Below are 72,089 nucleotides of genomic sequence, written 5' to 3' on the forward strand. Positions count from 1 at the left end.
AATCTCAGTTCGTGACAGGGATTGAATCTCAGTCAGTGACAGGGATTGACCCTCAGTCAGTGACAGGGATTGATTCTCAGTCTGTGACAGGGATTGAACCAAATTCAGTGACAGAGATTGAACCTCCGTCAGTGACAGGGATTGAATCTCAGTTAGTGACAGGGATTGAATCTCGGTCACTGACTGGGATTGACCCTCAGACAGTGACAGGGATTGAATCTCAGTCTGTGACAGGGATTGAATCACAGTCAGTGACAGGGATTGAACCTCAGTTCAGTGACAGGGATTGTCCCTCAGACAGTGATAGGAATGGAATCTCTGTCAGTGACATGCATTGAATCGCATTCAGTGACAGGGATTGAACCTCAGGCAGTAACAGGGATTGAATCTCAGTCTGTGACAGGGATTGAGCATCAATCAGTGACAGGGATTGGGCCTCAGTCAGTGACAGTGTTGAATCTCAGTCAGTGACAGGGTTTGAGCCTCAGTCAGTGACAGGGATTGAGCCTCAAGTCATGACAGGGAATGACCATCAGTCAGTGACAGGGATTGAATTTCAATCAGTGACAGGAAGTGAATCTCAGTCAGTGCCAGAGATTGAATCTCAGTCAGTGGTAGGAAATGCATCTCAGTTAGTGACAGGGATTGAATCTCAGTCAGTGACAGCGATTGAATCTCAGTCAGTGACAGGGATTGAATCTCAGTCTGTGACGAGAATTGAATCTCAGTTAGTGACAGGGATTCAATCTCAGTCAGTGACACGGATTGAGCCTCAGTCAGTGACAGGGATTGAACCTCAGTCAGTGTCAGTGACTAAATCTAAGTCTGTGACAGGGATTGAATCTCAATCAGGGACTGGGTTTGAACCTCAGTCAGTGACTGGGATTGAATCGGAGTCAGTGACTAGGATTGATTCTCAGTCAGTGACAGGAATTGAACCTCGGTCAGTGACAGGGATTGAATCCCAGTTCGTGACAGGGATTGAATCTCAGTCAGTGACAGGGATTGAGTTTCAGTCAGTGACAGGGATTGAACCTCAGTCAGTGACAGGGATTGAACCTCAGTCAGTGTCAGTGACTAAACCTAAGTCTGTGACAGGGATTGAATCTCAATCAGGGACTGGGATTGAACCTCAGTCAGTGACTGGGATTGAAACGGAGTCAGTGACAGGGATTGATTCTCAGTCAGTGACAGGAATTGAACCTCGGTCAGTGACAGGGATTGAATCCCAGTTCGTGACAGGGATTGAATCTCAGTCAGTGACAGGGATTGAGTTTCAGTCAGTGACAGGGATTGAACCTCAGTCTGTGACGAGAATTGAATCTCAGTTAGTGACAGGGATTCAATCTCAGTCAGTGACACGGATTGACCCTCAGTCAGTGACAGGGATTGAACCTCAGTCAGTGACAGTGACTAAATCTAAGTCTGTGACAGGGATTGAATCTCAATCAGGGACTGGGTTTGAACCACAGTCAGTGACTGGGATTGAATCGGAGTCAGTGACAGGGATTGATTCTCAGTCAGTGACAGGAATTGAACCTCGGTCAGTGACAGGGATTGAATCCCAGTTCGTGACAGGGATTGAATCTCAGTCAGTGACAGGGATTGAGTTTCAGTCAGTGACAGGGATTGAACCTCAGTCAGTGACAGGGATTGAACCTCAGTCGGTGTCAGTGACTAAACCTAAGTCTGTGACAGGGATTGAATCTCAATCAGGGACTGGGATTGAACCTCAGTCAGTGACTGGGATTGAATCGGAGTCAGTGACAGGGATTGATTCTCAGTCAGTGACAGGAATTGAACCTCGGTCAGTGACAGGGATTGAATCTCAGTCAGTGACAGGGATTGAATCTCAGTCAGTGACAGGAATTGAATCTCAGTCAGTGACAGGGATTGAACCTCAGTCTGTGACGAGAATTGAATCTCAGTTAGTGACAGGGATTCAATCTCAGTCAGTGACAGGGATTGAGCCTCACTCAGTGACAGGGATTGAACCTCAGTCAGTGACAGGGAGTGAATCTCAGTCAGTGACAGGGATTGAATCTCAATCAGTGACAGGGATTGAGCCTCAAATAGTGAGAGGCAATGACCCTCAATCAGTGACAGGGATTGAATCTCAATCAGTGACAGGAAGTGAATCTCAGTCAGTGCCAGACATTGAATCTCAGTCAGTGGTATGAAATGCATCTCAGTTAGTGACAGGGATTGAACCTCAGTCAATGATAGGGATTGAATCTCATTCAGTGACAGGGATTGAATCTCAGTCAGTGACAGGGATTGAATCTTATTCAGTGACAGGGATTGAATCTCAGTCAGTGACAGGGATTGAATCTCAGTCAGTGACAGGAATTGAATCTCAGTCAGTGACAGGGATTGAACCTCAGTCTGTGACGAGAATTGAATCTCAGTTAGTGACAGGGATTCAATCTCAGTCAGTGACAGGGAGTTAATCTCTGTCAGTGTCAGTGACTAAACCTAAGTCAGTAACAGGGATTGAATCTCAATCAGTGACTGGGATTGAACATCAGTCAGTGACTGGGATTGAATCGCAGTCAGTGACAGGGATTGTATCTCAGTCAGTGACAGGAATTGAATGTTAATCAGTGACAGGAATTGAATCCCAGTTCGTGACAGGGATTGAATCTCAGTCAGTGACAGGGATTGAATCAAAGTCAGTGACAGGAATTGAACCTCAGGCAGTGACAGGGATTGAGCCTCAGTTCGTGACAGGGATTGAACCTCCATCAGTGACAGGGATTGAATCTCAGTCAGTGTAAGAGATTGAACCTCAGTTAGTGACAGGGATTGAATCTCAGTTAGTGACAGGGAATGAATCTCAGTCAGTGACAGGGATTGACCCTCAGTCAGTGACAGGGATTGATTCTCAGTCTGTGACAGGGATTGAACCAAATTCAGTGACAGAGATTGAACATCCGTCAGTGACAGGGATTGAATCTCAGTTAGTGACAGGAATTGAATCTCAATCAATGACTGGGATTGACCCCCAGACTGTGACAGGGATTGAATCTCAGTCTGTGACAGGGATTGAAACACAGTCATTGACAGGGATTGAACCTTAGTAAGTGACAGGGATTGAATGTCAATCGGTGACAGGGATTGACCCTCAGACAGTGATAGGAATGGAATCTCTGTCAGTGACATGCATTGAATCGCATTCAGTGACAGGGATTGAACCTCAGGCAGTAACAGGAATTGAATCTCAGTCTGTGACAGGGATTGAGCATCAATCAGTGACAGGGATTGAGCCTCAGTCAGTGACAGTGTTGAATCTCAGTCAGTGACAGGGTTTGAGTCTCAGTCAGTGACAGGGATTGAGCCTCAAGTCGTGACAGGGAATGACCTTCAGTCAGTGACAGGGATTGCATCTCAGTCTGTTACAGGGTTTGAATCTCAGTCAGTGACTAGCATTGAATCTCAGTCAGTGACAGGGATTGAATCTCAGGCAGTGACAGGGATTGATTCTCAGTGAGTGACAGGGATTGTATCCTAGTCAGTGACTGGGATTGACCCTCAGTCAGTGACAGCGATTGAACCAAAGTCAGTGACAGGTATTGAATCTCAGTTAGTGACAGGGATTGAATCACAGTCAGTGATTGGGACTGGCCCTCAGTCAGTGTCAGGGATTGACCTTAGCGAGTGATATGAACGGATTCACAGTCAGTGACAGGCATCAAATCGCAGTCAGTGACAGGGATTGTATCTCAGTCAGTGACAGGAATTGAATCTTAATCAGTGACAGGAATTGAACCTCAGTCTGTGACAGGGATTGAATCTCAATCAGTGACAGGGATTGACCCTCAGACAGTGATAGGAATGGAATCTCAGTCAGTGACATGCATCGAATCGCATTAAGTGACAGGGATTGAATCTCAGTCAGTGACAGGGATTGAATCTCTGTCAGTGACAGGAATTGAACCTCGGTCAGTGACAGGGATTGAATCTCAGTCAGTGACAGGGATTGAATCTCAGTCAGTGACAGGAATTGAATCTCAGTCATTGACAGGGATTGAACCTCAGTCTGTGACGAGAATTGAATCTCAATTAGTGACAGGGATTCAATCTCAGTCAGTGACAGGGATTGAGCCTCAGTCAGTGACAGGGATTGAACCTCAGTCAGTGACAGGGTGTGAATCTCAGTCAGTGACAGGGATTGAATCTCAGTCTGTGACAGGGATTGAATCTCAATCAGTGACAGGGATTGAGCCTCAAATAGTGAGAGGGAATGACCCTCATTCAGTGACAGGGATTGAATCTCATTCAGTGACAGGGATTGAATCTCAGTCAGTGACAGGGATTGAATCTCATTCAGTGACAGGGATTGAATCTCAGTCAGTGACAGGGATTGAATCTCAGTCAGTGACAGGAATTGAATCTCAGTCAGTGACAGGGATTGAACCTCAGTCTGTGACGAGAATTGAATCTCAGTTAGTGACAGGGATTCAATCTCAGTCAGTGACAGGGATTGAGCCTCAGTCAGTGACAGGGATTGAACCTCAGTCAGTGACAGGGAGTTAATCTCTGTCAGTGTCAGTGACTAAACCTAAGTCAGTAACAGGGATTGAATCTCAATCAGTGACTGGGATTGAACATCAGTCAGTGACTGGGATTGAATCGCAGTCAGTGACAGGGATTGTATCTCAGTCAGTGACAGGAATTGAATGTTAATCAGTGACAGGAATTGAATCCCAGTTCGTGACAGGGATTGAATCTCAGTCAGTGACAGGGATTGAATCAAAGTCAGTGACAGGAATTGAACCTCAGACAGTGACAGGGATTGAGCCTCAGTTCGTGACAGGGATTGAACCTCCATCAGTGACAGGGATTGAATCTCAGTCAGTGTAAGAGATTGAATCTCAGTTAGTGACAGGGATTGAATCTCAGTTAGTGACAGGGATTGAATCTCAGTCAGTGACAGGGATTGACCCTCAGTCAGTGACAGGGATTGATTCTCAGTCTGTGACAGGGATTGAACCAAATTCAGTGACAGAGATTGAACATCCGTCAGTGACAGGGATTGAATCTCAGTTAGTGACAGGAATTGAATCTCAATCAATGACTGGGATTGACCCCCAGACAGTGACAGGAATTGAATCTCAGTCTGTGACAGGGATTGAACCACAGTCATTGACAGGGATTGAACCTTAGTAAGTGACAGGGATTGAATGTCAATCAGTGACAGGGACTGACCCTCAGACAGTGATAGGAATGGAATATCTGTCAGTGACATGCATTGAATCGCATTCAGTGACAGGGATTGAACCTCAGGCAGTAACAGGAATTGAATCTCAGTCTGTGACAGGGATTGAGCATCAATCAGTGACAGGGATTGAGCCTCAGTCAGTGACAGTGTTGAATCTCAGTCAGTGACAGGGTTTGAGTCTCAGTCAGTGACAGGGATTGAGCCTCAAGTCCGGACAGGGAATGACCTTCAGTCAGTGACAGGGATTGCATCTCAGTCTGTTTCAGGGTTTGAACCTCAGTCAGTGAAGCGCATTGAATCTCAGTCAGTGACAGGGATTGAATCTCAGGCAGTGACAGGGATTGAATCTCAGTTAGTGACAGGGATTGTATCTTAGTCAGTGACTGGGATTGACCCTCAGTCAGTGACAGGGATTGAACCTCAGTCAGTGACAGGGATTGAACCTCAGTCAGTGACAGCGATTGAATCTCATTCAGTGACAGGAATTGAATCTCAGTCAGTGACAGGGATTGAATCTCAGTCTGTGACGAGAATTGAATCTCAGTTAGTGACAGGGATTCAATCTCAGTCAGTGACAGGGATTGAGCCTCAGTCAGTGACAGGGATTGAGCCTCAGTCAGTGACAGGGATTGAACCTCAGTCAGTGACAGGGATTGAACCTCTGTCAGTGTCAGTGACTAAACCTAAGTCTGTGACAGGGATTGAATCTCAATCAGTGACTAGGATTGAACCTCAGTCAGTGACTGGGATTGAATCGGAGTCAGTGACAGGGATTGATTCTCAGTCAGTGACAGGAATTGAACCTCAGTCAGTGACAGGGATTGAATCCCAGTTCGTGACAGGGATTGAATCTCAGTCAGTGACAGGGATTGAGTTTCAGTCAGTGACAGGGATTGAATCAAAGTCAGTGACAGGGATTTACACTCAGACAGTGACAGGTATTGAGCCTCAGTTCGTGACAGGGATTGAACCTCCTTCAGTGACAGGGATTGAATCTCAGTCTGTGACTAGAATTGAATCTCAGTTAGTGACAGGGATTCAATCTCAGTCAGTGACAGGGATTGAGCCTCAGTCAGTGACAGGGATTGACCCTCAGTCAGTGACAGGGATTGAACCTCTGTCAGTGTCAGTGACTAAACCTAAGTCTGTGACAGGGATTGAATCTCAATCAGGGACTGGGTTTGAACCTCAGTCAGTGACTGGGATTGAATCGGAGTCAGTGACAGTGATTGAATCTCAGTCAGTGACAGGGATTGATACTCAGTCTGTGACAGGGATTGAACCTTCGTCAGTGACAGGGATTGAACCTCAGTCAGTGATAGGGATTGAATCTCAGTCTGTGACAGGGATTGAACCTCAGTCAATGACAGCTATTGAACCAAAGTCAGTGGCAGGGATTGAATTTCAGTTATTGACAGGTATTGAATCTCAGTCAGTGACTGGGATTGACCCTCAGACAGTGAAAGGGATTGAATCTCATTCAGTGACAGGGATTGAATCTCAGTCAGTGACAGGGATTGAATCTCAGTCTGTGACTAGAATTGAATCTCAGTTAGTGACAGGGATTCAATCTCAGTCAGTGACAGGGATTGAGCCTCAGTCAGTGACAGGGATTGACCCTCAGTCAGTGACAGGGATTGAACCTCTGTCAGTGTCAGTGACTAAACCTAAGTCTGTGACAGGGATTGAATCTCAATCAGGGACTGGGTTTGAACCTCAGTCAGTGACTGGGATTGAATCGGAGTCAGTGACAGGGATTGATTCTCAGTCAGTGACAGGAATTGAACCTCGGTCAGTGACAGGGATTGAATCCCAGTTCGTGACAGGAATTGAATCTCAGTCAGTGACAGGGATTGAGTTTCCGTCAGTGACAGGGATTGAATCAAAGTTAGTGACAGGGATTGACACTCAGACAGTGACAGGTATTGAGCCTCAGTTCGTGACAGGGATTGAACCTCCGTCAGTGACAGGGATTGAATCTCAGTCAGTGTCTGAGATTGAACCTCAGTCAGTGACAAGTTTTGAATCTCAGTCAGTGACAGTGATTGAATTTCAGTCAGTGACAGGGATTGATACTCAGTCAGTGACAGGGATTGAACCTTCGTCAGTGACAGGGATTGAACCTCAGTCAGTGATAGGGATTGAATCTCAGTCTGTGACAGGGATTGAACCTCAGTCAATGACAGCTATTGAACCAAAGTCAGTGGCAGGGATTGAATTTCAGTTATTGACAGGTATTGAATCTCAGTCAGTGACTGGGATTGAATCTCAGTCAGTGACAGGGATTGAATCTCAGGCAGTGACAGGGATTGAATCTCAGTTAGTGACAGGGATTGTATCTTAGTCAGTGACAGGGATTGACCCTCAGTCAGTGACATGGATTGAACCTCAGTCAGTGACAGCGATTGAATCTCATTCAGTGACAGGGATTGAATCTCAGTCAGTGACAGGGTTTGAATCTCAGTCTGTGACGAGAATTGAATCTCAGTTAGTGACAGGGATTCAATCTCAGTCAGTGACAGGGATTGAGCCTCAGTCAGTGACAGGGATTGAACCTCAGTCAGTGACAGGGATTGAACCTCTGTCAGTGTCAGTGACTAAACCTAAGTCTGTGACAGGGATTGAATCTCAATCAGTGACTGGGATTGAACCTCAGTCAGTGACTGGGATTGAATCGGAGTCAGTAACAGGGATTGATTCTCAGTCAGTGACAGGAATTGAACCTCAGTCAGTGACAGGGATTGAATCCCAGTTCGTGACAGGGATTGAATCTCGGTCAGTGACAGGGATTGAGTTTCAGTCAGTGACAGGGATTGAATCAAAGTCAGTGACAGGGATTTACACTCAGACAGTGACAGGTATTGAGCCTCAGTTCGTGACAGGGATTGAACCTCCGTCAGTGACAGGGATTGAATCTCAGTCAGTGTCCGAGATTGAACCTCAGTCAGTGACAAGTTTTGAATCTCAGTCAGTGACAGTGATTGAATCTCAGTCAGTGACAGGGATTGATACTCAGTCTGTGACAGGGATTGAACCTTCGTCAGTGACAGGGATTGAACCTCAGTCAGTGATAGGGATTGAATCTCAGTCTGTGACAGGGATTGAACCTCAGTCAATGACAGCTATTGAACCAAAGTCAGTGACAGGGATTGAATTTCAGTTATTGACAGGTATTGAATCTCAGTCAGTGACTGGGATTGACCCTCAGACAGTGAAAGGGATTGAATCTCATTCAGTGACAGGGATTGAATCTCAGTCAGTGACAGGAATTGAATCTCAGTCTGTGACTAGAATTGAATCTCAGTTAGTGACAGGGATTCAATCTCAGTCAGTGACAGGGATTGAGCCTCAGTCAGTGACAGGGATTGACCCTCAGTCAGTGACAGGGATTGAACCTCTGTCAGTGTCAGTGACTAAACCTAAGTCTGTGACAGGGATTGAATCTCAATCAGGGACTGGGAGTGAACCTCAGTCAGTGACTGGGATTGAATCGGAGTCAGTGACAGGGATTGATTCTCAGTCAGTGACAGGAATTGAACCTCGGTCAGTGACAGGGATTGAATCCCAGTTCGTGACAGGGATTGAATCTCAGTCAGTGACAGGGATTGAGTTTCAGTCAGTGACAGGGATTGAATCAAAGTTAGTGACAGGGATTGACACTCAGACAGTGACAGGTATTGAGCCTCAGTTCGTGACAGGGATTGAACCTCCGTCAGTGACAGGGATTGAATCTCAGTCAGTGTCTGAGATTGAACCTCAGTCAGTGACAAGTTTTGAATCTCAGTCAGTGACAGTGATTGAATTTCAGTCAGTGACAGGGATTGATACTCAGTCTGTGACAGGGATTGAACCTTCGTCAGTGACAGGGATTGAACCTCAGTCAGTGATAGGGATTGACTCTCAGTCTGTGACAGGGATTGAACCTCAGTCAATGACAGCTATTGAACCAAAGTCAGTGGCACGGATTGAATTTCAGTTATTGACAGGTATTGAATCTCAGTCAGTGACTGGGATTGACCCTCCTTCAGTGAAAGGGATTTAATCTCAGTTAGTCACAGGGATTGAATCTCAGTCAGTGATAGGGATTGAGATTCAGTCAGTGATAGGGGTTGACCCTCAGACAGTGACAGGGATTGAACCAAAGTCAGTGACAGGGATTGAACCAAAGTCAGTGACAGGTATTGAATCTCAGTTAGTGACAGGGATTGAATCACAGTCAGTGACTGGGATTGACCCTCAGACAGTGACTGGGATTGACCCTCAGTCTGTGACAGGGATTGAGCCTCAGTCAGTGACAGGGATTGAGCCTCAGTCAGTGACAGGGATTGAACCTCCGTCAATGACAGGGATAGAATCTCAGTCAGTGTCAGAGATTGAAACTCAGTCAGTGACAGGGATTTAATTTCCCTTAGTGACAGGGATTGAATCTCAGTCAGTGACTGGGATTGACCCTCAGTCTGTGACAGGGATTGAACCTCCATCAGTGACAGGGATTGAACCTCAGTCAGTGACAGGGATTGAATCTCAGTCAGTGACAGGGATTGAATCTCAGGCAGTGACAGGGATTGAATCTCAGTTAGTGACAGGGATTGTATCTTAGTCAGTGACTGGGATTGACCCTCAGTCAGTGACAGGGATTGAACCTCAGTCAGTGACAGGGATTGAACCTCAGTCAGTGTCAGGGATTGAACATCAGTCAGTGACAGGGATCGAAACTCAATCAGTGACAGGGATTGAACCTCTGTCAGTGACAGGGATTGAATCCCAGTTCGTGACAGGGATTGAATCTCAGTCAGTGACAGGGATTGAGTTTCAGTCAGTGACAGGGATTGAATCAAAGTTAGTGACAGGGATTGACACTCAGACAGTGACAGGTATTGAGCCTCAGTTCGTGACAGGGATTGAACCTCCGTCAGTGACAGGGATTGAATCTCAGTCAGTGTCTGAGATTGAACCTCAGTCAGTGACAAGTTTTGCATCTCAGTCAGTGACAGTGATTGAATTTCAGTCAGTGACAGGGATTGATACTCAGTCTGTGACAGGGATTGAACCTTCGTCAGTGACAGGGATTGAACCTCAGTCAGTGATAGGGATTGAATCTCAGTCTGTGACAGGGATTGAACCTCAGTCAATGACAGCTATTGAACCAAAGTCAGTGGCACGGATTGAATTTCAGTTATTGACAGGTATTGAATCTCAGTCAGTGACTGGGATTGACCCTCCTTCAGTGAAAGGGATTTAATCTCAGTTAGTCACAGGGATTGAATCTCAGTCAGTGATAGGGATTGAGATTCAGTCAGTGATAGGGGTTGACCCTCAGACAGTGACAGGGATTGAACCAAAGTCAGTGACAGGGATTGAACCAAAGTCAGTGACAGGTATTGAATCTCAGTTAGTGACAGGGATTGAATCACAGTCAGTGACTGGGATTGACCCTCAGACAGTGACTGGGATTGACCCTCAGTCTGTGACAGGGATTGAGCCTCAGTCAGTGACAGGGATTGAGCATCAGTCAGTGACAGGGATTGAACCTCCGTCAATGACAGGGATAGAATCTCAGTCAGTGTCAGAGATTGAAACTCAGTCAGTGACAGGGATTTAATTTCCCTTAGTGACAGGGATTGAATCTCAGTCAGTGACTGGGATTGACCCTCAGTCTGTGACAGGGATTGAACCTCCATCAGTGACAGGGATTGAACCTCAGTCAGTGACAGGGATTGAATCTCAGTCAGTGACAGGGATTGAATCTCAGGCAGTGACAGGGATTGAATCTCAGTTAGTGACAGGGATTGTATCTTAGTCAGTGACTGGGATTGACCCTCAGTCAGTGACAGGGATTGAACCTCAGTCAGTGACAGGGATTGAGCCTCAGTCAGTGTCAGGGATTGAACATCAGTCAGTGACAGGGATCGAAACTCAATCAGTGACAGGGATTGAACCTCTGTCAGTGACGAGGATTGAATCTCAGTCTGTGACAGGGATTGAATCTCAGTCAGCTACAGGAATTGAGTTTCAGTCAGTGGTAGGGATTGACCCTCAGTCCGTGTCAGGGATTGACACTCAGACAGTGATAGGAATGGAATCTCAGTCAGTGACAGGCATAGAATCGCAGTCAGTGACAGGGATTGAATCGCAGTCAGTAACAGGGATTGAATCGCATTCAGTGACAGGGATTGAACCTCAGGCAGTAACAGGAATTGAATCTCAGTCTGTGACAGGGATTGAGCATCAATCAGTGACAGGGATTGAGCCTCAGTCAGTGACAGTGTTGAATCTCAGTCAGTGACAGGGTTTGAGTCTCAGTCAGTGACAGGGATTGAGCCTCAAGTCGTGACAGGGAATGACCTTCAGTCAGTGGCAGGGATTGCATCTCAGTCTGTTACAGGGTTTGAACCTCAGTCAGTGACTAGCATTGAATCTCAGTCAGTGACAGGGATTGAATCTCAGGCAGTGACAGGGATTGAATCTCAGTTAGTGACAGGGATTGTATCTTAGTCAGTGACTGGGATTGACCCTCAGTCAGTGACAGGGATTGAACCTCAGTCAGTGACAGGGATTGAACCTCAGTCAGTGACAGCGATTGAATCTCATTCAGTGACAGGGATTGAATCTCAGTCAGTGACAGGGATTGAATCTCAGTCTGTGACGAGAATTGAATCTCAGTTAGTGACAGGGATTCAATCTCAGTCAGTGACAGGGATTGAGCCTCAGTCAGTGACAGGGATTGAACCTCAGTAACTGACAGGGATTGAACCTCTGTCAGTGTCAGTGACTAAACCTAAGTCTGTGACAGGGATTGAATCTCAATCAGTGATTGGGATTGAACCTCAGTCAGTGACTGGGATTGAATCGGAGTCAGTGACAGGGATTGATTCTCAGTCAGTGACAGGAATTGAACCTCAGTCAGTGACAGGGATTGAATCCCAGTTCGTGACAGGGATTGAATCTCAGTCAGTGACAGGGATTGAGTTTCAGTCAGTGACAGGGATTGAATCAAAGTCAGTGACAGGGATTTACACTCAGACAGTGACAGGTATTGAGCCTCAGTTCGTGACAGGGATTGAACCTCCGTCAGTGACAGGGATTGAATCTCAGTCAGTGTCAAAGATTGAACCTCAGTCAGTGACAAGTTTTGAATCTCAGTCAGTGACAGTGATTGAATCTCAGTCAGTGACAGGGATTGATACTCAGTCTGTGACAGGGATTGAACCTTCGTCAGTGATAGGGATTGAACCTCAGTCAGTGATAGGGATTGAATCTCAGTCTGTGACAGGGATTGAACCTCAGTCAAAGACAGCTATTGAACCAAAGTCAGTGGCAGGGATTGAATTTCAGTTATTGACAGGTATTGAATCTCAGTCAGTGACTGGGATTGACCCTCAGACAGTGAAAGGGATTGAATCTCATTCAGTGACAGGGATTGAATCTCAGTCAGTGACAGGGATTGAATCTCAGTCTGTGACTAGAATTGAATCTCAGTTAGTGACAGGGATTCAATCTCAGTCAGTGATAGGGATTGAGCCTCAGTCAGTGACAGGGATTGACCCTCAGTCAGTGACAGGGATTGAACCTCTGTCAGTGTCAGTGACTAAACCTAAGTCTGTGACAGGGATTGAATCTCAATCAGGGACTGGGTTTGAACCTCAGTCAGTGACTGGGATTGAATCGGAGTCAGTGACAGGGATTGATTCTCAGTCAGTGACAGGAATTGAACCTCGGTCAGTGACAGGGATTGAATCCCAGTTCGTGACAGGGATTGAATCTCAGTCAGTGACAGGGATTGAGTTTCAGTCAGTGACAGGGATTGAATCAAAGTTAGTGACAGGGATTGACACTCAGACAGTGACAGGTATTGAGCCTCAGTTCGTGACAGGGATTGAACCTCCGTCAGTGACAGGGATTGAATCTCAGTCAGTGTCTGACATTGAACCTCAGTCAGTGACAAGTTTTGAATCTCAGTCAGTGACAGTGATTGAATTTCAGTCAGTGACAGGGATTGATACTCAGTCTGTGACAGGGATTGAACCTTCGTCAGTGACAGGGATTGAACCTCAGTCAGTGATAGGGATTGAATCTCAGTCTGTGACAGGGATTGAACCTCAGTCAATGACAGCTATTGAACCAAAGTCAGTGGCAGGGATTGAATTTCAGTTATTGACAGGTATTGAATCTCAGTCAGTGACTGGGATTGACCCTCAGACAGTGACAGGGATTGAATCTCAGTCAGTGACTGGGATTGACCCTCCTTCAGTGAAAGGGATTTAATCTCAGTTAGTCACAGGGATTGAATCTCAGTCAGTGATAGGGATTGAGATTCAGTCAGTGATAGGGGTTGACCCTCAGACAGTGACAGGGATTGAACCAAAGTCAGTGACAGGGATTGAACCAAAGTCAGTGACAGGGATTGAATCTCAGTTAGTGACAGGGATTGAATCACAGTCAGTGACTGGGATTGACCCTCAGACAGTGACTGGGATTGACCCTCAGTCTGTGACAGGGATTGAGCCTCAGTCAGTGACAGGGATTGAGCCTCAGTCAGTGACAGGGATTGAACCTCCGTCAATGACAGGGATAGAATCTCAGTCAGTGTCAGAGATTGAAACTCAGTCAGTGACAGGGATTTAATTTCCCTTAGTGACAGGGATTGAATCTCAGTCAGTGACTGGGATTGACCCTCAGTCTGTGACAGGGATTGAACCTCCATCAGTGACAGGGATTGAACCTCAGTCAGTGACAGGGATTGAATCTCAGTCTGTTACAGGGTTTGAACCTCAGTCAGTGACTAGCATTGAATCTCAGTCAGTGACAGGGATTGAATCTCAGGCAGTGACAGGGATTGAATCTCAGTTAGTGACAGGGATTGTATCTTAGTCAGTGACAGGGATTGACCCTCAGTCAGTGACAGGGATTGAACCTCAGTCAGTGACAGGGATTGAACCTCAGTCAGTGTCAGGGATTGAACATCAGTCAGTGACAGGGATTGAAACTCAGTCAGTGACAGGGATTGAACCTCTGTCAGTGACGAGGATTGAATCTCAGTCTGTGACAGGGATTGAATCTCAGTCAGCTACAGGGATTGAGTTTCAGTCAGTGGTAGGGATTGACCCTCAGTCCGTGTCAGGGATTGACACTCAGACAGTGATAGGAATGGAATCTCAGTCAGTGACAGGCATAGAATCGCAGTCAGTGACAGGGATTGAATCGCAGTCAGTGACAGGGATTGAATCTCAGTCAGTGACAGGGATTGAAGCTCAGTCAGTGACTAGTATTGAATCACAGTCTGAGACAGGAATTGATTCGCAGTCAGTGACAGGGATTGAATCTCAGTCAGTGACAGGGAGTGAACCAAAGTCAGTGACAGGGATTGACCCTCAGACAGTGACAGGGATTGAAACTCTGTCAGTGACTGGGATTTAGCGTCAATCAGTGACAGGGATCGATCCTCAGTCAGTGACTGGGATTGAACCTCCATCAGTGACAGGGATTGAATCCCAGTCAGTGACAAGGGTTCAATCTCAGTCTGTTACTGTGATGAATCTCAGTCAGTGACAGGAATTCTATCTCAGTCAGTGACAGGGATTGAACTTCAATCAGTAACATGGATTGACAATCAGTCAGTAACAGTGATTAAATCTCAGTCAGTGACAGGGATTGAATCTCAGTCAGTGGTCGGAATTGCATGTCAGTTAGTGACAGGGATTGAATCTCAGTCAGTGACAGGGATTGAATCACAGTCAGTGACAGGGATTGATTCTCAGTCAGTGACAGGGATTGAATCTCAGTCTGTGACAGGGATTGATTCTAAGTCAGTGACAGGGATTGAGCCTCAAATAGTGACGGCATTGACCCTCAGTCAGTGTCAGGGATTGAATCTCAATCAGTGACAGGGTTTGAATCTCAGTCAGTTACATGGATTGACTCTCAGTCAGTGACTGAAATTGAATCTCAGTCAGTGACAGGGATTGAACCTCAGTCAGTGACAGGGATTGTATGGCAGTCAGTGACAGTGATTGAATCTCAGCAAGTGACAGGAATTTAATCTCAAACAATGACATGGACGAAACCTCAGTCAGTGACAGTGATTGAATCTCAGTCAGTGACAGGGATTGAACCTCTGTCAGTGTCAGTGACTAAACCTAAGTCTGTGACAGGGATTGAATCTCAATCAGGGACTGGGTTTGAACCTCAGTCAGTGACTGGGATTGAATCGGAGTCAGTGACAGGGATTGATTCTCAGTCAGTGACAGGAATTGAACCTCGGTCAGTGACAGGGATTGAATCCCAGTTCGTGACAGGGATTGAATCTCAGTCAGTGACAGGGATTGAGTTTCAGTCAGTGACAGGGATTGAATCAAAGTTAGTGACAGGGATTGACACTCAGACAGTGACAGGTATTGAGCCTCAGTTCGTGACAGGGATTGAACCTCCGTCAGTGACAGGGATTGAATCTCAGTCAGTGTCTGAGATTGAACCTCAGTCAGTGACAAGTTTTGAATCTCAGTCAGTGACAGTGATTGAATTTCAGTCAGTGACAGGGATTGATACTCAGTCTGTGACAGGGATTGAACCTTCGTCAGTGACAGGGATTGAACCTCAGTCAGTGACAGGGATTGAACCTCAATCATTGACAGGGATAGAATCTCAGTCAGTGACAGGGATTGAGTTTCAGTCAGAGATAGGGATTGAGCCTCAATCAGTGACATGGATCGAATCTCATTCAGTGACAGGGATTGAACCTCAGTCAGTGACAAGGATTGAATCATATTCAGTGACAGAGTTTGAACCTCCATCTGTGACGGGGATTGAGCCTCAATCAGTGACATTGAATGAGCCTCAGTCAGTGACAGGGATTGAATCTCAGTCAGTGACAGGGATTGAACCTCAGACAGTGACATGGACGAAACCTCAGGCAGTGACAGGGATTGAATCTCAGTCAATGACAGGTATTAAATCTCAGTCAGTGACTGGCATTGAGCCTCAGTCAATGACAGGGTTTGTACCTCAGTCATTGACAGGGATTGAGCTCAGTCATTGACAGGGATTGAATCTCACTTAGTTACAGGGATTGAATCTCAGACAGTGACAGGGACGAAACCTCTGTCAGTGACAGTGATTGAATCTCAGTCAGTGACAGGGATTGAATCTCAGTCATTGACAGGGATAGAATCTCAGTCAGTGACAGGGATTGAATCTCAGTCAGTGAAAGGAAGTGAATCTCAGTCAGTTCCAGGAATGAATCTCAGTCTGTGGTCGGAATTGCATCTCAGTTAGTGACAGGGATTGAACCTCAGTCAGTGACAGTGATTGAATCTCAGTCAGTGACAGGTATAGCGATTCAGTCAGTGACAGGGATTGAACCTCAGTCAGTGACAGGGATTGAATCTCATTCAGTGACAGGGATTGAATCTCAGTCAGTGACAGGGATTGAATCTCAATCAGTGACTGGAATTGAATCTCAGTCAGTGACAGGGACTGAATCTCAGTAAGTGACAGGGATAGAACCTTAGTCAGTGAAAGGGTTTGCATCTCAGTCAGTGCCAGGGATTGAATCTCATTCAGTGACATGGATTGAATCTTAGTCAGTGACAGGGCTTGAACCTCAGTCAGTGACAGGGATTGTATCTCAGTCAGTGACAGGGACTGAATCTCAGTAAGTGACAGGGATTGAACCTTAGTCAGTGACAGGGATTGAATCTCAATCAGTGACAGGGATTGAATCTCAATCAGTGACTGGGATTGAACCTCAGTCAGTGACTGGGATTGAATCTCAGTCAGTGACTGCGATTGAATCGCTGTCAGTGACAGGGATTGAATCTCAGTCTGTGACAGGGATTGACACTCAATCAGTGACAGGGATTGAGCATCACTCAGTGACAGGGATTGAATCTCAATCAGTGACAGGGATTGAACCTCAGTCATTGACTGGGATTGAATCTCAATCAGTGACAGGGATTGAACCTGTCAGTGACAGGGATTGAATCTCAGTCAGTGACACAGATCGAACCTCAGTCAGTGCCAGGGATTGAATCGCAGTCAGTGGTAGTAATTGCATCTCAGTTAGTGACAGGGATTTAACCTCAGTCAGTGACAGGGATTGAATCTCAATCAGTGACTGGAATTGAATCTCAGTCAGTGATATTGTTTGAATCTCAGTCAGTGACAGGTATAGAAATTTAGTCAGTGACAGGGATTAAACCTCAGTCAGTGACAGGGATTGAATCTCAGTCAGTGACAGGGATTGAATCTCAGTCAGTCACAGGGATTGAATCTCAGTCAGTGACAGGGATTGAATCTCAGTCAGTCACAGGGATTGAATCTCAATCAGTGACTGGAATTGAATCTCAGTCAGTGACAGCGATTGAACCTCAGTCAGTGACAGGGATTGAATCTCATTCAGTGACATGCATTGATTCTCAATCAGTGACAGGAATTGAATTTCAGTCGGTGCCAGGGATTGAATCTCAGTCAGTGACAGCGATTGAACCTCAGTCAGTGACAGGGATTGAATCTCATTCAGTGACATGCATTGATTCTCAGTCAGTGACAGGAATTGAATTTCAGTCGGTGCCAGGGATTGAATCTCAGTCAGTGACAGGACTTTAATCTCAGTCAGTGACAGTGATTGAACCTCTGTCAGTGTCTGGGACTAAACCTTCGTCAGTGACAGGGATTGAATCTCAGTCAGTGACAGGGATTGAATCTCAGTCAGTGACTGGGATTGAACATCAGTCAATGACAGGGATTAAGCATCAGTCAGTGACAGCGATTGAACCTCAGTCTTTGACAGGGATTCAATCTCAGTCTGTGACAGGGATTGAATCACAGTCAGTGTCAGGGATTGAGCCTCAGTCAGTGACAGGGATTGAGCCTCAGTAAGTGACAGGGATTGAATCTGAGTCAGTGACAGGAATTTTTGTCATTCCCAGTCAAACTGATCATTTACTGTCTTGTCTCGGCAGCACATTTCTTTAATTACAGCGATATCATTTGGGTCTCCGTCTCCTTCTCTCATGAGAGGATTAGCAGCATTACGGACGTTACATCGTTTTATTGCAACGTTAGGCTTCTCCAATAACACAGTATTGTATCTGAGTCAACGCGCTGCCGACGTATGTGCTGTCTTTTGCTCGGAAAGCAGTCAGGATACTGCATGTGCGATCAGTTTGGTTAAGTCGCCAGAGCCGATTATATCCCTGGCCACTGCAACAACCTTTTCAGCTGCAACCACAGCTTGCAGGCATTTACGTAATCCTGCCGCTACGAGGTCTAGTTTAGCCGAAACATAAGCTGCCAGCCTGAATTTCCCCCCATGATCCTGCAACAACACTGATGTCATGCAGCCATGTTTCTCATCTACCGTTTGACCGAAGGCTTGTTTGGATTCGGAATCCCCTGTGTGGGTGGACTTTGAAACATCTTTTTCGATTCAACTCGGCCGCTGGGATCCATTGCAACGGACCTTGGTTCTGCTACCCTTTTCCATGGGCCATGTCACTTCAGGGCGCCTCAAGATTTGTGTAATGTGGGATAAACGTTCTTCAGTAGGAGCGTATGCCCCAAAAGGATAGCAATTGTTTCTTCATGTGAGGCCTTGGAATTTGCTGAATGACTTGCACTCTGTCTTCACCAATGGCCCTCCCTTGTTAAGTGACTGAAGAACTTCACCTGTTGTTGCATAAATCGAAGCTTTGCGAGACTGGCTTTGTGCCGTTCCCTCGTGCAATGCAAGGGAATCCTTCTCACATTGTTCCTCTGTCGGTGCGAGTATTAAGCAATCGTCTACAGATTGCGGAAGCGCAGACCCAGGGGTTAAAACAAGAGTCTCCAGACTGCTGCGTAGAGCCTCATTATATATGGTGGGTGACTCACATTGACAAAGTCGTGTGAACTCATAAGATTTCCCTTTGAAAGAAAAAGCGAACCAGAATTGACTATCTGGATGCACCGTCACACTAAAGAATGTATTTGCTAAATCCACAGCAGGGAACCATTTACTGTCCGGTAGAAATTGATCTAATACAGTATAGGGTTTGGGAACATTTGATGCGCGCGGGACAACACTGTTATTGACTGCCTGTAGGTCTTGAATAAACCTGCATTCCTCTGGTTCACTTGGAATTTTTGCCTTTTTGATCAGAAAAATGGGAGTTCTCACCGGCGAGTTTACACAGGGGATTATCTCTCTAGCCTTTGGGAAGGATTGAAAGACTGGAGTAACTACGTCCATGGCCTTGGGTTTTATCGGGTATTGTGCCCTGCCAGGACGATACTCCGACTTCGTGGTTACTCGTATTGGTTCACAACCTCGTATAAGCCCCAAAGCATGTTTTCCTTTTACGCATAATTCAGTAGGGACCGTTATTAATCTTGGGTCTGAGAAGTTTATCTTAGGGAAACGCCAGGCCAGCCTTCTAGGCTCTTCAGGGCTAGCGGGGGTTACCTCGACCGTTCTATTGCCTGAGTTAGACAAATTAATTTCTTCCCATATGTCCGCACATCTGCATTGAACCACATACCCACATCGTCCCAGAACACCCAACATTTCGTTCTTTATGCCTTTAGAACCCATGGCCCCAAATCCTGCCACCAGTCACTGGACACCTTCGCCAGTGACACGCGAGGAGCGTAGCCTTCCACATCAAAAATATAGAGCTTACTTGCCGTCACAGGTACTTTACATAAGTTCACGTTGACTGCACATTTGCCATCCCTTCAATGAAATTCGCACAATAACAACTGACCTAGTTTAACCAATCTCCTGAACCAACACTTCTCTTATGGTTCCTCAGGGCCATCGTGGTGTATGTGTGCTGTGCAGTGCAGCACATACCCGCAAAAAAAAAAATCGGTGTTAATAGGATTAACATGCTTACCTGCTTCCAGGGCGAGTGAATTGCTCACTGAACTTATTGCTCTCTGGCTTAATCGCCACTCATAGACATACACCAGGGGTGGTGGGTTGTATTTTACAGTTTACACTTGTGAATCTTCCCTTTGAATTACCTGCAAGCCAGTCGGAGTACTGAGCAAATACAACCCCAGTCTCACTATGAGATCCCGAGCCATCAAATATAAAGGACAGAATTCCGCTAACAAAATTGAGAATTAGAATGTATACACATTACTGATTTCACACAATATGGGTGCGGTAAAACTCTCTCATATCACGACGCCTGATGTCTCCATTGAGTTCTGGAACATTCCACTCATCTTTATTGGCGTCAACTCTCTGAACTGTCTTGATTTGAGGAGTGAATGTGCTGGCCATGTATCTACCAAAAAGGTAACTGATGTACCTTCCACTTATAACATAGAGGTAGCATCGACATATACACATCTTTGTTATATTGAACATATTGTCCACACTTCGCAATCCCAATGTTCAATACAGAGTTGGGACACATCTCAGTGCCCGTTAGGTTAGTAGAAGTGATTAGCCTAAGGGATTCTTCGTTGCCAACTATAAAGGAAAGAGGTTTACCTGTACCTTGTGGCCTGCCCACCTCAACCACAGTCGTCCCCTGTCCAGCCTCCAGGACCGATTGAGGCTGTCTGTGCGGGCACTGTCTCGATAGTGGTCCATTGCTCCGCAAACAAAGCACCAGCCAGATCTATCTCTGCAAGCGCACTTCCGCGATCCCTTCCTCTTTTGCGAACTCCATCCGTGCCTCTCTCTTTTCCCGCAGTTCCTCCCTCCAACGGCTGAACTACCATTTGCATCATAATAAGCTGAGGTTTATGTGATTGCTGTTCCATCTTTAATTTCCGGTTATGGTTCTCTTGAGCCAGCAATTTTTCAGCATGCATCACGTATTGTTCTATCTAATGCAGCTTTCCCGTGTCCCAGGTAATACACGGATATTGTTACCTATTTTGTTGTTTCGTTCTTCATACCATTGATGAAGCTGCTCCTCAGGTGTGGCTCTTCCGTCGTTATGTCCTTGGGTGGTATCAGTCCACAATAGACGTTATCGACTTTCGTGAGGTGCTTAAGGTACTGGGACATTGCCTCGACTTCTTTAGGGATTCTTGCTTCAATTGATTGTGGGTACGACATGCTATTGGGGATTCAGCAGACCCTGAGGCAGCGACCGTTGACTTGGAATCTTCGCGAAGTGGATCTCATAGCGGGGCTGTAGCTCTTTGAGGGCACCCATTAAGGTCAGGATCTGATCCAGTCTTAAGACACTGTACAGCTTCATTAGGTTGTTTTCCATGTGTGTGTGCATGTGCGCTGGTGTTTGTCCGTGTACTTGATCTATCTTTTATTCGAGATTTTCTTTCCCTGAAATCAGGCTCAGCCTTCAACATGTTATAAGCGCTCCAATTCACAGGTTTTATTTTACCCTTCCGTTTCTCCTTCTCTCTCTCTCCTCCAACGGTGACCTCAGCATTTGCAACTGCATGTTACTAAAACTTCCTTCCTCCAGAAAACCACGTTCCTTGATTTACATTTTTAACTGCTTTACAGAAACTGGGCCATAATTATTTAGCATATATTGTATTTTTTCTTGACCATTCCGAATTGTCTGACGATCCTCTTTTTGTTCACTCTTGCTGGAGCCGATTTTCATGGATATTGGAAAAGTGTTCATCTCTCTCTGTCTGTCTCTCTGTCTGTCTATCTTTCTCTCTCTTTCTCTCTCTCTCTCTCTCTCTCACGATGCCATAATCTTCTCTTTGCCAATATAACTTGCTTTTACCTCCGGAGGTCCCCTCTCATTGGGCGCGACCGCCTCATTGCCTTGGTTTTCACAAACCAAGAACCCACGTAACTGGTACAGCTTTGGCGACTCCAACGCTGCCCATGGTGGCTCCAAGTCTCAAACCACTGTTAATCTTGCTGTCTCTGAAACTCTCGAGAGACGGCAATCCTTTCCCTTGAGCTTCACTCGAATACCGCGCGAGAGTTCACTGGTCCCTCTTCCTGGTTCATTTATTCTCTTCGAACGAGTCTCTATGTCGGATTACTTTAGCCACAACTCTTACCCTGACCCTATTCGATTCGGAACGCGACTCTGGGGCATCCACTTATCCCCAGTCCTCTCACGCAAAGGGGCCAATTCAGCGCTGGAGATGAAGTGAAAGACCCTCAAGGCAGTGGCGCGGACACCTCCTGGGAATCTTCAAAATCTTACCCAGTCGCAGGGTCCCAGGCGAGCCCCCTAGTTTACTGCCGTGGAATTTCAATCGACTCGACGCAAATGCTACCAAGAGCAAAGAAAAAGTTTATTTTTGAAATTTGCAGAGTGGACCCGACACATTTGCAAGACGCCTCATGAAATGGACGCCTGACGGTTTTCACATATTCCCTTTATACTATATATTGCCTTGCCTTATCACACCTCTAGCCAGGAACCTGGATCAGCCGAGTTCCTTTCCACACATGGAGTTGCTTTTTCTAATTCATTGACTGCTGATATTAGAGATTATTGGCCTTGAGAGTCAGCTATAAATTAGGTTGAACTTTACATTTTTTCTGTCTTTTTGCAAAGTTAGGTCCATGCTTCTTTGTTTCAGCCATGGTTTCACAGATTTCACAATAAATGATAATTTTCCATTACAGGGATCGGGCTGACAGTGACTCAATAAGTGTGATGAAGTGAGGATGATAGTGACACAATAAGGATGAGGTGTCAGCGTGGTAGTGACGCAGCGTGTGTGAGTGGATCAGGCCGATAGTTGCGCGATGAGGGGGGTCAGAGTGATAGTGATGCAGTAAGTCTGTGGGATCGGACCAATAGTGACGCAGTAAGTGTGAGGTGGTCAGGGTGATAGTGAAGCAGTTCGTGTGAGGGGTCAGTGTGACAGTGACGCAGTAAGAGTGAGTGGTCAGGCTGATAGTGACGCAGTAATTGGAAGGAGATACTGATAGTGATGCAGTAAGTGTTTCTGTGTCAGGCTGATCCTGTCGCATAAAGTGGAAGGGGACAGGGTGATAGTGACGCAGTAAGTGTGCTGGGGTCAGGCAGAGACTGACGCAGTGAGTGTGAGACAGTCAGGGTGATAGTGAGGGAGTAAGTGTGTGGGTTCAGGCTGTTAGTGACGGTAAGTTGAGAGCGTCAGGCTGATAGTGGCCAATGAAAGTGAGGTGGTAGGGGAATAGTGACGCAGTAAGTGTGAGGCGTCAGGCTGTTAGGGATGTGGTAAGTGTGAGGGGTCAGTCTGATAGTGAAGCAGTAGGTGTGATGGGGTCAGGCTATTAGAGACGTAGCAAGTGTGGTGGGGTCAGGCTGATAGTGTCACAGTATGTGTGAGGGGTCAGACTGATCGTGATGCACTATGTGTCCGTGAGTCAGAGTGATCCTAATGCAGGAAGTGAGAGAGGACAGGGTGATAGTGACGCAGTGAGTGTGAAGGGGTCAGCGTGATGGTGACGGAGTAAGTGTGAGTGTTTAGGCTGATATTGATGCAGTAAGTTGAGGGCGTCAGGCTAATACTGGCCAGTAAGTGTTAAGTGACAGGGTGATAGTGATGCAGGAAATGTGAGGAGTCAGACTGATAGACACGGTGAAATTGTGAGGGGTCAGGCTGATAGTGATGTGGGAAGTGTGCGAGTGTCAGGCTGATAGTGACGCAGTAAGTGTGTTGGGAGCAGAGTGATAGGAACGCAATAAGTGTGAGCGGCTCTGGATGATAGTGACAGGTCAGTATGAGGGGGAGGATGGTAGTGATCCAGTGAGTGTGAGGTGTCATGATGACAGTGAAGCAGACTGTGTTAATGTGTCATTATGATGGTGACATGGCAAGTGTGATGGGGTCAGGGTGACAGTGACGCAGATGCTTTCAGGGGGTCAGGTTGTAGTGATGCAGTAATTGTGAGGTGTCAGGGTGATAGTGACACAGAACATTTGAGGGGCCAGGCTTATAGTGACGCAGTATGGGCAAGAGGTCAGGGTGACAGTGATGTAGATGCACTCACAGGGCCAAGTTGTAGTAAAGCTGTAAGCGTGAGTGTCTCAGGCTGATAGTGATGAAGTAAATGCGAGGGGCTAAGGCGGATAGGGATGTAGAAAGTGTGCAGGTGTAGTGCTAGAAGTGACGCAGTAAATCTGAGTGTTGAAGCTGATAGTGGTGCATTAAGTTTGAGGGGATCAGGCTGATCTTGACGCAGTAAGTTTGACGTTGTCAGGATGATAGTTACGCTGTAAGTGTATGGGAGCACAATGATCTTGACGCAGTAAGAGTGGGGAGTCAGGGTGATAGTGACGCAGTAAGCATGAGTGGGTAAGTCTGATAGTGACACAGTATATGTGAGGGAGTCAGCTGGGTAGTGGCGCAGTATATGTGAGATGGTCAGGCTGATATTGATGCAGTTAGTGTGTTGGGGTCAAAGTGATAGTGACGCAATAGGTGTAAGCGGTTCAGGATGACAGTGACACAGTGGGTGTGAGATACCAGTGTGATAGTGACGCAGTAAGTGTAAGGGGTCAGGGTGATAGTAACATAGGAAGTGTAAGGGCGTGACTGATCGTGACAAAGTAAGTGTTAGGCAGTCAGGCTGATAGTGACGCAGTCAAAATGAGGGTCTCGAAATGAAAGTGGCGCAGTAAATGTGAGGGCGCCAGATGGATAGTGATGCAGTAAGTTTGAGGGGTTCACGCTGATATTAAGGCGGGAAGTGTGAGGGATCAGGTCTATAGTGATGCAGTAAGTGTCGGCAGGTCAGGCTGATAGTGATGCATTCAAAGACCAAATATCCAAGGCTCACTGTAGTGCTGAATAGCGATACTTCTCAAGGCTAAGACAAAAATCAATAGTTCTCATCCTGGTCATAAATCACAATGCTTCATTTTAAAATTGTCCTCTCCTGCTTCTAGATTCACCAATGAGGAAACAAAATTTAATTGCACCACCCTGTTTATCTCTTCAAATATTTTGCAACTCTCAATGAGATTACCTCGCTTGTTTTGAAACTGTTAAAAAAAGGCCGGATTTGCCCAATTTCAATTCAGAGGACTAATGTTCATCCATGATATCAAGGCTAATCACCATTCGTGGTATTCCTCATATGGCATTAGTATCTTTCCTAAATTGAGGATTATAATTCCTCATACTGTAGTCCAAGTGCGGTCGAACTGAGCCACCATACATTGGAAATAATGCTTCGTTCTCGTGCCCTGAAATCCTCCTGCAGCTTTCACAACAGACTTCTATAACTGCTACTAGACTTCAATGACTTATTAAAAACTTCTCCAAGATGCATTTCTAAACACGTGTTCTTTCTACTTCAAACCTTCGACAAATAATCTCCACACATTTCCCTCCTGACAAGTATGATAAAGTCAAATAGTTGCTATTTATTAAATCATGAGGGACATGGATAGGTTGACTCGTCAAGGTGTTTTCCGGCTGGTGAGGAAGTCAAAATTTAGAAAACATTGGTTTAAAATTAGTGGGTAAGGATTTAAAAGGGACGTCAGGGGCAACTTTTTCAGACGCGTCCAGAATGAGCTGCCAGAGAAGTTGTTGGAGACTGGTACAACTATAACATTGAATGGCATCTGAATGGATATATGAGTAACAAGGTTTAGAGGGATGTGGGCCAAATGTTGGCAAATGGGACCTATTAATTTAGGATAACTGTCCACCATGGTCAAGTTGGAAAGAAGGGCCACTTTCCGTGTTGGATTGTTCAAGGACTTGTTGAATCGAGAAAAACCGCAAAAGCTTTGCAAATAATTCCGTCAAGACGATTTCAAGTTCCAAATCTTCGGTTAATCTTCCTCTCTTGTGCTCACAAGTTCATTACCTGATGTCAGAATTTACGGATTAGTTGCTGGATCCATTCCTGTAAATTGGCTCTGCATTCTTTATAATTCCGATTTTTTTTACGAATGTAGCTAGTGTTTATGGACTTAGCATCAATATTTCTAATACCATATGTCGTTGAATATTAAAACACAACCGCATATCTAATTTGGCACCAGATGATGAGCAATTGAGTCAAAATCGATCGGACGCAGTGAGACAATGATCCTCTCTTCATGTGGTGTACATCCGTGACTCTATAATTCGACGAAGAATCATTCCCACAACTTCAGCTGTGGCAGAATCTAGTTTGCGGTGAAAGCCTGTCAATGTGCTAAGGTAACGTTCGTCTGAGTCTCTGCAAAGGATTGGCGAAATCTTTGGGTCTTGACAATTTGTTCTTCCAACAAATTATGTATTTCATGAATTCAGTTGTTTGACTATGAAAATTGGAGATTTTGCCGCAGCTGTGATGGCCGAGAGGTTAAGCCGTTGGATTTGAAATCCAATGGGGTCTCCCTGCGCAGGTTCGTAATCCTGTTCACAGCGTAAAATCCTTTAAAAGTGATGAATTCCTTTGCAGGATTTGGATTTCGTGGAGCTTGAGCTTTGCATTCAATCGAAAGTAAACTTTCAACTGTAAAGAATCCGAAGTAATTTCAAGACTGACTCAGTCATCTAATTGAATAAATTATATGTCGAGACACAAAAAGCCACCAACTTCCAACACGAATCAGTTTCAACGCGTTTGTTGAACTATCGTGAAATTTGGATGTTCCGGGGGGTGGGGGGGTGGAATTAAGCAAAACAAGAAGCAATGCAATACATTTACCTGCAAGTGATTTTTTTTAGGATCAGTTGAAAGTCAAGCTGAGAAAGTTGAACCTAATTTACAGCTGACTCTCAAGGCCAATAATCTCTAATATCAGCAGTCAATGAATTAGAAAAAGCAACTTCATGTGTGGAAAGGAACTCGACTGATCCAGGTTCCTGGCTTGAGGTGTGATAAGGCAAGGCGATATCAGCGGAGTAGAATTTTCTGGAAATATTCGAAATGGAATGTTAACGGTCTTCTGCTGTCCACATTCATAAGAAACTGTGCATTAAGAACTGAAATTGAAAATTAACGATGAAAATCAGCCTTAGCCCTCTGCTTGTGGTGTAGCATTGTTCAGAACAATAGGTTGTTGTTGAGGCTAAAATTGACCAAAATAATCGATGGGGAACTTATCCACGGCCTTCGTTAGGGCAGTTGGTGTGGAGAGCTCAGCTTGAAGAACCAAATGCCAATTATTCATCTTAGCTGTCTGCATTGCTGAGTTAAACATTCTCCCTGTTTAATGAAGAAACCTTTGCTATCAGAGCTGGATGTTTTCATGTCAGCATGTTCCGATATGAGAAGACGCTCCATGGAGGAGATGTGACTTAAATTTTGACTCTAATGTCAGAGATGTTGACACATTTCTGCATCAAAACAGCACTACCATTGGTATCAACTCAAACTGAACAAAGGACTAGTCACTTAGACATTTCCTGTCTGCAGTCTCTGCCAATGGACTGTTCAGGCCCGATGTAGGAATAGGGCGTGGTGACATCTGTTCGCAAGTGGATCACTTCATTCTTGCTCACGATCCATAAACCGTAATTCATTTTGAACTTCTTAGCCATCACATGGTAATTGGTACATAATGCACAGGTTTACTTCTCGAAAGAAAAGCGAAATCTTATTCAATGCAGACGCAAATTCAAGTTGTCCCTGGTCGACCAGAAGACAGATGTCGCGAAACAAAGTGAATGCAGAAAACAATCAATGTTTTCTGGGAGTCAACAAGATGTACTGGAAGAACGGAAACATATATTAGGAACTAAAGTCACATACCACTTCCACAGACTAAACGTTCTTGAACCGTTATCTTAATTTGAACTTCATGTCCACCATTGCTGCAAAAATTATCTTAACAACTCAGAACTTTGTGTTCTTTGATATTCTCTCCTTCATGTTTCTCTTGACTTTGAAACTAAAACCGAGCAATAGTAATGGACCATATTTCACTTGCAAAGATCAGAAGATCAATTTATAAGAGAACAGAAATAAAGCTACGTCTGTCTTTCGAGAGAAAACACAGTTACCATTTCGACTCCAAAAAGTCTTCTTCAGAAGTCTGCGCAATGAACTCGAAATAGTTCAGACCGAAAATGAAAAAAAGAAGCCAAAATGCCGGGAATACCCCACCCGCAAGTGAATCAAGTCCTACTCGAATATGCCGGATTACTCCCATCAACATCAGGGGAGAACGGAACAAAGCTCATTCTGTAGTTGGCACCCTGCTATGACGTAGTGTGTGAAGTCAGAAATCTGACTGGGTAAGAAGCGGGATGAAAGCGGGATATAGGAAGGCTGGAAAAAGCAAGTGCGTGCTTTGCTTTGAAGAAGGTGGGCAGTGATGGAAATGGAAATTAACGACAGGGAGGGGGCTTAATTAATACTCAGCATCGTTGCAACACACAGGGACGCAATTCTTTTTGCCAGGTTTCTGTTCTGCCATTTTATAATCACGACTGCTGTCCGGTTTGGTTTCCATTCCAGGCTTAGGTGACTGCCTGATGGAAGTTTGCACATTCGCCCAATTTCTGTGTGGTTGCTCTGGTTTGCTGCCACATTCTAAACATTTGCAGGTTATTTGGAATCGCCATTGAACGCACGCGGTTACAGAGACAGTGATGTCTCTGTAATAGGAGTGTCTGGATAGGACGTACTTCAATGGATTTTTGTGAACTTAAATAGACAGAGTGGGGTTAGTCTGCTGTTTCCTGGGTGAGCTACATGGCCAGAGAGGGGTCAGCGTCTTCTTCCCTGAGGGAGATACATTGACAGAGTTTGGTTAGTTGCTCTCACCTGTGTCAGTCACGCAGATACAGTAGTGTCAGTCTGCCCTTCCCTGGGCGAATTTCTTTCACAGAGTGGTGACAGTCTGCTCTTCCCTGCCTGAGTGAAACAGATAGGGGGGGTGGGGGGGGGGTCAGTATTCTCTTCCCCCGATAATTTATGTTGACAGTCTGTCTTCCGTCTGCACTTCCCTGGCGAGTTACATTGGTAGAGTGGGGTTAGTGTTCATTCATTGGGTGAGTGTCATAGACAGAATGGGATCAGTCTGCTCTTCCCTTGGAGAATTACATTTACAGAGTGGGGTCAGACTGCTCTTCAGTGAATGACTTATATTGACAGTGTGGGATCAGTCTGCTGAGTTACACTGGGAGTGTGGGGTCAGTCTGCCCTTCCCTGGGTGAGTATCACTGACTGAGTGGCGTCAGTTTGCTCTTCCCTCAGTGAGTTACATTGACAGAGTGGCGTCAAGAGTGGCGTCTTTGAGGAGTTGACAAAAGTAACTCGTCCCCTACATCTTTGGGATAATTAGGGATGGGCAGTGAATCTTATCTCATTGAAAGTCAACTGTGTCCCAGAAATGCATTTCTAATAATTGCAAGTACTAATTCGACACTGCAAGCGGTCGGGAATAATTTGAGGAGAGGTGCAGGGAAGAATAATTAAAGTCAAATGCACTGATGCCGAGGAAACATGACACAAGATGTGAGTGTGGAGCTGATGGTGCAACGCTCAGTGTCAGTGCTATTGGTTCAGCATTTATTGCTCACTGTTCGCAATGTCTCACACACCATTGCTGTCAATTCACAACAATGATCCTGTTCATCTTGGTTCGAAAATCCCTGCGTGTGTATTAACGTGGTTAATGGGACGCGAGAGGAGATGAGCACATCCTCTTTATTCTGTCAGTTTAAACAGATGAAAATATCGGTTGGATGCCAATGCAAGAGGATACTGTCTTTTTCTGTGCCTTTTCAGTGGGGCATGCTCAGCATTGAAATGTCTGCTTTTGCACAAGCAGAGTTTGATTGCCATTCATACTGAGCAACGCTAATCCAGAAAACGCGTTTTCGAATTCCTGTGATCAAGTCGTTCAGACATTGCACATATGGACGAGAAATCTGGCTTTTAACGTGGCGCCGTGGCTTAGCTGGTGAAAGCACCTCCCATCACACTGGTGCCTGCTCATTGTATTGAAAGCTCGTTATTTCTCGCAAGTATTGTGTTGCTGATCGAGACACTCAGTGTCTGTTTGAATTGCTTTATATTCTGATTGCGAGATCCGGCTTCATTTTCCAGGTTTAAATCCAGTAGTGTATGTTGCTCTTTTTAACTACTATTTTAACCTGGAGAATCTTCCCGCAGTTCCACAAGCACTTCTGCTTCTCATCCTCTTATTCTCATTCCTTCATTCCCAGATTTGTGGAAATTAACCGGTGAGGCAGGAGACATTTCCCGGGAAATGTTGTGGTAATGGCACTGACAGCACGACATGATCACCCTCATTCTCTGCGGTCACCATTTATTTGTTGTACACTAACAGTAAATGCATCCTTGTTCTTCAGCTATCGTGTAATTACTTTCTTTTTCTGTTGGAGGAGGAATTCAACTTTAACTTCGAAAAGGTCTTTAGATTTTGAGGAAGAAATGTCTCCTTGCCTCAGGTCGAAGTGACAGACGCATTATCCAGAGAATGTGAGACTACTTCGACCGACTCCAGCCAGACGTCAGAAAGCCTCTCAGCAGTTCGAATCTCAAACTGTCTCTGAATGTCAGGCTTTTCAAGAGCAGAAATGGGAAATGAGGGATATGGACAGCCAGAGTGTCGGAGAATGTGAAAAAGGCCCAGGAGGATACAGAGACAAATATAGAAAAACAAAGACACATATTGAGGTAGACACTAAAAGAAACAATTCTCCATCCGGCGTGACTGCTAAATAACAGAAAGCAAAAGGAAATGTAGCCATTAAAACATAGCCTTCCACCAGCTCAGGAAAATGAAAGTAGCATGACAGCTGATTAAGTCCTTTTAAGATTGTAAATTCGACGTTTGTAAGCTCAAGTGTGATTTTGATAAATGTCCTAATACGACAGGTAAGATTATCATTTTCCCAACAGTATAATCTAGAAATCAATAACTAACCTGCTTCTGTCGCTCTAAAAAAAATCTGTTTCTCTCTGCAGATATTTCCAGGTGTAGCGGGTTTCTCTATCAATTCTCGTTTTTGGTTCAGATTTCCAAAACCTGCATATTTTTGATTTTTGATAACCTGGCACAAAACCAAGCATTACCAGGTCGGACCAGTGGTCAGAAATACTGGTACCACGATATATTTGCACAATAAAACATTCATTCCCTGTCCGAAAATAGAACTAATGCCATGGCAGTTCTAGTTCCAAATCCTACCTACGACATTACACTGAATGAAGACAGACGCTCTTGCACTTACTCTCAATGAAATGGTTTTTCCCTTTCATTCCTGATCAGTTTCACTGCAGATTGTTTTCTACTCGTCTTCACGTTTTGCAGAATGGAAAATCCCATTTGGCCCATGGTGCAGTCTGGTTTAAAGACATTCATCTATTCTATTCCCAGTTTCCAGCTTTGGTCCATAACCTTATGTGTTCTGATGTTTCCAGTGCAAATGGCAGTGAGGTTCTCACTTTGATCTTAGATGACACAACAACGGGATTGAAGTTTGACATAGTCACACTGTGTTATTACCCACGTCGTGTCTTCCACAGAAAGAGACACACAAGAGTGGCAGAGTTCTCAGGATTTGACCAGCTCCTTGTGCTTCACTTCAGCTGTCCGCTCCAACATGCAAGTTCAACCGCTAAAAGGCAGCTTTTGATTAAACCAAAGCCAGTTTTACAGACAATGAGAGACGTTGCTCTGAGCTAGAATTGAAAGTGGATGAAAGAAACAGTAAATTCGAAAACCAAACCCCTTCCGTTCCTGACAGACAACAGGAATGGACGAGCACGCTGCATCCTCGTGATTTTAAATGCGAACCGACAATCCCCTAAGTCGGCATAAGGCGTGTTACCAATTCCGTCACTGACCCAAAGACCAGGTTTGGCTGTGACAGTTTGTCTATAGGTAATGTAAACGTCCACATCATAGAAACAACAATCACAAGGTGAAAAATCAGCAAATACAATCACCATCACTGTTTCACTTGGAATTCCACACTCTGTGAACCATTTCCTTTCGCTGTACTTTCATATTTGAAGATTTTTACATTCCAGACCATGAACTAATTCAGCGAGAAACCACTGGTCATTTCGAGACCATCATGCGGAATGAGGCGAGTTGAATGATGCCTTTCTTGCTGCCGACACATCAGCACAGCTCGTGTTAGCATCAGTCTTTACTTAACTTGCTGCAGTATATCTGCTGAACAACATCAGATTATCACAGCATTGCCTTCTTCACATTGAAACCAAGGGAGATAATATGAACCGACTTGGAAACTTGGAGAGAGAAACGCTGCTGAGAAGACGATTATGACATGAAGAGCAGGCACAGGCGTTTGTACAGGTCAGGTCCCAAAGGCTACTGCAGTATCAATGACATCCCTGCGTACGAGTCTGAGTTTACATTGCCCAGAACAGGCTTTCATTCCCAGTCAGGAAGTGAAGATTTAATTCTCTTCTTGTGAATTATCCGAATGAAAACTAAATCCTGGCTGCACCCAGAACACACACACGGATCCTGCCAGATCAATTCAGTGATCGATCAGCATCTGTCTGGAAGGACAATGGCAGCAAATACAAGCGAAAGCTATCACTGCAATTACCCCTCCAAGGATCTCGCGTTTCCCAGTTGAAAATATCTCGCTGTTCCTTCAATGTCACTACGTCTAAATCCTTGCCTCGTGGCATCATACCTGTACCCCGCTACTGAGGACATCCAGGGTTATGCGGAGTAACTCAAAATCTCAATCTCTCGGGTAATTAGGGATTGACGGTGCATCCCATCACATTGAGCAATGACTTTATCTCAGTAATACGTTTCCTAAAGCTGCAGTTTCTAAGGGAACACTTGCAAGCTGTCGGGAATAAGTTGAGAAGTGGAACGGACGAGGGGAAAATGTGAAAGACAATGATGACTGGGAGGCATGAGACAGCAAGTGAGTGAGGAGCTGGTGCAACTTTCAATGTCAGTGTCAGTATTTAATGACCACTGTTCACTCTGATTCACACACCACGCCTTAACAATTCACCACAATGAGCTCATTCTTCTTAGTGTGAGTTTCCCTTTGCGGATATTAATACGGTTAAAGGTGCCCAAGAGGATGGACAGATCTTCGTTATATTGTCAGTTTAAACAGGCTAAGTTATCAGTTTAAAACAAAAACAATAAGAGTTTGCCTCATCCTGTGTATTTTCAGTGGAGAATATCCAACCTTCAAATCTTCTGCATAACCGGAGGTTGTTTTAAATTTACACCGAGTAACTGTGAAACACACAAAAATGAGTCCGAGTTCCTGTGTTCGAATAGTCAAGTAAATGCACGCATAGTTTTGAATCGTTGAGTTGGGCAGTCCCTCTGCCTTAGTTAGTGAAAGTTCCTGTCAAAAAAAACAGCCGAATATGGGATCAAATCCTGACATCTCAATGTTTATAGGTCTTTCATGAAAAACAGAGTACCCTACTTCCCCTGTGGTTCTGGTCGTGGTGGGAATTCAAATCAATTACTGGATCGAGGTTATAGTTTAAAGACAACTCCTTCGACACATCCGCCACGCTGCCACACAAACCCCCGCAACCACGTTTTTCAGGATGAGTGTTTCAGCATCGCCTCACTTCAGGCACTTTAACACACGCACTTTCACTGGCGAACTTGGCGCAAGTTCGATAATACGTATGAGGATGTTGTAAGGCTTACAGTGTTTGGATTGTAGCGTAAAGCTGAATAGGATGTGAAAAATTATATATACCTCAGTAAGCGCATCCCTCAGCCCTGGAGCTTGAGGGCTGAGGGATGCGCTGACTGAGGTTTATATAAATATGAGGTAGACGGGAGTGTATATGGTCAATGAATATTTCTTCCCAAGACAGGCAAGTTCAAAACAAGGGGAGATTGTTTAAGGGGAGAGTGGTAAAATTTAAAAGGGATCTGAAGGACATTGTTTTTTCACACAGAAAGCTTTGCGTGTTTGGAATGAATTGTCAGATTTAGTGGTGGAGTCTAGTATACTCTCAACATTTCAAAGGCATATGGATCTTTATACAGACAGGAATGTTGAAAAAGAATAAACGTGAAATTTGGCAAATAGAGCGTTTGTTTACGGGCTCAGCCCCTCTGAGATGCTGCAGTGGCGATCACCAGTTTGAATAGGCACTTATCACTTGGTCAGTGCGTTGGGCTAGTTTTCTGGAAGATGGTTAGATTAGATTCCCTACAGTATGGAAACAGGCCCTTCCGCGCAACTAGGCCACACCGACCCTCCAAAGAGTAACCCACCCAGACCAATTTCCCTCGAACTAATGCACCAATCATAATGGGCAAATTAGCATGTCAAATTCACCTGCCCTGCACATCTTTGGAGTGTGGGAAGAAACCCACGCAGACGCAGGGAGAATGTGCAAGCTACGCACAGGAATCAAACGTGGAACACTGATGCTGTGAGGCAGCAGTGCTAACCACTGAGCCACGGTGCCGCCCTAAAAGGGGATGGAGAATGCAGCTAGCAACCCCGCAATCTCTCGCATGCAAAGCGAGTACTCTCCCATTTGAGATAACTCCCACAGGCTGCTGCGGTTAAAACCAGGAACGAATCATTTTTTTCTGGTCTTAGGCTGCCAATGACCATTCTTCTCGACACATTCCCAACTTCTCAGTGGGAGATTTTGGCTGCGGAACAGACCTCACAAATCATGTTGCCCGCGCGGCTCTCCAGCGAAACCAAAAACTGACAACTCATGAACAGAAGCAGAACTGACAAAGAGAACCTATTTTCAGACACACGGACTCGTGAATGCTGTCTGTGAGGCAGAGCGAGTCGTCTGGGTCATGAGCTGCTCACACAAATTGCAGCGAGGCAATTCCAAATGGTGCTTTCAACGTACTGGTGCCTTAGTGCACCAATACTTCCAGGAAAGTGCTCAAGTAACATGAATCAGAACTGACTAACAATGAACCATGAAAAGTGAAGATTACCAGTTACAGTCTCGATTAGATGAGGTTAACAATTGGGCCGATGTCACCACCGGATCGAGAGGACCAATCACCAGCCTCTCTCATCAGGACAGAAATTAAGGAAATTAGGGAAAGGTAACCAAGTTTCATATCGCAATTTCCCACCTTTTCGCAACAACAACAGAAAACTGCGAGCAGATTCAATGTAGAACCTAATTGCACATCAACAGGGAAATAAATATCTCCATTCACTTTCAGAGAAACGGTGAAAAATGCAAATTGTCTGGAATATGGAAGATTGGCGCAGCCTGTTTTTGAGTCACGTATTATGCTGGTGGCCTTTCGAGCTGGAGGGGAACGTGACAACTACAGCAGAAGGGGAAAACGTGGGCACTGACATGTTGGTTGTTTTCTGCTTTGCCACATCACAGCCGGGTTAGAAGAAATGATTGTTTTTTTTCTGTTCAACTTTAACAAAACTCATCCCTGCAAAACGTTGCCAGCTTAATCCATTAACACACGTGGCCGCGCAGGGATGCAAACACAAGCCTTCTTAAGAAGTGGAATCTGAAATCAGAGTCTCAGGTTGCTCAGCCACGCGAGCACACAGGCCAAAACCGGAAACCCAAGAGCATGTACCTGATGATACCCTGCAGCATACTCACAGCAACTGCACCAGTCCTGCAGAATAAGCGGTGGGAAGGAATTGCTCTATCTGAGCGGTCGTGCTTGTTGTTCTCATCAGCAAATCTGGCTTTGAATTTGCTAGCCCATACCTGCTACCATGCTGAAACGGAATGCAATTCCGATTAGTCGCTGTGTGAAACTTTGTGCATTTTCTCTCCTCAGATAAAGTGATCACTGGAGATGATGAATTCTACACCTGCCAGAAACGCCGACTCTCCAGTATCTCGGATGAACTGAAAAACTGGTTTAGCACTGGAATCCGAGAATAGCAGAACACGTAGAAAGATTATTCTAAACCCAGAGCCAATAAGAGTTCCAACTTTCCTTTTGTTTCTCCATAATAGTGCATTATCCAGCTGAGCCATGAGCAACTGCCACCTGGCTGCAAGCTGAGTTGGAAACCTATGTGGGAATCAAGGACATGCGACTCACTTATTGTCGGTACATCAAACACTTCTCACTTTGAGGTGTACAAAAATTAGTTTCTATACATATTCAGGGAAGGTTAAAGGCGATCTGAGATGTCAAAGAGGTGGTCACTGTTCGTGATTGCTCTTTGTTCGAGTTGTGAAAAGGTTTCCCGCTTTAGTCGCATTCACGTTTCTTGTTGATGACTGAATCAGACAGAAGGTGTTTCTCCAGAGCTGCACTTGACTTGCATTCCTCTCCCTCGCTGTCATACTTTCCTGGAACTCTGTGAGAACAAGAAAGCAAAATACATACTGCGTCATTCGGCAGCCTGTCTGTGATTTCCTCATTTTCAGTTACAACATGGCTTAGACTTCAGGCCACACGGTAATATTAGTAACAGTATGAGAACAAGAGTCGATAGTACATCTGTGCCTGTAAATCGTTCATTCCTGTTGTTGACTGAATGAACTGTATCCGTGTCTGCTGCTTCGAAACTCGAATATGTGAACTGCTCCAAAATGTGATTGAGGATTTCTGGTTTTGGTTGACACACGTTGAGAAACGCCAGACAGCGTTCAAATGAAGCTTTCAGAGCACATTTTCGGATGCATTTGACAGAGACTAACATCATGAATCCAGTGTTCGCTGTGACAGAAGGAAATTAATGCTCACCTTGTTACTGATCCAGGCCACCTTCGCATGTAAAGCAAATGCAGTACTGTTGTTACAGAAAGGATCAGTGCCCGGTAACTGTGTCCTTAAAGTGGACATGATTGAAAAAATAAAGAATAACATGTTGAAATATCCAGGAAATATTGGCTGAAAAGGCGCAGACAATTTTCCCTGCCGCGCCAAGACAGAGGAACATATGTAACGGCACTCTTAAACAGGATGGCCAGCAGTGATATAGACATCGCCACATATGAAGGACCACTGCGAATAGAAATTTAAAAATGAATTTCACGCAACAGGTATTCGGAATTATATTCTTTTCACCGCTACAGTAGTATTGGGCGAATAAATTCAAAACAAGGTTTGCTGATGAGAATACAATAAAGCCCCATCGATCATGATATGAAAGACTGTCGCCCGGAAAGAGGGAACAACAATGTTTCTTCTGAGCTTTGTACTGGGCCACTTTCGCACAAACTGATACTGCCACTCCCCAGAAAAGATCAGGGCCCGCGGCATGCACTCTTAGAAATGGTGACCATCAGGGCTGGAAACTCCCTGCATATTCAGAACAAGGAAGAATACATATCGAATAAAAGCGTAGATGGCAATTAATTGGACTTGTATTCCCTTTCACCACAACAGCTGGAATGTGCGGGGATATACAGAGTAAGGTTTACTGACCAGGTCAGAAAGCAATTACCTCCACAAATCTTGACACACAAGCCTATCTTTCTTTCTGTCTGTTTTTTTGAAGCGCCGATCCTTTCCGTAGGAGATGAAGATGATTACTGCTCCCCCGCAGGATCACAGTGGGGCCAGAGACCCGATCGAGCTGCTCACAACAGTTCGTGTTTGCCGAGAATCACTGAAACTGAGATTGATGACACGTAGACTCGGTGTAACAGCTGCCAATACATGTGGAGGGTTTTGGGACGGATTAGGACCCACTCTGGGAAAAAGACTGGATCCTAAGACTGGGGAGTAAGTGTTCAGGGAGAGGACTGGAGAATGGGGTTAAGAACGATATTAGCCAAGATCGAATGGCGGAGCAGACTAGATATTCTGAATGCGCTAACCGTCCTCCTATGTCTTCCAATCTCTGGCCATCTGGTATCTAAGGAAATAGAAAGAGAGTTATTTGTTCAGTTGTAAGTCCTGGGCAAAGTGAGAGATAGAACAAGCATGATACAATTTTAGAGGGGAAATGTTTGGAGAGGAAGCAATAAAAGTGAAGCTGAATATAAAGTTTGAAGTCAGGACATATTTAATAAAAAGGAAGTTTGTAGAAAGGCAGAGGGACATGGAGATGGAAGAAGAAGTGTCACCAGTCCCGAAATCTCATTCGGTTTTCATTTTCAAGATGCGGCCGGACCTGCTGAGATTTTCCAGCAATTTCATTTGTTGATTCTGAAACAGAAGATGGGAGTGATCCTGGACCAATCAGCTCTCCCATGTTCTGGGAATATTTGACTTACCCGTTCGATCAGATCACGTCTGTCCCACACTGAAACCTCAGAATCCTTCCCCACCCCCGCCCTCGTTACTGGCGCTAAACTGTTCATTACAAAAACTGTCATGAGCACACAACAAGAACATTTGCATAACGTTCAGGGAGAGCTCCGTTCCGTTCCATCAGCACATTCTGAATCAGTTAATTTTTGTTCAGGACCCATGAGACATTAAGCCGTCTCTATCAGACCACTAACAAATGACCATTCGCGTTCTGTGTCTTTGAACACTTTGGTTGGTGCACGGATGAAGTGGAATCTCACGTTTTGAAATGGACATCATTCATAGCATTTTCAGCTGCACTGATAAAGTTGTCTCTGGCGCTTCCAGTAAAGTGCAGCCAGTTTTCACTCAGAAACCGACATGTGATCAAAGCAGGAGGACATATGTGTCAGCGAAAGCAACAAGAATGCTCCACCAGCGTTGGGTTCCAATTCTGCATGTGTAACGAAGAGCTGGAACTCTATTTAACAGCGAAAACGACTATTATGGGGCTTGGATGCACGACTCTCTGATTAAACAACTCACATTGCACCGAACTAAGATATCCAGGCTTGGGACACGATGAATTAGTTTGCTATTTCATTCTGAGCATAATTCACCTGGCACAGCAATTTGCAAAGATCCAGCTCATTCCTCCCAATCACAAATATCATCATTCACATCTTTCACTTTTGTTATTTCTTCAAAACATTACAATCTATTTAACACTTGTCCCGGCATTTAAGATTCAACCCGAATATTTTCATATGAAGTGATTTCCAGTCACTCTGTCAGACAGTAAATCAGTCGGAAAATTACCTTAGGAAACCCAACCATTTCTGTCTACAGTATTGGGAATTTCCCATCTGCTGACAAGACAGAGTCCTCACAATCAACATTTTCTTTGTTCTTCCTGCCTAAAAAGTTTACCACTTCTTATTTTCAAGACAGGAGTTTTGTTTATAACACGTTCCAAGATCAGGAACAATCTTCCAATCTCCTGAAGCCGTTTCCAATTTAAAATGGAAGCTTTGTTCCTTTCCCATGGGAAGAGTAGTTAATGAGAAAGGAGTTTCCACGAGCTGTGTCCCAGGGTTTGGCAGGAAGCCGCTAATTGCAGCTGCAGTGGCAGCTTTCAGTTGGCATCGGGGGATTGGAGAACATGGTGTCGTATTCTGCTGCGTGTAAACGTCTTGCTCCCTGTGGACTCGGGGTGAATCATGAATGAGTTTTCGGAACAACACTGCCTTCCAGTCTCTGGCCATCTGCAATCTAAGGAAATAGAAACAGAGTTATTTGTTCAGTTGGAAGTCCTGGGCAATGTGAAAGATGGAACAGTTCTGAGACAAAATTGGAGACTGGGAAAATGGTTGGAGAGGAAGCAATAAAAGAAAAGCTGAATATAAAGTTGGAAGTCAGGATACATTCAATAAAAAGGAAGAGTGTGCAAAAGCAGGTGGAGATGGACATGGAAAAGAAGTGTCACTAGTCCCGAAGCCTTAAATCGATTTTTATTTCCAAGATGCCACCAGACCTGCTGAGATTTTCCAGTAATTTCATTTGTTGGTTTAGAAACAGAAGATGGCAGTGATCCTGGACCAAACAGTTCTCCCGTGCTCTGGGGATATTTGACTTACTGTGTCTATGTCCCACACTGAAACCTCACGATCCTGCCGCACCTCCACCCTCGTTACTGACAATATACTGCTCATTACGTTAAACACAAGAAGAACAATTGCAAAACGTTGAGGGAGAGTTCCCTTTGGTTTCCATCAGAACAATCTGAATCACTGAAAATTGGTTCAGGACCCATGTGACATTGATCCGTCTCTGTCAGACCCCTAGCAAGTGGCCATTCGCTTTCCGTGCCTTTGAACACTTTGGGTGGTGCACGGTTGGTTTGGAACCTCACGTTTTGAAACGGACATCATCTATTGTATTTTCGGCTGCACTGATAAAGTTGTCTCTGGCGCCTCCAGTAAAATGGAAACAGTGTTCACTCAGAAACCGACGTGTGATCAAAAGCAGGCAGACAATGAAAGCAGCATGAACATTCCCCTGCGAAGGGTTGCAATACAGCACGTGGAACGGAGAGCCGGAATTGTATTAAGCGGTGAAAGCGCCCATTGTGAGGCTTGCACCCACCACCCTCAGATTAAGCATCTCACACTGCACCGACTGAGCGAACCAAGCACGGTGCACTGTGGATTAGTTTGCTATTACATTGCGAGCATAATTCATCAGCAATTTGTTAGGATCCAGTACATTCCTCCTAATCACAAAAATATCATTCACAACTTTCACTTCAGTTATTCCTTCAAAGAATTACAATCTATTCAGCACTTGTTCCGGGATTTAAGGTTCAACATTAATATCTTCATATTTTTACCCTCACTTTTATGTCGCTGATGTAATTTCCAATCACTCTGGCAGACAGTAAATCAGTCGGGAAATTACTTAAGGAAACCCAATCATTCCCGTTTACAGTGTTGGGCATTTCCCATCTGCTGACGAGACAGAGTTGTCTCAATCAACACTTTCTTTGTTCTTTCTTCCTAAAACCTTTACCACTTCTTATTTTCAAGTCAGGAATTTTATTTATAACATGTTCCAAGGACTGGAGCCCTTGTCCTGAAGCCCTTTCCAATTTAAAGTGGAAGTTTAGCTCCTTTCACACGGAAAGAGCTGTTACTAAGGATAGAGTTTCCACGAGTTGTTTCCCATGGCTTGGCAGAAAGTCTCTGATTGAAGCTGCAGTGACCGCTTTCTCTTGGCATCGGGAGCTTGGAGAAAGTGATGTCGTATTCTGCTGCGTGTAAACGTCTCACTCCCTGTGGACTTGGGGTGAATCATGGATGAGTTTTACCGGTTACAATGTCAATACATGGTCGGGGTAAATGCTTGTGCTGAAATATTTGAGGCTTATTCCCACCATCCAACCAGGCTCGAACCACCAACATTTCAGCCAATTGTGCCGACCATTTGAGATACAGAAACTGGCAACGCAGATATCCAAAAGCAAAGTTATCGACGGGATATGAGGATACGTCGGACAGCAGGAACTTGCGTTGTTTTCAGAGACGGCCGCTGATTTTATCACCGAGAGGGTAAGCTCACTGAGGAGCTGCAAACACTCAAATTAAAAGGCATCCACACATGCGCCGTTCTCTCACAGACATCTCCACATAGGAGCACACTTCCGATGCTGGTATATGAAGCCACGATTCGATAGAAACTGAAGCTTAAAATCCAGCATATTAGACCGCTCGACCACGCTACCACACACTCAGATTTGTTATGACTAGTGTTTCAGCATCGATTCACTTCAGGCACTTAGACCTCGAAAATTTTGTAATGAAATTGGCGTAATTTAAGAAGAAAGACCAAAGAAAATGTACAGACAAGGAACAGCCCCTTCATCCATTCAAGCCAGAGCCGATCCAAATCTACTGTTTAAACCTGTCACCCAATTCCTAAGCATCCGTATCCCCCTGCTCCCCACCTACTCATGCATCTGTCCAGACGCATCTTAAATGTATCTACCGTGATTACCGCTCCCGTCTCTGCTGGGAACGCGTTCCAGACACCCACCACCCGCTGTGTCAAGTAGTTGACGCGTTTATCCCTCTTAAACTTTTCACCTCTCACCTTGAAAGCGTGACCGCTCGTTATTTCATCCTTCACCTGGGAAATAAAACTTTCTTTATCTACCCTGTCTGTACCCTTCATGATTTTGTAAACCTCAAAAAGGTCCCCCTCAAACTCCTTGTTTCTAATGAAAACAAACCTAACCTACTCAACCTCTCTTCCTAGATTGCACCTTCCATACGAGGCAACATCCGCTTAAACCTTTTACACGCCCTCTCCAAAGCGTCCACATCCTTTTGGTAATGTGGCGACCAGACATTTGCACAGTATTCGAAGTGTGGCCAGACCAATGTATTGTTCAATTTTATCATGACTTGCCAGCCATTTTATTCAATACCCCATCCAAATTAGCCAAGCATACTATATGCCTGCTTGACCACTCTATCCACCTGTGCAGCAACCTTCAGTGTATAATGGACCTGCACTCACAGATCTCTCTGTCCATCAACTTTTTTCCCCAAAGCTCTTCCGTTCATTGTTTAACCCAATCTAGAATTAGACTGACTGAAATGCGTCACCTCACATTTGTCTGTTTTGAACTCCAGCTGCCACGTTTACGCCCAACTTTCCAGTATTTCTATATGCTCCTGTATTCTTGAATAGTCACTTATACTTTCTGCTAGTCCAGAAATCTTCGTGTCATCTACAAACTTTCTGATCATTCCAACAGTGCTCTCTTCCAGATTATTTATGTATATCACAAACAACAGTGGCCACAACACTGACCCCTGTGGAGCACTACTGGTCATCTTTCTCTATTTTCAGAAACTCCATTCAACTGCCACTCTCTGTCTCCTATTGCTCAACTAATTCTTTATCCACCTGTCTAGAACACCCTGCACACCATGTTACTTTACGTTCTGTATTTGGTTACCATGCGGAACCTTATCTAACTCCTTACTGTAGTGCATGTATATGACATCAACAGCCTTTCCTTCATCTATCAACTTGGGCACTTTCCCGAAAACCTCTATGCCTCTCACTGATATGCCCATTCTTTTCTAAATATGAATAGATCATATTTCTCAGTACCTTCTCCAGCAAATTTCCCAACACCAATGTTAGGCCCATTGTTCTGTAGTTATCCGGAATATCCCTACTATCCTTCTTGTACAGGGGACAATATGAGCAACGTTCCAGTCGGCCAGAACCTCACCTGTGCTGAAGGATGCCGCGAAGATATCTGTCAGGGCCCCAGATATTTCCTCTCTCACCTCACTCAGGAACCAGGGATAGATCCCTTCCGTTCCTGGGGATTTGTCCACATTAATTACCCCTAGCCTGCCCAACACAGCTTCCCTACTTATGTCAACATGATCCAGACTAATCAAATGTCTTAATCTAGACACAACATTTATCATATTCCTCTCCTCAGTGAACACTGATGCAAAATAATCATTCAGAATCATACCCACTCTCTCAGATTCGACATACAGCCTTCCTTCATTTTCCTTTAGTGGGCCAATCCTTTCTCTAGTTACCCGCTTGCTTCTTATATATGAATAATAGACTTTGGGATTCTCCTCAATTCTGCTAGCATGAAGTTGTTTCATGGCCCCTTTGAACCCCCTTGATTCCTCGTTTAAGACTTGTCCTACTCTTCTCATGTTCCTCCAGGGACCATTATGTTCTTAGCTGCCGAGGCGTTATGTATGCTTCCCTTTTCCTCTTGGCGAGTCGTACAATTGTCCTGTCCTCAACAGTTCATGAATATTGCCTTTCAAATCCTTTGCCTTCAACGGGACATGCCTATCCTGCACTATATTTAACCTATCTTTGAAAGCCTGCCACATATGAACTGTGGACTTTCCTACAAATAGCTGTGTCCAATCCACAATTCCGACTTCCTACATAATTTTGATATAATTAGCTTTGGCCCAGTTTTGTACTCTTTCCTCAGGACCACTCTCATCTTTGTCAATGAGTATTCTAAAACTTACAGAATATTGGACACTTCCCAAATAAATCACCCACAGCAACTGCTAACACCAGCCCTGGCTTATTCCCCAATATCAGTTCCAATATGGCCTATTCCCTCGTCGGACTATTGATATCATCCCTGACCAGCAATGCAACTCCTTCCCCTTTTACTTCCCTCCCTGTCCCGTCTGAAGCGTCTATATCCTAGAACATTTGGTTGCCAACCATGCCCTTCCTTCAACTAAATCTCTGTGATCGCAATAACGTCATATTCCCAGGCACCAACCTAAGCCCAAAGTTCATCTGTCTATACTCCATGCATTAAAGTAGATGCATTTCAGGCCACCAGTTCTTTTGCATTCATCTGCTCTCTGCCTACTCTTCCCATTATTAATGCTATCTTCCTGATTCTTAGCGTTTCCAGTTTCCACCTCACTGCCGACTTGTTTACTCTTGTGGTTCCCAGCCCCCTGCCACATTAGTATAAAACCTTCCCAACAGCAGTAGCAAAACCTCCCGAAAGGACATTCGTTCCCGTCTGGTTCAGATGTACATCGTCAATTTTCTTATAGTCCCACATTCCCCAGAACTGGTCGCAAAATCCAACAAATCTGAAACCCGCCCTGCAGCACAATTCCTCAAGTCACGTGTTCATCGTGCCTTTTTTTATTCATTTCTACGCTGGCAGTCACATGGCACCGGCAGTAATCCCGAGATTACTACCTTTGAGGTCCTCCTCTTTAATTTCTCTCCTAGCTCCCTGAATTCTCCCTGTAGGCCCTCATCTCGTTTTTTTTTTCGTTGGTGCCTGTATGCACCAAGACAACTGGCTGTTCACGATCCCCTTTCTGAATGCTCTTCAGCCGATGGGCGACATCCCTGGCCTGAGCACCTGGGAGGCAACATAACTCCTCAGAATTGCTGATGCTCCACAGTGAGTCCACCCGCAGCTCCAGAGTGACCACGCGGTCAAACAAGTGCTGCAGCTGGACACACTTCTTGCAAGTGTAAGCTTAGAAAACCTTTCCAAGGAGTTGCAAGGTTTGCACTGCTTGGACATGAGAACGAAACTGAATAAGCTTCGTCCGATTCCCAGGAGCTTCAGTGCTTAGATGTGGCCTCACGGAAGCTTATAAAATCATGAGGAAGACAGACAAAGTAAATAGTCAGGGAGCACTTTTTCACAAGACACGCGAGTTCAAATCTACATAGCAAACGTTTAATGCGAGAGAGGAAATATTTAAAAGGGATGTGAGGGACACATGTTTTTCACACAGAACTTTTGTTTGTGTGGAATGAATTGCCACATTTAGTGGCAGAGTCTGATGCACTCACAACATTTCAAAGGTATCTGAATGGGTGTATAGACGGGAAGACCTCGGAGAGATAAGGCACAAATATTGGCAGATATGTATGGATTAATTTCGGTTATCTATTCAGCAAAGGCAAGTTGGATCGCGGGAGTTGTTTCCATGCTCGACAACTTTGCGATGCTCCAGCCACCGGCAACGGTTTGAATACACCATTTGCAAAAAAACGCATGATGTTTGTTACTCAGTCAGCGAGTTCGGCTATTTTGTTTGGAGGGTGGATGGACCCAACCGATCCAGAGATGAAGGTTTTCCGGATATTTACTTCCAATGACCATTCTTCTTGACACTTTCCCAAGTTCGCCATCAAAGATTTTGGCTGAAGAATAATACCCCCCATATCGCATTACCCACTTTGATCTCCAGCGAATCCAAAAACTGACAGCTCTTAACGTGGAACAGAATCAGAACTGAAAAGGCAGTACCATGATCAGACACACCGAAGCTTAAGTGCTGTCTGTGAGGCACTGTGAGTCGTCTCTGACATGAACCGCTCGCACAATCAACAGCGAGGCAATTCCAAACCTACTGGAGATTTAGTTTATTGCCAAGTCCCAGAAAGTGCTCAAGTATCATATAAAAAAGAACAACAACGAACCATTAAAAGTGAACATTTCCAATTATATCCGTGATTAAATTAGGCCATCAATGCGCCGGTGCCCCCATCTGATCGAGAGAACTAATCACATTTCTCCCTCACCAGGACAGTAATGAAGGAAATGAAGGTATAGCAACGTTTCACATCGCGATTGCCCTCCTTTTCGCCACAGCATCAAAAAACGGCGAACAGATTCAATGCAGGATCTTCTTTCGAAATAACGGTGAAATAGCTATATCTATTCACTTTCAGAGTTAACGGGGAACAACTAAATTGTCTGGAATATGATTAACGAACATAGACTACTTGGGTCCCAGATTCTACTGATGCACAGACTTTCATATGGAACGGTTCCTTGGATGATTGCCCTACATCCAGAAATTTTCTGTCTGCCTTCTGTTTGCCCTGTCACATTAATCTTGTGCTGCTCTAATCGAATTTCTAGTTCTTGCCATTTGTCCGTATTGCAACTAGGCATCGCTGGTCGTGGCAACTCGTGACTGCCACACAAATTCTTTGCCAAAATTGGATTGTCCCGCAACGTGATTCGCAGTGCACCAACTTCGCAACGAGGATATGCCACGCGGCAAGTTACAAAGCACGCTTCCATTTATTAAAGTAAGTTTCTGGGAACTGACAGCCAGATTCCTCCTTACACTCGGAATTATGACAACACATAAACCAACAGCCTCTCTCAGAGACAAGTGACCAATGCCCATCTTGTGCCAGACAAACGTAGTTGACAAGATTGCACGCAGGGACTGCACAGAAAACTATAGAGGAGAAGCAGACAGACGACCATCGAGCTGCATTCATGCAGTTCAGTTACCCTGTAAACCCCATGCACAGCTGTTCCTTGTAGGTACACACAGGGCACTGAGTGTCTCTGACTCCGGGACTTGGGACTCGGATTATATGACCGTCTGCAGCACTGGTTACTTCCTTGTGTGAGGTAACTCCCGATGGAACATATGTAAAACACGATAGCTCATTGAGAAATACGTCCAAAATAGTACCCAAGAGACGTATTTCTGTTGTGTTTCTGGTCCTGTTCCTGACATGACATCCAGCATTGTACTTATTGTGTGCTTCCTGACGGTTCGGTGCATGCTTCCGTGATCGCATTGTGTGCAGTAATCTGCGTTTTAGCTGCAATTACGTGCGTTTGAAACCCAGGACCACCTGCCTCTATTCTATTTTCCTCTTCGCATGCGCAATTGCAACACAGTAAACGATCAAATAATATTGGAAAATGACATACACAGGCGTGTGAAAAGCCCAGTTTCCGTGGCAATTATGCAATGGTTAGAGATTACATTGATTTAGGAGATAAGGATGGAAAATGTGTTTGGGTAGAGATGAGGAACATTGAGGAAAGAGGAAACCAGCCGGTGTAGCTTACAAGAACATTGACAGTAACCACAGTGTAAAAAAAAACGTACAGGAAAAATACCGCCTGTGAATGCTAAAAGAAGGCAAGAATTATGGGAGACATTCATTTCCCTTCTTCCACTCCCGTTTGAATTGTAAAGAAACTTTGAAGAAAAACAATCGAAAAGTTATATATGCACCATCGAACAACGTGCGTCATACCTTGGCCATTGATTACCGTAGATTAGAATACTTACAATGTGGAAACAGGCCCTTCGGCCCAGCAACTCCACACTGACCCGCCCCAGCCCAAATGCATTCCTCTCCATTCACCACGTCAATTTAGCACGGCCATTTCACCTAACCGGTACATTTTTGGACTATGGAAGAAAACCAGAGCAAGTGCACGCAGCCCCGGGATGAATGTGCAAACTCCACACATTCCCTTGCTTGAGGCGGGAATTGACCCTGACTCTGTGGCATTGTGAAACAGCAGCGCTCACGATGGTGTCAGCGTTAGATGGGACTTATTTGCCGTCTTTTATTGGGAAAAATCTCTTTCATTGTGAGCATCTGGAAAGACCAGTTCCTTCGCCAGAAAACGAAATGAATATGTCACTAACCTTTGATTGTTTCATGCCCAAGAACACTCAGATCAATACCTCTCTTGATCAGCTCTGATGGTCATGTTCGCAAAGAGATCTAGCAAATTGCCAAGTGTAATTTTCCTTTCAATCAATAATTTTGACTCAGTTTGGCTGCAAATATCTTTTCCTAACTTTGTGATTTTCTTCTTTTACATTGGTGTCTCGCACCTTACAATTGACAGCAGAGGTGGGAGAGGGGATGGAAGCATTTAGCCCATCAAGTCAACGGCAGCTTTCAATGAGATCACGGCTGATTTGGTTAATGCTGAAAATGTGTTGCTGGAAAAGCGCAGCAGGTCAGGCAGCATCCAGGGAACAGGAGAATCGACGTTTCGGGCATAAGCCCTTCTTCAGGAAAGGCTTCAGGAATTTGGTTAATGCTCAACTCTGCTTTTTAGTCAGTACTCATGGCCGAGTGGTTAAGGTGATAGGTTAAAAATCCATTGGGGTTTCCCCGCGTACGTCCAAATCCTGCTGACTACGTTATGAATGACTTGCTGCTGGGCGAATTTCCGCTCAAATTTCAAAAAACCTATTTTGCAAACGAGGACTGTAATTTAATTACACTTTGGAACGCGAGTTCTTCATCAGAAATGTTCTATACTTAAAACATTATCTCTGTTAAAACGAAAATTGTTTGCGCAGCAGAGCAAGACGGGCAACAGAAACGTCGACTTTCCTGCTCATCGGATGCTGCCTGACCTGCTGTGCTTTTCCAGCATCACTCTGATCTAAAGTCAGGTTTCCAGCATCTACAGTCCTCACTTTTGCCTAGTTTCTTCAGTGTCTCTGGTTCCCAATTCAAGAACTCCATCTCTAGCGGTTTCATGTTTGTACCTCCGTGCTGAGGAGTTGAAGAGTGAAGAAAAGTAACTCACCTCCTCCATCTCTGGGGTAATTAGGGACTGAAAATGAATCGTGTCACATTGAAATACATCTACATGCGAATTAATCTCTGTCTTTTATTGGGAACCATCTCTTTCATTGTAACCATCAGAAAGACCATTTCGTTCGCTAGAAAAAGAAATGAATATGTCACTAACCTTTGTTTGCTTCAGGTCCGAGAATACTCAGATCAATAGCTCCCTTGCTTACCTCTGCTGGTCATGTTCGCAAAGAGATATGGCAAATTGCCAAGTGTGATTTTCCTTTCAATAAATAATTTTGACTCAGTTTGGCTGCAAATATCTTTTCCTACTTTTGTGCTTTTCTTCTTTTACATTGGTGTCTCGCAGCTTACAAATGACAGCAAAGGTATGAAAGGAGATGGAAGCATTTAGCTCATCAAGTCAACGGCAGCGTTCAATGAGATCACGGCTGATTTGGTCAATGCTCAAGCTCGCACCTCGCTCTGTACTCATGGCCGGGTGGTTAAGGCGATGGAGAAGGATTCCATTGGGGTTTCCCCAAGTAGGTTCGAATCCTGCTGTCTACATTACGAATGTTTTCCTGCTGGATCAATTTTGCGCTCAAGGTTCAGAAAACCTATTTTGCAAACCAGGCCGGTAATTTGATTAGACTTGGGAAACTCGAGTTCTTCATCAGAAATGTTCCATATTTAAAACATTATCTCTGTTTCTCTTCCCAGATACACTGCTCGACACATCGGGTTTCTGCAGCTGTTATTGAACGTCCTGAGCAGAAGTGCTGCTTTTCATTAGATTCCTTTAATCCCTGTCCTCTGTTCTCTGACTCGGGTCAGTGGCAACACTTCCTCCTGCTCGTCAAAGTGCTCATTACCCACCGCTCCCTCTCCATCATTAGAAACAACCGCAGGAAATCGCCACTTAACTATCTTTGTTCCAAAGTGAAACTCACCAGCCTCGGGAATCTCTCCACCAAACGGGACTTCTCATCCCTGGACATGGTGCAAGCCAGAGGATTGTGAAGAGATACTGTGAAAATATTGTCAGTTGACAGTTGGAAAAATGTTTAGGAAGCAAACCATATAATTTAGGCTCCAGCTTTGTAAATCTTGAGAAACTCTTTGGGAAATGGAATCAGAGGAGAATGAAGAAGTGTGAACTGTCGGACCGAGTAGAGGACGGGACATTGACGCTGATGTTCTCGGGATAGGAACTGATCTGAGACATTGAAAGAATTCTCGCCTGACTACTGCTGCTTTTCCCTGAACCGTCATTCCCCTGAACAGTATCCAAAACGGTGTACTTGTTTTCGACGGGAATGGCCACAGGGGATTCCTGCACTCCCTGCCTACTCCATTCGCCATTCCAGGTCGTCGCCCGCCTCATTCCTGTCTTGAACACAGCAGGAAGCAAGGACTTCCTGTTGGATTAATGTTTCTTTATTGAAATGCAACAGGACTGACAGGTAAACCTGATGAACTCATGGCATGGATCTTAACGTGGGACTGGGATATTTCAGTCATGATTTTTGCGGTTCTCGGGTGTGACCACAACAAGAAAACTCTTAACTATGAAGTTCTCAGCATCCTGAATGCATTCAGCTCCAGCTTCTGAACATGGTCTCCCAGGAGTTGCAGCTGGGTTCACTTTCCACACCTGTAGTCTTCAGGGACAGTGGAAATTTACCTGAGGTCCCACATTCCGTAGGAGGAAAGTGCAACTGTCCTAATTGCTATCACCACTGCTGCAAAACTAAAGTTGAAAGGAGTTTACTTGAGCTTACCTGTTGTTTTTGCTGAGCTGCTACTTTCCAAAGCCTCCTGAACCAAACATTACTACTTACTCTGCTACCAACAGCATGTGTCTCTCTCTACCCCTTCACGTTTAGTTTTGGTTAGAGAAGGAGGGAGACACTGCAGTGATGTAGCACTTAGTCATTAGGCACTCCTTAATACCTGGCCACTGACTACCTGCTCTCCAGCCAAGGTCACTGCTTGGCCCTGGATGGTGTCTTACTGTGGTCTTCCTTTTGGTAGTGTTGACTGCGCTGATGCTAATCTTCATCCCGACAGCCATTCGCATTGTCACAGTTCCTTGGTACTTTCTGTCTAATCGTACTGCATTTTTGAATTCCATGAATCTGTCGACTGCATTCCAAACTGTGTCTCACTCCATAGCGAGAGAGTTTGATGTTCCAGTGAATACAAGGCTATTGGAAAAATGATACAATTCTCCATAGAAACAACAGTATGTCTATGCACTCACTGAACCTGCTTTTCCACTCAATTAGGTGAGATCTATTTTGGAATTCCCCCATTCCACTTATCTGCATTTTCCCCATAAACCTTGTATAAAAGTCAGTCTGCCTCTACCCTGAATATATTTAATGAGCCAGCCTCAACGGTCCACAGAAGTTTCTGCATTTTCCCCCTCTCACTGATGTGAGACATGGTGGTCTTTAACTCCATACGGTATTTTTAGCACTCTGAAGGTTGTACCAATATTAGGTATTATCCTGTCCTATCACACCTTCTCTGTGGCCAGAGGCAAAACAAAAATGAAAGGTTTAGAGACTGTAATCTCCTCACTCATCATTCGCGTCAGCCGAAGGTGTAGCTCATCCTGATCCGTGAATGTGCCCACTCTCTATCCCGCTTAAACTTCCAATTCTTCGTCAGCTTCTGTATCAATTCACTCAAAATCACACGGTCTCTCTCCCTGAATCCAGGAACTCCTTCTTCAATCTAAAGACCGAAAGAAAGTCCGTGTTTAACGTATTCTCTGGCTCCGTGTATTAGGGCCCCTTGGTTCCCAACACTCCCCTTTCTCTCCTACGTTATCCTCTTCCCCTTAATAAACCGAAAGAATGTCTTTAAATTCTTGCTAATCTTACCCTCTAATGTTTTAATTCCCCGCCTCCTTCTGCTCTTCTACTGACTTTTTAAGTTTAGTCCTACAGTTTCTATGTTCTTTTCGGTCCTGCATTGACCTGCTCACTTTGTAACAGCTTTAGGCTTCTCTATCCATTTTAATTCTGTTCGAAATTTGCGTCGACATCTGAGGTTCTCTTGGCTTGTTTTCCTAAATTTTATCTGGGGTGTAACATGCTGGTCCGACACTGTCATCAATTCCATTTTGACCAAGTGATCCACCAACTCCCACCCCACGCTGTTCTGCTACAGTTTTACCCAGAAGCAACTGCACTTTGGCCAGATCCTGTCATATCTTTTCATAAAATCGGTCTCCCAAATCTAAAAAGCTTTTATTTTTCAAACATTTTTTGTGTCTTTTCCTTAGCAAACTCAAAACATACGAGTCATGGCCACTGGTCCTTTCATGCTCTCCCAATCCTACCTGCAACATCTGACTGGCTTCGTTCCCCATTGTGAGGCCCAACACAACCCTGCCCATTGTTGTATCTGCTACACATTGATATAAGAAGCTCTGTGGAATAATTTTCATGGCATCCGTCCCCTCTAAAAATTTATCACTGCCCGAATGAATGTTTGGAATTAAAATGCCTAAATATAACGATCCTATTGTTAATGATCCTATTGACACACCTCAGGAAATTGGTTTTATATCAGTTCCTGTACTTTCTTTTATCTGGGAGTCTACAATATATCCCCAGCGGTGTTTCTGTCAGTGTTCTGATCCTGAGCTCTAACCACCGAGCCTCAATATAAGATCCTTCTTACTGCAGTAACTGACTCCATAATTAATAATGCAAAAACACTTCCAGTTTTACCACCTCTCCTGCCATGCCTATAGATCTTGTGCCACTGGATAATGAGGTGTCAGCCCTGACCTCCCTCAAGCACATCTCTGTGATGGCAAAAATGTCACACTTCCCATTTCACCTTGTTCCCTTATCATATCTGTCTGTCGGACAATATTCCCAGCATTGAGGTAAAGGACATCCAGCCTGTAATATAAAACCTGGAATACTCTATAACACGGAGTTCTTCAGTCATTCATTGTTTGTTCTCAAGGTGCCCAATTCACGAACAAAACTGTTACTCTGGGAATGAATGAATATTTGTTGAATTGTAATTTCTCTTTTAATAAATATATTCATCAAATGCAACTTTCCAGAACTAAACAGTCAGCTCCACATGCAATGAGTGTCTGCTGATTAAATCCCTGTTCAGTGTGCAGATGGGACAGCTCTAATTAATGGAGAAAGTGAGATCTGCAGGTACGAGGGATCAGAATCGAAACGTGTGGCTCTGGTAAAGCACAACCAGTTGGGCAGCATCTGGGGAACAGGAGAGTCAAACATTTGGGCATCAGCCCATCATCAGGAAGGCATTGATGCCTTCCCATGTTTTTCATTTCATGATTGACAGGATATTGGGAATCATACTTGTTCCAGAAGGCAGCACTGTATATAGTCCGGAAATGGAAAGCAGTCAATCATTTGTTTGGAGAGGGCGTAGACATTTTGAGGTGAAGTATTGATTGATTCAAGTACAAAAACAAGAATTGATAAAGCTCTTGGGCCCGACGGACAAAACCCGAGATTACTACGGGAAGACAGGGAAGAGATTCCTGCGCCTTTGGCGATGATCTTTACATCCTCACTGTCAACTGGAGTAGTGCTAGATGATTGGAGGGCGGTAAATGTTACTCCATGTTCAAGGAAGGTACTAGGGATTATCCTAAGATATACAGACCAGTCAGACTTAAACTAGTATTGGGCAAAGTATTGGAGAGGTTTCTGAGAGACTTAATTTATGATTACTTGAAAAATCATAGTTTGATTAGAAATAGTCAGCATGGCTTTGAGAGGGGCAGATCATGCCTCACAAAATTTATTAAAATATTTTAGGATGGGATCAAATACATTGAAGAAGGTGGAGCAATGGATGTGGAGTGCATGGATTTTAACAAAGCGTTTGATGATATTCACCAAGACAGGTTCATTCAGAAAGGAAGGAGAGATGGGATACAAGGAAACCGGTCTGTCTTGATACAGAACTGGCTGGCATATAAAAGACACAAATTGGAGGTAAATGGGAAGTATACAGTCTGGAGCTCAGTGATCAGTGGTGTTCCGTTGGGATCAGTTCTGGGATCTCTGCTGTTTATTATTTTTATGACTGACTTGGATGCGAAAGTGGAAGGGTAGGTTAGTAAGTCTGTCGATGTAACAAAGATTGTTGAAGTTGTGGATTGTGTGGAGGGCTGTTGTAGTTTGCAATGAGACATTGGCAGGATGCAGAACGGGCCTGATAAGTGGTAGATGGAGTTCAACTGGAAATGTGTGAAGCAATTCATTTTGGAAGGTCGAATTTGAATGCAGAAAAAATGCAGGACTCTCGCATTGTGGAGGAACAGGGCGATCTTGTCGTCCATGTCATAGCTCCCTCAGTGTTGCCACCCAGTTTGATAAGGTTGTTCAGAAGGCATATGATGTTTTCATTTGCAGGGGGATAGAGTTTAAGAGCTACGAGGTTATGCTGCAGCTCTATGGAACCCTGGTGAGATCATACTTAGAATATTGTGATCAGTTCTGCTCGCGTCATTGTAGGAAGGATGTGGAACCTTTAATGAGGGTGCTGAGGAGATTTATCAGGATGCTAACAAAGAAGTGTTCCATGCTTTTCTCATTGGAGCAAAGAAGGATGAGAGATGACTTGATAGATGTGTACAAAATGATGAGAGTCAAAGATAGAGTGGATAGCAAGAGACTATTTCCCATGGTGGAAATACCTATCACGAGGGTGAAAAACTTTAATGTAATTGGAGAAAGGTTTAGTGGGGATATCAGAGTTAGGTTCCTTAGACAGAGAATGGTGGATGGGTGGAATGTTCGGCTGGCAACTGCAGTAGAGTCAGCTGCATTGAGGATATATTAAGCGACTATTGGATAGGCAAATGAATGATAGCATAATGAAGGGCGTGTAGGCTAGTCTGACCTTAGAGTAGGATAAAAGGTTGGCTGGACGTCAAGGGCCGAAATGTCTGCACTGCGCTGTACTGTTCTGTGTTTCATGCTTCAAATAGCTTGAGGATTCTTACCAATTATTGAATGTGGGAGGGAGTGATGTGTGTGAGATCAGGAAGCTTTGTAGGTGCGTTAGGCCAAGACATCCACTTATGGTGTGCATTCTTACAGTCACCTGAGTAGGGATGTGTGTGACAACCTACACCAGACAGAATACGTCAAGTTCAGTTATTAAGTGATGCTGGACTTGACATTTGATGCTGTTTTCTTCAGATAGATTCTGTTGGTTGACCCATGTATTAATTTTTGTCCATCTATAGAGATGTACAATTTTATTTTGATACTGGTGAATGTGAAGGTGACATTTATTGAACACAGATTTAGAAGTTTCTTTGCGAGACACAAAGTGCTGCAGAATACTGTCAACTTGTTAACGTCTTCGCCCAGTGCCTGGTCGAGGTATCAGATGTTTGGAGTCTGGGAGGCAGGCCAGATGCTATCACCATAAGTAACTTGTGCGATGTGATTCTGACACTCCATGTCCATTCATCTGCCAAAGGGCAAGGCTCAGATCGAAGATGGAGTCGAAATAATTTGTTGTGAAATAATGATTGAATGACTGCCCTGACCCAGGTGGAAGCTCTCTGGATTGATTTAAGAGCAGAACAATGTATTATCCAGTATCACTGACAGCTGTGATTAAATTCAAATATTTCAAAATACTTTTTCAATATAGGTTTTGATTGCAAAAAATCAGATATTTGCTATGTTTGCGAATTGTGATTCACAAAAATGTGAATTATCATTATTCAAGCAAACAATAATTGCATCATCTCTGAAAACAGTTAGGTTGATATTATATTTATGGAACTAAAATATACTTTCCTGCCAACATTTTAATGAACAAAAATAAAAAAATGTATATTTTATTTAATATCAAACAAAGAACATGTTATCTGAGTATAGTGCTGATCACAATTACATATTTTTGGATACATGAACACCAACTAACCACAAAAGGACATCATCCTCTCTCACTGGTATCCTCACATATGGATGAGGAAGGACACCACTTCGACTGGGACAACACATCCATCTGAGAACAAACCAAATAGAGGTACGCACGAGAATTCATAGAAGCATGGCATTCCAGCTAGAACTCTATCAACAAACTCATCGAATTAGACATCAACTACCACCTCTGAGACAAGGAACAGGACGTGACTTCTCCACAGGAAGTAACATAACCACAGGAAATGACATCACCAATGCAAAGGAACCCAAACATATAAATAGAAAGCAGGAATTTTCAGCGTTGGTTCGCCTGAGGCCCACTGAAGACGAAGATGGTTAAAAGTCTGAAAATGAACCACCCAGCTCAACAAGCATGGCTACATCGAAAACCTCAACCTGAGATACAAATATTCTCACAACTCGCTACAATTACATACTCATTGTCAGTATTCAAAATAATACATCGTTGCTCCAACATTTGGAAAGTCGTTGGCTTCTGAATGATTGCATTTTTAAAGTGTGAAAACGATTGAACCATCACATAGAAATAGCGTTCTTACAAATTTATATATAATCAATCAGTTTAATTTCTCACTAAATGTGCAAACTTCAGCTCTTTACAAACAATTGAAAAATGACAATTATTCAACATGAACAGAGAATATTAGTTTGAATAAATGATTTGTGTTCTTAAATTGAAGTGAACAATAAGTTGAAACCTTGCAATTTTTAGAATGAATGGTATTTAATGTGAAATACGAAAAAGAACGATGAACGCACATCCGTGTGATTGAACAATCAGGCATTTTCAAAGAGTTTTGTGGCAAAGCAAAGGAAAAAATGTTTTATTTGTAGGGATACATGATTTAAAATATTCGTGTGCTGAGTACTAATTAGACTTCATCATCAAGCTGACCTTGCAATACTTGCATTTTAAATGGTTATGCTGCAGCAAATTGATCAGATCTTTGCTAACATTTACAACTGGAGATAATCTGATACTGGCTTTGAATTGCATCTGTACATGATAGAGTACAGAACTTTAATGTACACAAGGAGGCTATTTGCCCACTGTGTATGCATCAGCTGGTGAAATGTCTCCCACTCCTCCCATTTGCCACCTCTGTCACTGTTGCCCTTTAATTTCGCTAGTTCAGGGGCGACAGTTTCAGATTTCTGGATCAGTGGGCCTTCTTCCAGGACAGGTGGAGGCTTTAAGAAATGGAGAGTTTACATCTTAACTGGACGAGCACCAATATCCTAGTGGAGAGGCTTTCTCGCGCAAATTGGGTGGATTTAATGTCATAAACCACGAGGCAGGGAAACAACACAGCAGGTCAAGAACTGAGCAGAAGGTAGAGGTGAGTAGGACATCAGTCTCATGACCATGCTGCGAGAAGGAATCACCTCAGTCCAAAATGTGAGTTGGAGGTTGGAATAAATGATAGGGATGTGTGTCAGAGATTAACAAATGAAGATGGAATGTGTGGGGTTCGTGAAGGAGTGAGGTGTGTGAGATCAGGAAGCTCGTACTCAAGAAAATATCAAAGGGAAAAAAACAAATTTAAAAAAACTTATTTAAAAACCTTACGCCTAAAACCACAAAGCATTTGGAATAAAATTGATGAGCTGGCAGTGGATACAGAGATAAATGGGTATGATCTGGTAAGGATGATTGAAACATGGTTACAGGCAGATTAGGACTGAACAGTGAACTGTCCATGGTTACTCAGTATTCCGAAAGGATAGACATGAAGGTAAAGGAGGTGGAATTGGTGCATTGGTTAATGATGATATCAAGGCTATATTAAGAAAAGAAATTGGCATGAGGGAACAAAATGAAAATCAGTCCAGGTGCAAATAAATAGCAACTGAAGAAACCTCTTTGGAAGAGTAATTTTCAGCCACCGTCTCCCCAATGTACTTCTGAGGTCAGAAATAATGAGGGTTCGTGACAAGCTTACAACGTTGGGATAAACGTGCATATTGAATCAATTACTGAGCTGAAAATGTGTTGCTGGAACAGCGCAGCAGGTCAGGCAGCATCCAGGAAACAGGAGAATCGACGTTTCGGGCATAAGCCCTTCTTCAGGAATGAGAAAAGTGTATTGGAGGGGGGTCCGTTGCTGGAGGCTTCGGATTTGTTGTAGGTACTGGTTGTCCTAGTTGGTCCAACTTTTGTTGGTCGGAACGTAGTCCGGAGTCCGTGCGGGATCAGTTGGTTCCGTAGGCAGGTGCTGAGGAAGGAGATGTGGCTGTGGTAGCGAGTCTGTTTGAGAACGTGGCTGAAGAGCTTCTGTGCAGAGGAGATGACTTGGGGTGTGCAGTGAGAGAGGGACTCACTTAAATCTTTGTAGAGGGAGGAAGAGAGCTTCTTCAAGGAAGGCATCCTTGTAAGAGGATTCGCAGTAGGTTAAAATCTTTGAGGAGAAAGTGAGGTCTGCAGATGCTGGAGATCAGAGCTGAAAATGTGTTGCTGGAACAACGCAGCATGTCAGGAGCATCCAGGGAACAGGAGAATCGACGTTTCGGGCATAAGCCCTTCTTCAGGAATGAGGAAAGTGTGAATCAATTAATCAACTTGGCAAAGGGTAGGCTCCAAGTACAAATCGTAGAGTATATGAAGGATTGTTTCTGAGAACACAAGTCATGGGGCCACCCAGAGAGCAGGGTACTTTAGATTTGATATAAGGAAGGAATGAAAAATGATCTTGCAGGAAAGGATCCTCTTGTAAAGAATGACCACAACATACTTTAGTTTCAAATTTAGATTGAAAGAGTGAATACAGAGTCGCATACGAGAGCATAGTGTTGGTTAATAACTGTTGGTTTACAGTGGTCTAAGGAAGGTGTTAGTGGGGAGTGGGGGAACAGTCAAAGGCAGGACAGATTAATAAATTCGGCAAATACTTAAGGGGATACTAAATATCTCTCAATTAAAGTATATTCGTGAGACAAGATGAATTGCATGACAGAGAAAATTTTTCCATGTCTAGATAAGGAATTCAATGACAGCATAAGCGAAAAAAAGCTAGGGCAAATCATACTGCACAAGTTAGTCACACTCCGTGTGATTGGGTAAGGCAGTGGCCTAGTGCATTATAGTTGAATTGTTCATCGAGAGACCCAGATAATGTCCTGGGGAGCTGCATTCGAATCCTGCCATGGCAGGTGGTGGAATTTGAATTCAAATTTGGGATTAACAAACTGATGGTGAACATGAATAGATTGTCAGGAGAAGCTCACCTGTTTCACTAATGTCCCATGGGGAAGGAAACTGCCATCCTTAGCTGGTCTGACCGATATGTGACTCCAGACCCACCGCAATGTAGATAACTCCTAACTGCCCTCTGGGAAATCAAGGATGGGCAATAAATGCCGACCTACGCAGCAATGCCGTCTTCCTGTGAATTAATGAAAACAAACAAAAAACAAAGAGCAAAGTGTGAACACACAACATTAAAAGAAGCTATGACAGGAAATGAACGGAAACATAAATACCGATACCAGTACCTTTCACTAGTCCATAAAAAAGAAGCGCAGAGTGAAACTAAGTGATGGCTCTTTGCAGGATGAAACTGACAAGGTAATGATGAAAAACTCAGAAATGGCAGAGGCACAAAAGCACTGCTTTCTGTTTTCACATACTACACCACAAACTGTAGTTCCTACAGAGGAACTTGTAGGGATTACTGTTGTTTCTCAGTTTTATAAATTACCTAGATGCGGGAATAAAATGATGTGTTAGTAGATTTAATGGTGCTAGTAAGGTTGGTGAAGTGTGGATAGTGCTGAAGGATGTTGCAGGTTACAGAGGGACATAGATAAGCTGCAGAGCTGGGCTAAGAGGTGGCAACTTGAGTTTAACGTGCAAGAGTGTGAGGTGATTCACTTTGGATGGAGCAAAAGGAATAAAGAGTACTGGGACAATGGTAAGATTCTTGGCAGTGTCGATGAGTAGAGAGATATCGGTGTCAAGGTACGTAGATCACTGAAAGATACCAATCTGGTTAATCGGCTTGTTAAGAAGGCGTACAGTCTGCTAGCTTTTATTGGAAGAGGGATAGAATTTTGGAGACACACAAAACTCCGGTGTGACCACACTTGGAGTACTGCATATGTTTCTGCTTGCTGCAGAAACGTGGAGCGTTTGGAAAGGGTTCAAAAGAGATTTACGAGGATGTTGCCTGATTTGGAGGGAAGGTCTTAGAAGGAAAGTCTGAGGTAGTTGCCGCTGATTTCATTCGAGTGAAGAAGGTTGAGAGCTGTCTGAATTTATCTATATAAGATAATCAGAGGGTTACATAGGGTGGACTGTGTTATGAATTTCTAAGTGTACCATACCTTCAAGAGAGTTGAAAGGCTGCCCAGAGTACTGGAAAAATTAAAAATGTAATGTTTGGTTAAACAGCTAGCTGTATCTGGATTGCTATGAGACAAATTCAAATTCAAATTCAGCCAATCAGTTTAAATAATGTATCAAAATGCTAAATGCTAATCAAGTTTGTAGTGTTTGACAATATTAAAACCAATGAAACAATCCAATCTTTTGGGGTATAACTATCAAACATTTTTAACAGTTTGCCAGAGCAGCAAAGAGCAGCAAGCCGCCAACAAGTCCAGCCTGGTAGCAGAAAGATTTGCTCTCTTACAGGTACCTTTATCAGCCAACGACCTGGGAAGCAGAATCCCCAAGAATAAGGAAAGAAGACAGGAATATGGAGAAGAATCGACAGCTGCCTGGTTTTGAAATAAGATTTTTTTTAAAAATCGTAATCAGGATTTTTTTAATCGGACTATTATTATAGAAGTGGAGGAATCAGTGTGCATACCAGTCAATTGGTGCGTAAAAACGGCGAACTTGCAAAATTTTGGGCAATACCATGATGACCTTTGAAAAGGTCAGGTGCTTTTCGGTGATTAAACAGATGAACGAATGTTTGTGGGGAAGCAGTTTTCAGGTGCCCAAATTTACAGAATGGATTAAACCTGTTCAGTTATCAGGCCCAAACAGCATTTTTACCCAGGCAACAGTTCAAATGCTGCCAATTAACTTAAAACGGCACTTAGAGATTAAGGATCCATTTTAGTATTAACAATATGAAATCAATCATATAATAAGAATTTCTTGTGTCAAGGATATATATATATATATATATATATAAAAACAGAGAGGCAATTGGACAGAGGGGGAGAGTCCACTGCTCTCTGAAAAATGATGACATCTGTGAAAGAAATATTGGGGTCACAGAAAAAATCTCCATGCTCTGCCTAAAAAGCTCTATCCATCAATAAAGATGCACAACACGCTGAGCAAATATTCTTGAAACCAGAAAACAACTGAGAAGGCATTTCAGACAGAGAAATACGAGGGAATAAGATACAGAAATTTCAAGAGAGTCCATTCTGGATCAACTTTGAGAAACTAAGTTTAATTTTGTTCTTACTAATAATGGATTTATGAGTGGAATCCGCATTAGTGAAACCGCATATCAGGAAATTCTTGTTTTATTCCAGAATAAGTAATTAGTTACAGAGAGATTGTTCAGTTTGTTAGTGGTTTGTTCACTGTTAAAGTTAGAATCATAGAATACCGAGAGTAGGGAAACAGGCCCTTCAGACGAACAAGGACCATACTGATCCTCCAAAGAGTAAACCACTCAGATGCACTCCTCTACCCTATTAACTATAGGTTAACTATATTTACCCCTGACTAATGCACCTAACTTACACATCCGTGAACACTATGGGCAATTTAGCATGCCCAATCAAGTAACCTGCAAATCTTTCGATTGTGAGAGGAAACAGGAGCACGTATTTGAAGCCCACCCAGACACGAGTAGAATGTGATAACTCCACATAGAGGCTGGAATCAAACCTGGGTCTTTAGCGTTGTGAGGCAGCAGTGCTAGCCCCTGAGTCATGGTTTCACCCCTAAACAGGAAAATAGTAATTTTAATTACAGAAAGCGTGAAAGGATTCCATTTCATTGAACCACTTCTTTATAACAAACTGGGTGTCAAAAAGGAGGTGGGTTACATCACTTGTCACACTCCCTTACCATATTATAAGGCGAGGAGATCTTCGCTGGGTGCATTGCTTTTAATTATCAGATGGATGTTGACCTCCACTTAATAATATTATATAGAGTTCAAAGTGGGTAAAGTGAATAATATATTGGTATATGGGGCATAGCAGGAAAAATGTGTCTGTGTTTGAATAGATTGGAGGTTTGAATGGAAAAACAGTGTATTAATCCAATGGAGAGATTGCAAAGCCGAGGCACAGAGGAACCAGGCACCTGGATCACAAAAAAAACACATTGCGTGCACATCCTAGGGAGGCAATATAAATCTACAAACCTTTTGAAGACAATACATTCAGGAGTAGGGAAGATTTCCTACAGTTTTGCAGGGTACGGTGAGACTACTTCAGGAGAGCTGAGGGCCCAATGACATGAAAAGCAGTCCAGAGAAAATTCACTCAACTGATTCCTGTGAGGAGCATTTATCTCTGGAGGAAACATTGTCAGGTTGGCCTTGGATCAGTTGGAGTTTAGGCAAATGACGCATGATCCCATTTGAACCCAATAATATTCTGAGTAGTCTATTCAAGGTGAATGCTGAAACAATATTTCAATTTGTGCGAGTGATTTCCAGAAATGGATGGACTCCTGGAAACTGGAGAATATCCCAGTGAAGGAGTTGGTGATTGTATTAACCATCTCAAAGTGATCTGCGTCTGTGGGAACTTCCCTCCCAGAGAGGGATGCAAGGTAAGACATTGAATATTCTTAAGACACAGTCAGACAGTTTATCGGCTATAAATTATGAATTAAAGTTATAAGGCATAGCAGGAATGTGTGATTCTGGCCACAGTCAGAGCATCCATGATCTTATCACATGGCAGACTTGGTTCAAGTTGTCCAATCACTTACTCCTGATCTTAGTTTCTACATTGCTATTGCCTTTAGATACTGACAAATAATGAACGCATTCTCAAGCGGACAAAGGCTTTCCCTTTCAGAATGATGAGCACAACTTATGATTTTTAATCAGCACTGCGAAAGCACTTGTGGAAGTTTCATGGAGTTACAGAAAGATCAGATGCTTAGGTCAAAGTTAAAACCTCATTAAAATTGCGTTAGAAATCAGATAGGTTAGAATGGATGCTTTTAATAGAGCAGATTCCTGTGAGTTGCTCTTGTAAGGTGAATTACGTTAGCAAGACCAGCATTTATTGCCTATGTCTAATTTCCATTCAGGATAGTGAGCCCCAGTGATCCTCGTGGTGCAGGGAAACTAACTGTTATGTTTCAAAGAGAGCCACAGGATTATGAACAAGTGACAGTGAATCGACAATGATATTGATTCAAGCCAGGATGCTATATGACATTGGAACTCGTATTCCTCACCACACGATGCTCACAGCGATGGAAATAGTGGGACAGTCTCTTGCTGTTCTTATTTTGGGGAATTTACCGTGATGTAGTTAAGGTCTTTTCTGAGGGAGTCGGAAATAGCATTTTGAACACAGAGCTGGACTCTCCTTTTACGTATGCTCTGCCACCTCTGCATGTTTTATTTATAAAGCTTGTGAATAATTTAGGATGGACCAGGATTTGGCACCTTGCACTGGAACATTTGTATTTTCCGTGATACTGAAGTATGTCCTTTGTAACATTCCCAACAATCGTCAGAGCTGAAAAAATATCTGCAGAATTTACGGATTCATTCATTTTTTGTTTGAAAGAGTGAGTGTGATGAGGGTAAAGATTCAATTAAATTGCACATAATGGACAGACTTCCCGAGTTCAAATCATATTCTCACGTTTTCCTTGAATTGGAAGCAAATTATTAGAACAAACGTCCATTGTTGCACGTATTGCAAAAAAAAATGGAGGTACCGCACTAGGCGAGAAAATAGATGTTGGCTGCACTTGATGGAGATACAGAATTTCAGGATAGCTGCACAATCTGAACAAGAAACAAGTGACAGAAAAAAAGTATAACAAGTCTTTTCATAGACCATGACCCCCACCATGGCACACCAGGCCATTGTATCAACTGCGATAACTGATCTAATTTCTCCTGGTGATGCCCTCCCCCACCCCACACTGCCCTCCCAACCCCAGCCAATGGCCCCAAGCTGATGGCCCTCTGATAGCACAGTTCGTTTCCATCTCCTCCATATATCCACAAACAGGGTGGCCCAGCCAGCCACATTGCTTCAGTCTGCACCTGCTACAAACAACTCATCTCTTCCTACTTTGACTCAGTAATCCCTCCTGGTCCCAGTCTTTGCCCATCTACATCCGTGATTCATCTGAGACTTTATACCACTTTCAGAATTTCCATTTTGCAGGTTCCATCAACCTCCTCTTTCCCATGGTCGTACCATCCCATTACACATCCACCAACATCCCTCCCCAACCCCCACGGCCATTATGATGGTCTCAGGACTCTCTGCTCTTCCTGGAACAAAGGCCTTAACTGCACCCAAGCACCACCACCATCCTCCAACGGGCTGAGCCCGTCCTCACTCTCAACAAACTTTCTTTTTAACATCCCCATGATCACTCTAACTTTGCCTTTCCTACACATCTTTGCTCTCTTCTGGTGGATCTTGTGCCCCAGCTCCTGACTACTGTTTGGAGGCCTGTACAAGTCTTCAATTATGTTTTTTTCACCTTTTCGATACCTCAATTCTACCCACACAGATTCCCCATCATCTGACCCTACTCAATTTCTTACTATTGATTTAGTTTTATTTCTTACCAATAAGGCAACTGTACATTTCCACCCACCTGCTTATCTTTTCATTAAGATGTATATCCTTGAATATCCAGCTCACAATCCTGATACCCTTGCAGTCATGTCTCCGTGATGCCCGCCACGTCATACCTGCCAATTCTGATCTGCGTCACTAGCTCATTTACTCTATTCCTTCCACTGCATACATTCAGATATAACACTTTCAGTCCTGTATTAACAGTTCCTCTTCACGTTGTCATTCGTTTGTCCAGTGCGCTTGAAGTTTGATTGCTAACACTCTCCATACACTCTGTCATATTTATGTCTGTGTTGGAGATTTTAATAACTTCTCCTGAGTTCAGCACTCTTACATCCTCTATAACTCGGGTTTTCTAATATCTGACCTTGCCCACACTCGCCCTATTTAGTTTAAAGCCCTGTCTCCAGGCCTTGATGTGCGATCCCCTAGTACTCTGGTCCAAGCACGGTTTGGATGAAGACCACGCCATTGGATGCCAATCAGTCCGTTTACTCTGCTTTGCGAATCAATTGGATTGCAGTTATTCTATTCCTTTCAATAGCAGGGTCTTTACACAGCAACCCTAGTGGGTCACAAAGTGCCGAGTGTCTTTGTGTCCACAGCCCTGCTTAGGGAGCATCCAGTGCCAAGCGATGAGTTCTAAGGAGTCTCAGGAGTGGCTCGAGGAAAGGCTGCATGCAATAATGGATGGACCGAGGGACTGAGAGGAATAGCTTGGGAACCAGTGACATTGCACTCACATAAGTGGCCAGGCAAGTATCCTGAACACCAGGGTCGCTTTTACGAAAATCGGTTACATTTGCCGTATTTCTTCATCGACCTGAAACAGAAATACTGCCGATGGCATAAACACGGAGATAGACAGTGGAGAGACGAAAGGAGTTAATGCTCCTAATGCAAACATGGGGAGATTGTACAAAGGCCACACAGATAGGCTCCAGAGATTGGAATTGAACCCGAGTCCCTGGCACTGTGAGGCAGCAGAGCTATGTCACCAAACCACCCAACGATAGCTAACAGGATTAGTGTAGTTGCATGTTGCCTTTTGCAGTCAATTCCCTGGAATACTCTCCCTCAGTCCCGATAAGACGGGGAATCCTTTCTATAGTAGCAGAGGATAATTTAAAATAAACAATAAGGTGGAAAATATGAACGTATAAGCTAGCTCCCCATATGAAAAGAGACTGCAAGAGTTTAATTAAGATCCATATCAGGAAGAGATGCAAAAGTGAACATTGGACAACTTGAAAATGAGGCCAGCTACAGAGAAATGGAGGACGAAGAATTGGAGAATGAAATGAATAGGTGCTTCGCATCAGTCCTCACAAGGGTTGGCAACTAGCAGCATTCCAGAACGTCAAGACAGTCAAGGGCGAGAGATGAGTGTAGTGGTCGGTGCTGATGAGAATGTGGTGTGGAAGCTGCAATGTTTGAAGATGGATAAATCACACAGACTGGAAGGATAACAATCCAAAATTCTGAAGGAAATAGAGGAGAAGATTGTGGAGGCAGTGGTGGTGGATTTTCGGAAATAAATATCCTCAGGGAGCGTCGCAGGGAACTGGAAAATCAGAATGTAAAATCTCTGAGCAAGGAAAGAAGGGAGGCAAAAGACAAGAAATCATAAGGCAGTTAGCCTGCCATCAGTCACTAATCGGGTTTTCGAGCCCAACATTAACAATGAGGCCGCAGAGTTGAGTCATAGAGATGTACAGCACGGAAACAGACCCTTCGGTCCATCTTGTCCATGCCGAACCAGATATCCCAATCTCATATCGTCCCATTTGCCAGCATCCAGCCCATATCCCTCTAAACCCTTTTTAATCATATACCCATCCTGATGTATTTTAAATGTTGCAATTGTTCCAGCCTCATTAGCCATGGTTGATTTATCTCTTCAATTAGACTTTTATGCATTTGATGAATGTATAATGTTATTAATGATGTATCTTTTCAAATTCTAGCTATTGCCTGTCTCCTGGCAAAGCTTTTAGTGATTTGCCCAAGACACCAACTTGCCAACTCAGCCAACTTGCCACTCATACCCTCTTAGCTTCCTTTGTTCAGATTCCAATTTCTAGTTTCAGAATGAACTACGGTACTGTCAGATCTCACAGGGTCCATTGAAATAACTTTATTAATTAGACTTCCTCGTTGTATAGGACTAAATCTAAAGTAGCCCAATCTCTAATTGATGTTAAATTTCAACTGAGGAATTGTGGGTGGTATTAATTGCACAATTGTCATTGAACATTCCCACTTTTGAACTTATGATGGAGGGAAGGGTATTGATGAAGCAGCTGGACATGGCTTGGCCTGGGATATTTCGCTGAAGAACTGGACAGTTGTAATGCAGTACTTGGAGGTGCATAGTAAAATAGGGCTGAGTCAGCATGACGTCTGAGTTTTGTTCATCTATTGTTTACAAGATGCATAAGCAGAGATATAAAAACAGTTAAATTAATAAAAAAACAAATTCAGCACTAGCTAAATACAATAACGATGGCGGGTCGGGGCATGTGTTGTTTCTGCATCATGTGGTAGCTGGAGACATTCACTGTATCGCTCAGCAATCCTAACCTGCGTTGTGACGAGTTCACTGAACGTGCTATCCACTACCTCCTCAGCATCACGGATGCTCCACAGTGAGTCAATCCTTAGCTCCAGAGCCGTCATGCGGTCAAACAACAGCGCCAGCTGGATACATTTCTTACAAGTGTAAGAGTCAGGAACGTCAGACACGTTCCTAAGGTCTCACATCAAGCAATAGTCACATGCCACGGGTTTGAGGACCCTGCCATTGTAAGCTTAACTTTATACGAACTAACTAAAACCAAACAATACACTTAAATAAATGACAAAGATGGATAAGAAATAAAAGCCTTACCTTACAGGATCTTTTTTCTTCTGGTTAGTGGGGGGCGTTAGGGAGATATACGTGTAGTATCTTGGTATAGCCACTGCCCAAATATAAATTAAGCCCTAAACTTCCCGGCAGCCCTCACTTCACTCCTCCTTCTCTCCTCTCCGCTCTGGAAAAATAGAGTTCGTTGTCTAGTAGGTTTGGTGGAGGTGATAGATAACAGATCCTGTCATCATTGGACTGATTCAGAGGACTCCTCTTTCCCAGTTAATGAACTCACTCTTAAGTATTTATTGTTGAGTCTGTCCATTTTAAAGAAAAAAGTAATTGCCGGAGTTGTGCTGAAATGATATTTAAAATTTCATGCAACAAGACTCTTCAATTTGCCAATGAGGTTAGGAATAGGATGGTAGTAGAGTTAAATACATGGGCAAAGAACTGGTAGAGGAGGCAGCACTTCCGATATGTGTATCATTGGAATTCCCGAGTCCCTCTCTCAATCAAATCTCGATAATATTAACATCGCAGTTATATATACTGACCCAAGCTCCAAGTTCATCCGTCTTGCCTGTCATACTCCTCACATTATAATCAGCGCATTTCAGACTGTCAGGCCCATTGTGTTCAGTAACCTCTGTCTCTTTGTTGTTGGTCTTAGCTGTACTGGGATTAGTCACCAACCCCGCCTCAGTTGTGTACTTGTGGACCTACTCCTCTGGTTCCCACTGTTCCCCCCTCCCCCGAACGACCACACGAGCTTAAACCCTTCTGTTTGACAACAGCAAACCTGCCTGCCAGGAGATTGCTGCCAGTTCAGGTCCATCCCATTCTTCTTGCGAACATCCTACCGACCTGCAAATCCCAATGATCCACATATCGGAGATTGCTGTCAATTAAGGTCCATCCCGTCCATCTTGTGTATATCCTATCGACTCAGGATCTGATGGCATTGGGCTGAAGTGTGTTTATGTCAACACAATGATTATTATGGGTAAGGCAGATGAGCTTACAGCTTGATTCAAGACATGGGACCATTATGTTGCAGCCATTACAGGCACTTAGTTTGGAGAGGGACAGGACTGGGCGTTCAACGTTCCAGGGTATTGTTGTGTTAGGTGAGATAGAAAGGAAGGTCAATGAGGTGGAGGAGCTGTATTAATAATCAGGGATCATGTTGCATTTGCACTCAGAGAGGTCGTACTGGAGAGCTCATCCACTGAGGCAATATGAGTAGAGCACAAAAATAAGATTTTTGCAATTACTGTGTTCGGATTATACTAGTCCTTTCAACAGCCACCGAGACTTTGGGAACAAATGTGTGGGCCAGTTATGGGAAGGTGTAATAAAAACAGAGATGTCACAGTGAGTGACTTCAACGTCCACAATATTGACTAGGACTCCCTGAGAGCAATGGCTTAGATGGGGCAGAATTTGTTTGGTGCATCCAAGCGGGTTACTTGAAACGGTATGTGCATAATCCACTACAGAAGGGTCATACTGGACCTCGTGTTGGCTAATGAGCCTGGACAGGTGACTGACATTGCATGGGGACAGCATTGTGGAATCATTTTGGAAACTCCTTCAGTTTGAAGATAGCTAAGAACATGGATAAGTCAGGATCTTTCGAGAAGCGATGGAATTGGAGTACGGCAAGTTATGTCAGTATCAGGCAGGAGCTAGGGGGTGTTAATTGCGAGGAGTAGCTATCAGGCAAATCCACATTTTGTGTGTGGCAACTGTTTATTGTGTCCTTCACTGAATCAGCTTGTCTCTACAGGCACATAACATTTTTATTGTGGGTCAGAGAACCTCAGAATTAATAGAGCACAGATGGAAGCCATTCAGTCTTTCGTACAGCCACGAGTTCTCCAACTACGCTGTCTGAAAGCAGAGAGAGTTATTGGAGATGGACAGAGAGAGAGAGAGAGAGAGAATGAAATAGATAGAAAGAATGTGAAGGGAGATAAACAGAGAGAAGAGAAAACGAAATGACAGAGTGAGTGAGAAATGAAGAGGTGTGAATCGGTGATGAAATGAGATAGATCAGGAGGCAGCATGAGGAGAAATAAACAGAAGATGGAAGTTTTATATAAATATTCCCCCTGAACTGCAAGCCCTTTGTTTGGGAGCCATACCTCTGAGCACCATGCTGACACTGGTTGTGATCCGAGATCATTTATCTCCTATAATGTTACAGAGTTGAGTGGATGACAGCTAAACAGAATACAATAGACCAATTGACCGACTCCAGAGAGAAGGTGGATTAATTTAAGTACACTGTGTCAATAATAGCAGGAACTGATAACCCCCTGAGACGCTGTGCGAGAGACTGGGCCAGAGAATTTCAATGAGGGGGATCACTGTCAGAGGGGAAATCAGCATCTCAGCTGTGGGTCAAGTAATGACTGAAAAAGTTTGCACACCACTTCTATGGTTTAGTAATCCACATTTCACTTCATATAGCTCGATATCATGAGTGTATTTTAACAATCTTATCTCTTTGTACATTTCATATTTTGGTTTGCGAGAAAATCATTTTGTCCCTGTATTTTGTGTTGAATAAATGCATTTCATTTCTGGGGAAGAAAGGACCTGTTCTGATGGGACAGCCTTTATCGGATCCATGCTGGGACCAGAGTCCGAATGAAATGCATAACTAGGGCGGTAGCCAGGGATGTAAATGAAATAGGAGTTGTGGTGGGTATTGGGGAACGTGAATCAGTTGTAGGGGTAATTAGAAACCTGAATTAAAAGAGGAGGTAAGAGTGCAGAATTCAGGATGGATTATTAAAATCTCCATCACAGACATAAATAGGCTAGAGTATTTAGAAATGATTAACAAACAAACTTCAATCACACTGGAATACGAATGACAATGAGAGGAGGGATGGTTAATACAGGACTGACAGAGTTATATCTGAATGCATGCAGTATGAGGAATAGGGTAAATGAATTCGTGACCCAGATCGAAATTGGCAGTTATGACGTGATGGGCATCATGGATACATGGCTGCAAGGGGATCAGGATTGGGGCTACATATTCAAGGATATGCACCCTATCCAAAAGATAGGCTGGTGGGCTGACGAGGTGGGGTTGCCTTATCAGTAAGAAATGAAATTAAATCAATAGCAAAAAATAACATAGGGTCAGATGGTGTAGCATTTGCATGGGTAAAATTGAGGAAGCACAATGTTAAAGCAACCATAATTGTAGTGAGGAGCTGGGCCATCAGATATATTAGGAGATAGAAAAGATGTGTAGGAAAAATAAGGTTACAGTGATCATTGGCGATGTCAATATTCAGGGGGACTGGGAAAATCAGATTGGTAGTGGATTGTAAGAAAAGAAATTCATGAAATGACCACAAGATTTTTTTTGAGTAGCTTGTGATGCAATCCACGAGGGAACAGGTAATACTGGATTTAGTGTTGTGCGAAGAGGCAGACGAGATAAGGGATCTTAAATTGAAGGAAGCGGTCGTAAGCAGCGATCATAACATGGTTGAATTTAAACTGCAATTCGAGAGGCAGAAGATAGAATAAGAGCCAACAGTACTTCAGCTGAATAAAGGCAACTGCAGAGGCATAAGGGAAAAGCTGGGTAGAATTGACGGGGACAGTAGCCTAGCAGAAAAGATAGTAGAACAGCAATGGCAGGAGGCTCTAAGAGTAATTTAGGAGACACAGCAGAGATACATTGCAAGCATAAAGAGGCATGGTACAGGGAGGATGAGGTAACCATGCCTGACGAGGGAAGTCAGGGATAGCATCAAAGCAAAGGAGAGAAGTATATAATGTGGTGAAGGACAGGGTGAAACCAGAGTTTTGGGAAGCTTATAAAGACCAACAAAGGACAACAAAAATGTTTCAGGAGGGAGAAAATTAAATAAGGGGGTAAGCTAGCCACTTAGATATATAAAGTACAAAAGAGAGGCAAAAGTAGATAATGGAAATTATGCCAGAGAGGTCGTGGTGGGGAACAAAGGAATGGCTGAGGAACTTTGCGTCAGTCTTCACAGTGGAAGACATGATTAATTTCCGGAAAAATCCACAGAGTGCGGGGAAGAACGGAGTATGGTGGTCATCACCAAAGAGAACGGTTTAGAAAACTGAATGGCCAGAATGCAGATAAATCATCTGGACCAAAGGCACTACACCCAAGCCTTGTAAGTGAGATAGCTGAAGGTGCAGTGCAAGCGTTAGTTGTTATCTTTCAGGATTGACTAGAATCAGGAAAGGGCAAAGTGGACTGGAAAATCGCTAACGTGACACCCCGTTTAACAAGGGATTAAGGCAGAAGACAGAAAATTACAGACTGATTAACCTAATCTGGGTAAGATTCTGAAATCCATCATGAAGAATGCGATTTCTGAATACTTGGATGTAGATGGTAAAATAGGACAGAGTTAGCATGGTTTCATCAAGGGGCGGTCATGCCTGACAAACATACTGAAATGTTTTGAGGATGTACTGAGCAAACTAGGAGAGCCAATGGATATTATTTTAGTGCACCCCAAGACGTCCTTTGACAAATTGCTACACTAGAGGTTATTTAGAAAGGGGACTCATGGTGTCAGTGGCAACGTGCTAGCATCGATTTAAGCTAGCAGAGAGTAAAGGTAAAATGTGCCTTCTCACGATGGCAGTCAGTGACAAGCATTGTTCCACAAGACTCAGTGTTGGGAGCACCAAATTTCACATTATACAGCTAACGATCTAGATGAAGGAACTGAGGGCAATTTGGCTAATTTTAGTATTAGAATCACGAGAGTGTGGAAACA

The 72,089-nt window shown here is 43.9% G+C and overlaps 1 non-coding gene across 1 annotated transcript; it reads left to right on the forward strand.

Annotated features, from left to right (window-relative positions):
- Nucleotides 1-26,438: 26,438 nt before the first annotated feature.
- trnas-uga (transfer RNA serine (anticodon UGA)) lies at nucleotides 26,439-26,521 on the forward strand. Its single transcript has one exon. It is a non-coding gene; the product is annotated as a tRNA-Ser (tRNA).
- Nucleotides 26,522-72,089: the final 45,568 nt, after the last annotated feature.

This window comes from Chiloscyllium plagiosum, unplaced genomic scaffold (assembly GCF_037043375.1).
Source record: "Chiloscyllium plagiosum isolate Xiang-an unplaced genomic scaffold, Cpla_swu_hap1 HiC_scaffold_37, whole genome shotgun sequence".
In the NCBI taxonomy this organism is placed as follows: domain Eukaryota; kingdom Metazoa; phylum Chordata; class Chondrichthyes; order Orectolobiformes; family Hemiscylliidae; genus Chiloscyllium; species Chiloscyllium plagiosum.